This window comes from Pinus tabuliformis, chromosome 5_2 (assembly GCF_031772625.1).
Source record: "Pinus tabuliformis cultivar Carrire ecotype Pingquan chromosome 5_2, CPIR1, whole genome shotgun sequence".
NCBI classification, from domain to species: Eukaryota; Viridiplantae; Streptophyta; class Pinopsida; order Pinales; family Pinaceae; genus Pinus; species Pinus tabuliformis.
In genome coordinates this window covers 569615566-569687654 of record NC_142306.1, presented here as the reverse complement: position 1 = coordinate 569687654, position 72089 = coordinate 569615566, and the positions used below count along the sequence as shown (strand labels likewise).

Sequence of the window (72089 nt, the reverse complement as noted above, 5' to 3'; positions counted from 1 at the left end):
AGGCCTGAGTGAAACCCCTTAGCAACAAAGGCATCCCCTTGAAGCCAAAACAACTCTGATACCAAATGTAGGTTTTAACCCCATACAGAAATTACTTGCATATGCATTATAAAACATAGAAAATGAACAATGTGAGGGCATCATAAAACACATATACACAAACATTTTGGTTTAGTAAAAAGGCTAGGCCTTGAAACTAAACCTCATCTGAGTCCATACAGGCTTGGTTGGGTAAGCAATAAAGCTAAATTGCAGGTAATCAAGCAGTGTAGGGCCAGATTTGTAATCACTTCTAAATTAGTTGATGAGGTAGAGTTAGATGTAGTACATTTGGACATCTGTGGAATCATATTGGGAAGCCCATATTTATATGATGGAAATGTGATTTTCTTTTGGCATGAAAGTAAATACCACCTCACCATGGATGGGATAGAGTATATAGTGAGAGCTCATCACACAAAAGTTAGAGCTAGCCTTATTAATGCAGGATAGATTAAAATATTGGTTAATTCTAGTAAAGGGTGCATGCTCATGGTAGTGAGGGCAAAAGAAGCCGAGATGGCTGATGCTTTCAGAGGTTGTGATCCTAATCATAAGAAGGAATTATTTGAAATTGTTTCTGACTATGATGAATTGTTTCAAGAACCGAGAGGATTTCCCCCTAAAAGGGAAATCCAACATGAGATCCATTTGCAGCAGGATGCCCCTTTACCAAATTTTTGCATGTACAGGATGGATTCTATCGAGATGGAGGAGATCAAGAAACAGGTGCAGGAACTGTTAAATCAGGGAGTCATCAGACCAAGTTCTTCTCCTTGCGTGTTGGTGCCCAAGAAAGATGGCACATGGAGAATGTGTGTGGATTACAGGGCACTGAACAAGATCACGGTGAAGAATCAATACCCTCTCCCTCACATTGATGAATTGTTAGATCAATTAAAAAATGTTGTTTATTTTTCCAAGCTGGATTTGCGTAGTGGTTATCACCAGGTTAGAATTGCAGAGAAGGATGTCTGGAAAACTACATTCAAAACCAAGCAGGGGTTGTTCGAATGGATGGTGATGCCATTCAGACTGTGCAACACTCCAGCCACGTTTATGAGGGTAATGAATGACTTATTTCAGCCATTTCTTGATCATTTTGTTCTTGTGTAAAGTAGGACATGGGAGGAACACATGTGTCACATAAAGAAAGTTCTTGATGTTATGAAGGAAGAGAAATTATATTTGAAGCTGTCAAAGTGTGAGTTTGGAAAGACTTCTTTGATTTATTTAGGCCATATTTTTGGTAAAGGGAAATTACGGTTAGATCCCTCTAAAGTGGAGGAGATAATGAAGTGGCTTGAGCCCACGAATTTCACAGAAGTCTGAGGTTTTCTGAGCGTGGTGCATTATTGGAGAAGGTTCATAGCGACCTTTTCCATTATCGCAGCCCCCTTGCATGATCCAGATCTTGAGGGGAGGCCACCAAGATCTGATGATCCAGATTTAAACAGGAGCGCAATAAATTATAGAGATAACCATAAATACAGAGGTACAATAGAAATAATACTTCATTTCATTAAAGTAAAATACTGAAATATGCTTACAAACAGAAATGGAAATAAACTAGCTCAAGTGATGGTAGCTTATCTCTGAGGAGAGATGTGGTGGCTACATGCCTCTGAACTGTCTTACAATAAGGCTCAAAGGCATATTTATTATTGAGAAACAATGGAAAACCATAAACATCCAAAACCCTAACCCTAGGAGATGAAGTGCCAAACTATAGGCCCCGTTTTGGGTAAATTGGTATATCAACTTCCTGGGGTCGTAACTTTGGAATACGATATCTATTTGACGCACACAATACCTCGTTAGAAAGATCTATACAAGGACTACAACTTTGCAAAGATAAAAATAAAACCATGGGCCCATGTTGCTCCCAATTTTCCCAAAAAACGCTCTGAAAGTTCAAGACCCGAAAAACTGCCAAAAATAGTAAATTGTGCTACAAATAAGGAAATTGAAAAATTGAAAGAAACAATGGTGGCGGCCCAAGTGGAATTGGTAGGTGGCCACCAATATCCACCTGGATCATTCCTCACCCCTTAGGAAGCAATGGTCCCCATTGCGTTGAGTTCCTCCATGAGATGAGAAAACTTCTGCTAAACTTGGTCCCTGGTGAAGGAGTTGGCCTGCTTTGACAACTCGATACAGTTGGATCTTCTGCTAGCAAGTGTGCTTGATCTGTGTGTCCATATCTGATCAATTGCAGCTTTTTCCATGTACTCTAGATTTAACTTTGTTGGTGTTAGCTGTTCTGCAATGTCAGATGTGTCTAATAATGGTGGAAAGTATGGCCGAAGGCGGTCCACATTGAACACTGGGTGCAGTGAGCTCAAATGCATTGTCTCCCAAAGCCTTTGGTAATGGTGTAAGAATGATAGCATAGTGGTATGAGTTTTCGATATGCTCCAGCAAGGCGTTCCTTTTGCAAATGCAACAATACTTTGTCACCCACCTGAAACTTGTGTGGCACCCGATGTTGATCATGTCGTTGCTTGTACTTGGCATTTGATTTATCCATAATGTCATGGAACTACTGGCGGATATGTTGGATGTGCTCAATAGAGTTTTTTTCCTTATCTGTTTCGTACTGGACATGAGCTGAATCTACATGAGTAGCTGCAAATGGCATGGCCACATTAATGGGACATAATGGCTAGAATCCCAAGCCCACCTGAAAAGGGTTGTTGCCAGTCAAGTTGTGGAGAGCCCGGTTATAGCTATGCTGAACATAGGGGAGGCTCTCATCCCATGTGCGTGGATGCTTTGAGTTGTACATGCGCAGAATGTGTATGATCATCCTGTTGACAACCTCTATCTGGCCATTAGTTTGGGGATGGAAGGTTGTGGACTTAGTGAGTTTTGTGTCCAGCATTGACCAGAGACTGGACCAAAATTTACTAAGGAACCTATTGTCCTGATCTGAGATGATAGACTGTGGGATTCCAAAGTGTAACCACACTTGTTCAAAGAAGAATTTAGCAATGACTTCTGCTGTGATATTCTTCTTGCAACCCGCCATAATGGCCATCTTTGAGAACCTGTCAACAACAACAAAAACACAGTCATTTCCATGCTTAGTAGAAGGAAGGCCCGACATGTAAGCCATGGAGATGGATTACCAAGTTTGACTAGGGGTAGGCAGTGGAGTATAGAGGCCTTGCTTCTTAATGGTCAGTTTGGCAATGGCACAAGTAGTGCAGGATCTGATGTAATTTCTGACATCCTGTCAAAGATTCGACCAATAGAAATACTTCTGCAGTATTGCCACCATTTTCTCGATCCTAAAATGCCCAACAGCACGACTGTAGTGTGCTTCCCAAATCATCTTGGAACTCTCACTTGAAGGAACACAAAAGTGACCCAGGTGGCATAACAGGGCATCTTGGAGGTGAAAATATGGAACATGTTGACCCTCCAAGAGTGTCTGGTATGTGTGGCCGAATTCTGGGTTGCTTTTGTAGAGAAGTGGCCAATCATAAGTCTCGTGCCCACAAGAGTTGAGCATGGTTGTTAACTCATCTGTAACATTATTGGTGCTTCCCTTCTTATATTTGATATTCAAATGGAATTGTTGTAGGTATGTGGACCACTTCTGATGGCGATCATCCTGCAACTTCCCTTGCATCTGTAGGAACTGCAGGAGCTAGTGGTCTGTGTGGATGACCATTTCCTTCCCCAAAATGCAATGCTTCCATTGTTGGTAGGCCTGCACATTGGAATAGATCTCTTTGTCATAAGTGGGATACTTCCAGACTGTGTCTGAAAGTGTCTCACTGTGATATGCCACTAGATGCCCGTGTTGAGTAAGGACTGCCCCAATAGCATAGTCATAGGCATCTGTTTCGATCTCAAATGGTTGTTGCAAGTCTGGTAATGCAAGCACTGATGCCGAAAAAAGGCAATGTTTCAACTCTGTGAATGCCTTCTGTTGAGATTCATACCAAAAGAACTTTTCTTTCGCTCCTCCCTTGGTGACTTGACTCAAGGGCCAAGTGATATGATAAAATCCCAACATGAACCTGCGGTAGAAGTTGGCAAGACCCAGAAAGCTACGAAGCTCTGTCAGAGTGGTTGGAGATGGACAATCTTGAATGACTTGGATCTTGGCTGGATCCACATGCACCCTCTCTTCATCAATACTGTATCCCAGATACTGAACTTGGGTCATGCCAAAAGTGCATTTCTCCAAATTGGCACATAACTTGTGTTGTCGCAGTGTTTGGAGAACCTATCGAATGTGGTGGAGGTGCTCTTCCAAACTCTGGCTGAAGATCAGGATGTCATCCAAGTATGCCACTACAAATGAGTTGGTGAATGCCTACAAGATGTCATCCATTAGCCTCATGAAGGTTTCAAGAGCATTCGTCAACCCAAAAGGCATAACCAACCATTTGAAAAGGCCCTCCTTGGCTTTGAAGACAATCTTCCACACATCGGAGGGTTTGATCGGTACTTGGTCATATCCAGACTTCAAATCGATCTTGATGAAATATTTTGCCCCCTTCAGTTGGTCCAAAAGATCATCAATCCATGGGATCAGGTACCTATTCTAGACAATGATCTTGTTTAGCACCCGATAGTCAATACAGAGTCTCCAAGTCCCATCCTTCCTTTTTACCAACACGTTTAGGCTCCCACAGGGCGATGAACTCGGTCAGATGTGACATTTCTGCAGCAGCTCCTGAATCTACCACTTGATTTCATCATTCTCCAGAATGGATCACTGATAGATTGGTCCATTGGGCAAAGGCACACCTAGGATCAGATTGATGGAGTGCTTGACCTGACAGTGCAGAGTAACCCCTCTAGGGGAGGTCAAGATGTCCTCGTACTCCTCCACGACCTTGTCCATCTATATTTTTCATGCAGAGGGGCCCTTTCTGGAGGTCATGGCCATCGTCTTCTTCTTTCCTTGAGGGTGTATCACCAAGAAAACAAATTTTCCGGTTTTGGAAATGAGTTCACTGCATTATTTTGCAGTAACCAAAGAGATGGTGGTAGGCAGTGCTACCTATGGTATCTTGTACAACCTATTTCCTAAAGTAATAATAACAGCACGAGGCCTTGACTCATATATAGCATGTCACTTCCACAAGTATGGTTGGCCTAATAATACATCACAAACATCAAGGGGAGCAATGTCACACAATAAATCATCCGTGAAGGGCTTGATGTTGTTTGGAAGGTGACACTCATGGCTCACGCGAAGATCTCGTCCTTGGTGAAGCCACTCGATGGTGTACGGTTGTGGATGTGCTGTAGTCGGTAAGCCCAACCGCTTCATGACCTCTGTCGAAATGAGGTCCTTTTGGCTCCCGTTTTCGATAATGAATTGTAACGGGGAGCCCTTTACCCACATCTGGCAGTGGAAGAGGTGCTCCTCCTCCTCTGGATCTTTAAGTTCCTCCTTCTGGATATTCATGGTGGAAATTGTGGCATTGGGCTCCACATTGATAATTTGCTTCCCTTTTTCATTCCCCTTATTGGGTTCTAACTCAGAGTCTGAACATGCATCTGACTCTGAATACTTTAGCTCAACCACCGGTGACTGCTTGGCTCGACACTCACTTGTGTTGTGAGTGGAGATCTTATGGAACTCACACCAATTTCCTGTGTTCTTCTTCAATTTCGCGATGTTTTTCTTTGCTTGTGGCTTTGGCTGGTTGTATCGAGCCACCTCGCCTTGACTTTGTCCTTTGTTTAGTGGTTTGGGGGCGCCTTTCCCTTGCTTCGGATTTACAGATCCAAAGTCTCGCTTCTTCTGTTTAAACTTCTACTCGATCTTGACAGTGTATTGGTACGTCATGCCGAGCGAGGAGATATCCAGGAACTCCATCTTGTCCTTGATGTACCTATGTAAGCATTTGCGGTATTTGAGTACCAAATGCAACTCAAAATCCTTGATACCCAACTTTGTGCAAAGGGTATGAAAAATATTGGTAAACTTTGGCACGTCTTGGTCCCTTCCCTACTGCAGCATGGTCCACTTTATGTATTTATCCTCATAGCTTTTGACAAGGTAGTACTACTCCTTGATGGCATTCTGGAATGAATTCCAAGTGGGTGTGGCTAAAAAAAGTGAGGTCATCCTTTCATCCTTTTGCTCGCACTAGGTTTCCCACTAGTCCTTGACGTGGGGGGCGTATTTGAGAAGAGTGAAAGTAATCTTTTCCTGGCCAGAAAAATAATGAACAGAAAAATACCCTTCTAGCATATTTAACCATTTATCTACAGTATCTGCATCTATCTGAACCTCAAATATGGGAATGTCAAAGTTAACTTGTACCTTAAAGGGTGTGGTGCTTCCAGAGTAGTTGCGGGAAGTAGATGTGTCGCCCTTGGGTAGCTACTAAAGGATCTAGGCAAAGTTATCCATAATCACATTCCTTTGTCGCTTGAGGGCCTCTTCGAGTAAGATTTTGATAGGATCTCCTGCCCCCTCATCTTTCTTTTCATCCGTCTTGGGAGGCCGTCGGGATTTGCGAGGCTGGTCTTGCAAAGGTTTGATCAGTTCAAGCCCTAACTCCTTATATCCCAACCTTGTTGGGGACATGCAAAGAAAAATAGAGAAAGAGTAGACCGCTTTGATACCAGTGATCTGGATTTAAACAAGAACACAACAAATTACAGATATAACCATAAATACAGAGGTACAACAGAAATAATACTTCATTTCGTTAATGTAAAACACTGAAATATGCTTACAAACAGAAGTGGAAATAAACTAGCTTAGGTGATGGTAGCTTATCTGTAAGGAGAGATGTGGCACTACATGCCTCTTGTTATGGCCTAAAGCTACCCTAGGTTGAGAAGGGCAGGATCTAGGGTAACATCAAACCACGCTTAACCTGGTAGCTAGCCCTACCAGGTCAGGAGAGGGCTCTCTCCTTGTCAATCTTTGGAAAATATGATCAATGAGGTTTGAGATGACTAATATAAAGACTAATTTTAGGCTAGGTATATGCTTAGAGGAGTTTGATTGAATTTAATGTTGGTTTTTTGGCTCAAATGTGAAAGGCAGATTTGGGTCCAGGGAATAGACATAGTCTTGCAGAGGTTTCTGTGGGGAGAGGTAGGAAAATGGTTTAGTACTTTGAAATAAGTGAGATGGAGAGTATTAAGATTGGTGAGGAGTTGGAGAGGGCATGAAAGTCTCAGGGATCCTCTTCAAACAGTTGAAAACATGAATAACTAAACAAACCCTAGGTAGAGCATTGCAAAATCAATGAATTCTACCTTTATCCTTGATTCATTTAGTTAAGCTGAACAAAAAGAGATGATGGCATACATAAACACATGTAAACTTGAATTACAGAAAGAAAAACAATACCAAATCAACTTTCCACAAGAATCCCACAAAATGCTGCAAACCCTGGTCTATTCCTTTGCTAAACTACAAAGATGAATGTGCAATAATGATCAAAGCATTCACAAGAGTACAACAATTACAAATGACTGAAGAAGTACTAGATATAGGCAACAAACAACTCATGCTAGCCTTTAGGGGTCGAATTCATGAGTTTAGGAGCTGTTTCAACAAGCTCTAAACTAAGAACTGAAAAGTAGGTAGTGGAACAACTTGCCTCTAAAACCAAGGAAACTAATTCATTCAGTTCAAAACCAACTATTTATGATGTATCTACCTCCACGAGTGAAATTCCAACATTTTTACATCAAATTCCATCAAGTTACATCAATTTACATCATGAATTTGACCATGAGAGAGGAAAAAGTCAAACTAAGAAAAAACTAGGCGAAAAATAGAGTTTTTTGGAAAAAATAGCAATTTTTCATCTTGTGCGCTGCGCCACTTTCCCTGTGCGTAGTGCCTTTTTGCAGATGATTTTGTAGGCCTTCCTGTGCACTAAATTTTCTCCAAGTGGGCTTGTTGGAAAGGTTTTCTATCTACTTTCCAGAACAGGTGGAATTTCTGAATTTGGTGTCCATTTGTCCCTCCAAAAATCAATTCTCCCAACACTACTTCCTGTGTGGCCAAAAAGGGGCAGAAAGGGCATTTTTGAGGTGTTTTTGACCCTTTGGGAGTTCAAAACTTGGCAAAGCTTTCTATCCATTTTTGGGTATTCATAATTTTGCATGAGGAATCCAAAAATGTAGAGTTTTCCTCCAGAGGAGGTCCCTAGCAAAAGCGAGCGCCGGGTGGCGCTACGCACCAGGCAGAAAAATCTGTGTTTTGCTTCAAAAATTCAAAATTGACAAAAAGTGTGCCAAATTTCTTGAAATTTGGGTTGAGTGACCTGCATCAAGTGCTATGTTGGGCTAAGGAATCCTCAGCCAAGATATTGAGCTTATCTTGCTCTTTCTTCCTCCTCAAAGTTTTCCTCAACTTGGCCTTTAAGGTCCTTATCCTCGCTTTGAAAATCTTGTTTCTTGCCAAATAATGAAAGGCCATGTGCCTCAACATCTTTTTCTCCTTGTTGGATTTCTCCAACAACTTCTCCAAATGCATATTTTCCCTCTCTAGCCAAGATTCCTGGTCATCATCAACCTCTTGCTCAAGTGGTGTCAACTTGACTTTCCTCCTCTTTGCTGCTTACCTATTTTCTCTTATGTTTTGCAGCTCCATGGATGAGTGGGACTGATGAGGGGAGGATTTGATGCTAGCTACAGGGTTTTTAGGGAGTGATAGGGTTTAGAGATGCAAATTAGGGTTTGGGAATAGTGGAAATTTGATAGGGTTTTAGGGTTTTGGGGATAGGGGAGTAGGATGAGTGGAAATGAGAGGGGGAATGGGAAATGAAATTAGTGAAATGTAGTGAAGGGGATGTGAAAATGATATAGGGGAATAAGACAGCAAAAATGACAATTTTTCAAACCCTAGGCAATTTTTATAATGTAACTGTGCAACAAGTAGGGTTTGTTTTTTCACCTTTTAAAACACCATGAAGGATGAGTAAATATTTTGAAATGGCAAAGTAGAATGCTTCAATTACTTGTGGAATAAATTTTTCAATATTTGGGAGCTTTGCAAGATGATTTGAGTGAAATTTGGGCTAAGAAGGCAGGTGTGCCGCGCCACTACCCAGGTGTGCCGTGCCACTACCCAGGTGTGCCGCGCCAAGGAACAGGTGCATAGTGCCTTTGTGTAGACCAGTTTTGGAGACCTTCCTGGTGTCCACATTGGGTGTGGGATAGCTTTTTGGAAGTATTATTGAGTCTAATTTCAAGCAAAACTTGAATTTTGCAATTTGGATTTCATATGCCCTGTCAAACGTTAAATCTCCCAATACTAGTCAAAATGTGAAAAATGAGGTTGCCTAAAGGCAGAGTGTTCTTGCAGTCAACTTTTGAAGGTCTTCCTCAACCCCAAATTGAGCTCATGATAGCTCATTGGAAAGATATTTGTTTCTAGTTATCATTTGACTCATCAAACAAGTCCTTTGGCCAATAAATCTAGGAGAAATCTTGATTTTCCCAAGGTCACTTCAGAAGTGCATCAATTCTCCCGAGGCAACTGTATTTTTGACATTTCTCAAAAACCATGACACGTGTTGAAAAGTGAAGGAGGTTTTTCTTCCTTGGCCTATTTTGGACAAAAAACTCTCTCAAGTTTCCCAAATTCAAATTTTCTTGCTCAGAAACATCATTGGAGTAAAACCTATCCCGATGTGTGGAACAGGGGATTTGTCGAAATGAAGTGAAATGAAGGGGATAAGGGGCTTCTAAATTCTTGAGAAAATTTTGGGAAGTAGGGAGGGATGTTAGGAAGTAGGGTAAAGTGGAATTTCAAATATTGAGTGAGGGGAAGGGGTCCAAAAGGGAAAAACACAGGCCTAGCCTAGAAAATTGTCAAATTGTAGCAAGAAACTAGGGTTTGTGCGAAGGTGTATGAACATCAGGATACAAGTTTTGCTGATGATTTCACCATCCAAGAGAAATTACCTTCAAAACCCTAGGAGAGGGAAATGAACCTTACCTAGGCACAACTGAAGCATGAACAAGGTGTAAAATGTCCCATTGGAACCTGACATGATGATGACAACCCTCTGAATGATGGTACACTCCGCTGAATGGTGACGTGGACTAACATTTTGAAAACTTTGAAAGGAGTGAAAATAAACCCTAGACCTAATACCTAGTGACCAAATTTTTCTTCAAGACTCAATGAAATGACAAAATTTGACCTTGACACCTTAAAATCACTTTGTAAGAGCATGTTTGATCACTGGAGGAAGGTTTCAAAGACTGACACTAACACCTTTGAACTGTCTTACAATGAGACTCGAAGGCATATTTATTGTTGAGAAACAATGGAAAACCCTAAACATCCAAAACCCTAACCCTAGGAGATGAAACGCCAAACTATGGGCCCCATTTTCGGTAAATTGGTACATCAACTTCCTTGGGTCGTAACTTTGGCATACAATCTTCGTTTGACGCGCACAATACCTCATTAGAAGGATATGGCCAAGGACTACAACTTTGAGAAGAGAAACATTGGTCCATGGACCTGAGTTGCTCCCATTTTTCCCAAAAAACGTCGTTTATGGCCTCAAAATAGCTCGAGAAGTTCAGGACCCGAAAAACTGCCAAAAGTAGTAAATTGTGGTACAAATAAGGAAACTGAAAAACTGAAAGAAACAATGGTGGGGGTCCAAGTGGAATTGGCGGGTGGCCACCAATATCCACCTGGATCACTTGAGAAATTGAAATTCCAGAAGAAAAAAGAAGAGAATGCCCAATAAACAAAACCACAAAGAATTTTTTTATTAAAATGGAGAATAATTGTAAAAGTTACATTGTGGTGGAAAAACTGTCATGTTACGAAATGCAACTTGTTACTTATAGTATTTTTGAGTTACAATACCATGGGTGAATTCCATGAATGAATGATTGCCATGGGTGGATGTCACAATACCATGGGCAAATACGATGGGTGGATGTCACTTACAATACCATGGGTGGATGCCACTTACAATACCATGGGTAAATTCCATGGGTGGATGAATATCATGGTTTGATGCCATTTTCTATTCGGATCATTGCATACCTTGACTAATGTGAAGCAGGCCTTTTAGTGGGGAGGAAAACAACATAAATACTTCAACACATTAAAAGAGAAGATTAGCACGGCCCCGGAGCTAGCCTTACCAGACCTTCAGTAGCCTTTCAACATTGAAACAGATGCTAGTGGATATGCCATGGGTGTTGTATTGATGCAATGAAGAAATCTAGTTTGTTACCATTCGGAGACTTTCTCCCTAGATGTTGTGAATTATCCTACGTATGACAGGGAGTTGTACGCCTTGGTCCAGAGTGTAAATAAGTGGAAACACTATTTGTGTTGGAAATACTGAGAGGGGGGTGAATCAGTATTTCTTTTCAATTATTATTTTTTCAGTTAAAAACGTTTATATTAATATGATATTTGCAATAAATCAAGTACAATATATATATATATATATATATATATATATATATATATATATATATATATATATATATATATATATATATATATATATATATATACATACATATACATATACATATACATATACATATACATATACATATACATATACATATACATATACATATACATATACATATACATATACATGGTTTCAATCAGTTTCCAAGCACCAACTTGGACTCTTTGTGAGGCTCCAACCTCCAGAGCACCAACTCTATCTTGTCAAGGCACCAACCTTGAATTTAGGAGCACCAACTCCCGGGACACCAATCCTTTCAGTTCTGAGACACCAACCTCAAGGGCTCCAACCCTCTGTTGTAAATTGTCTGGATCTGTTTGGTTGTAATTCTATGCTCCCAACCCTGTTGGACCTATGACTTACTTTTGTCCTCCTGTTCCTTCCACTTCTGCCAGAACTTTGGCTTCCTTTTTTTCTTACAGTTCGCCAGCAACACTAAACTTTCCTTGTTCTCTATTTTATATTCCTGATACGCCTGACCTTTGGCTTCCTCCTTGCTCACTTGAGCTTCGGCTTCCTCAACGATCGCTTGATCTTTCAACTTCCTCTGTGCTCACTATTCAGCTTCCTCTGTCTCTTCGAATCCATCAATACTCACAGGACACGTTAATGTGGAAGAGAGGCCGAATTACAATAAAGTTGCATATTAAAGAAAATATCAGAGAGGCCCCCTTTTTTTAATATTCGTATAATATACATTAATAATCCCACAATCGCAATCACAACCTAGTCGATGCCCCATTAACATTGTTAGAAATATATAATGGGTGGTCCCACCAACCACGTCACTATCTCAATCGCAATCCCAAGTTTTTGGAGGTATTTTATACATCGTGCCTATAACGTCATCGATGGCTGATTGTCGATTGCCCCTACTGGATGTGATATGATTATAAATTGTTTTTAATAATTTCGTCGGGTCTATATATATATATCGCAATCGCAGTTTATAGTGTGCCATTCCTTTATAACTTGCAATGCATAACCTCCAATATGGCGGACGCGATATAGCATTAGGGCGTATTACAATGGTAATGATGTAACCCGCTCGAACACAGTTCCCAAGGTTTAACTTTATCGGGTTCATTCTCCACTGTAGAATTCAATCCCCAAAATCTAACAGTCTACAACGATTTCGGGTGGACTACTTGCACGAGAGTTACCCACTCGAAATGAGTGGTTTTTATCTCTCCTCTAGCTTCTACGTGTCAACCATTGAATGGAATCAGGCGCTCTCCTCTAAATACCACTTACCATTTTGCATCCACCCGAAATCCCGCTTATAGCTTTAAATCTGCCTTTCTCTTTGACTAACGCTCGAGCTATTTAGCACCCGATGACCATAGATCTTCTACCATCGACGACGGATCCTCTAATTTCCTCATCTGTTAATACTTAAATTAACCTCTGTCATTCATTTCTTTGACTTTACGCCATGCGACTTAATCCTGGATGCTCATTACAAACAATCTCGTCCGTTGATCTCCAAGATCCAACAGTTCCTATGCGTTCAATCTTCATCTATCTCCTCACTTTGACTTTGATTCATTTCTTCAGTTTTTTTCTTGTGGTTTCGGGTTTTCTTCAGGGTTTCGGGTTTTCTTCAGGGTTTCGGCCTTTCACTTTTCCACTGCTCAACTCTCTTAGAGCCTGCCTTCTTTGAATTCATACATCGATGATTCTCTCTGAGCTTCACTCTGATTCTTCAACCGGATTCAAAGACCCATTATAATTCCTCTGTCTCTTCTTCTCCTCTCTGTGTTTCGCCGAATTCTACAATACTCCTCTGATGTGTTCCTCTTATGATGGCTCCCCTTATGGCTTTTCTCCTTGGCTTCTTGCTCATATTTCTTCATGGATCCGCTCTTCTTGGCTTCACATCATCGTTTACTCATCTAGAATATTGCCATATTGACATCAATAACAATCTAGGTCAACAATCTCCCCCTTTGTCATTGATGGAAATATTCTTCTTCTCTCCCCCTTTGACATCAGTGGCAAAGGAGTGCACAAGGACTCCCCCTGTCGAACTGCTCCCCCTGTCCTGCAACATCTTTATGAATCAACTTAAGTGATGCTAAAGAGATAACCCCCATCTTTTGACGAATATGTTAAAATTCTTCTCGAGGAAGAGGTTTTGTGAAAATATCAACTATCTGCTCCTTAGTATTGATATATTCCAAGACGATGTTTTGTTCAACTACTTGTTCACGAGGGAAATGATACTTGATTGGTATATGTTTGGTTTTTCAGTGCATCACTGGATTTTTTCTGAGGCTGATCGCACTTGTGTTATCACAATAGATGGTAATTGGTTGATTTGTACCTGTGTTGACATCTTTTAGAGCTTCCTTCATCCATAGTATTTGAGTACAACAATCTGCGGTAGCTATATACTTGGCCTTAGCTGTAGATAGTGATATGGATGTCTATTTTTTGCTGAACCAAGATACTAAACGGTCTCCCAGGAAGAATGCATTTCCACTAGTACTTTTCTGATCATCAACACTTCCGGCCCAATCAGCATCGGTGTATGCAGTCAAAGTAAGAGTTGAGCTCTTAGGGTACCAGAGTCTGAAATCAGGAGTTGCTCTCAAGTATCTGAGAATTCTTTTTACAACCAACAAATGGGATTGTTTAGGAGTTGATTGAAATCTTCCCACCATTCCTACTGCTTGCATAATGTCGGGTCTCGTAGCAGTTAAGTATAGAAGGGCTCCAATTATTGACCTGTAATGAGTTGCATCTATAGGAGGGGATTCATCATTTTTTCTCAATTTGCAACTTGTGGTCATAGGTGTGCTCATGGGTGCACATTCTTCCATTACATATCTTTTAAGCATGTCTTTAAGATATTTGGCTTGAGATATAAACATGCCTGCCGTGGTTTGAGATACTTGTAGTCTAAGAAAGTGAGATAACTCTCCTATCATTGACATCTCGAACTCTTTTGACATATTTTGAGAAAAGTCATGGCTTATCTCATCATTATTACTAGTAAAAATTAGATCATCAACATAAACAAGTGTGACTAGTAACTTATCCTCATCCGTCTTTATGTAGATATTACTTCCTGCCACCCCCTTCTTAAAGACTTGTTGTTGTAGATAGTGATCCAATCCTGCGTACCAAGCTCTAGGAGCTTGTTTCAACCCATATAATGCCTTTTTCAACTTACAAACAAAGTCTTTTCCTTCCGTTAGATTAAACCCTTTAGGTTGCTCCATGTAGACTTCTTCCTTGTGTAGAAATCTTGGTAGCTTCCACACAAGCTACTGGTGCAAATGTTTCTTCAAAGTAAATTCCTTCAATTTGTGAATAGCCTTTACAAACAAGCCTTGCGTTGTTTCTTATGATTTGTCCATCTTCATTCATTTTGTTTTTAAACACCCACTTGGTTCCTATTATGTTTTTGTCCTTTGGATGAGGTACCAACTCCCATGTCCCATTCTTCTCGATTTGAGACATTTCCTCTTCCATAGCTTTTACCCAATGAGGATCCTTACTTGCTTAAGTAAATGTTTCTGGTTCTATCATGGATAGAAGAGCAATATCATTTTTATTTGGTGCATTTGTCATTCTTCTTCGGGTTTGCAACCCTTCATCTATATTGCCAATAATCTACTCTTCCAAGTGATATTTCTGGAGAAGTTTCATATTTGAAGGAGTTTGAGATAGTTCTTTCTCCTTGAGTATTTCTTGATTTTTTTCTTCTTCTTCAATGAAAGGATCAACTTCATGTTCTTCAATTTCTTTATTTGGAAATTCTTCATCAATATTCACATCAATGCTTTCCACTATTTTCCGTAGTTGGTCATTGTAGCACTTGTAGGCTTTGCTCCGTGTAGAATATCCATGGAAGATCCCTTTGTCAACCTGAGAATCAAACTTTCCTGGTGAGCCATCATTGATTTTTATGAAGCACTTGCTTCCAAAAATGTTGAAGTATTTTACTTAAGCAGGTCTTCCTTTCCATAATTCATAAGGAGTCTTTTCATTATTTGGTCTTAATTGAGTTCGATTCAAGGTATAGACAGTTGTCCCGACTGCTTCTCTCTAGAATTTTGGCTGCAAGTCAGCTGCTATTAACATTGTTCTTGACATTTCTTGAACTGTTCGGTTTCTTCTTTCAACTACCCCATTTTTCTTTTTCTTGGGTGTTATGGAAGTAGAGATTTCTCTTTTAATTCCATGTATTTTACAGAATTCATTAAATTATTTTGATGTGAATTCTCCCCCTCTATCTATTCTGAGGCACTTAATCTTTGAGTCCTTTTCATTTTCTACAAGAGCTTTAAGATTATTAAAACAATCAAATGCTTCAAATTTATATTTTATAAAATATATCCACATCATTCTAGTATAGTCATCAACAAATAAAGCAAAGTACCTTTCTCCCTGGAGTGTCGGAGTTCTAGTTGGTCCACATAAATCAGCATGGATGATATCCAAAGGCTTTGATGTAGAAAACTCCTTGGTCTTGTGGCTAGTTCTGGTTTGCTTTCCATGATGACATGAACCACATATTCCTTGATTTGGTTTGAATAACTTTGGAATGTCTCGTACTGCTTTAATCTTGCTGATATTGATCAAGTTATCGAAGCTTGTATGTCCAAGTCGTTTGTGCCACAACCAACTTTCACATGTTTGACTTAAGTAGCATTTATCTTCTTGAATCTTATTTAGAATGTAGATGTTGTCTGGTGTTCTAACCCCTTTCGCCACAAGTTCTCCTGAGGAAGAGTTCCTTATTTCCCAGTATTTGGTGTTAAAGACAACATTATGTCCTTGATCACAGATTTGACTAACACCTAGGAGGTTGTGTTTCAGCCCGTTTACTAGAAATGCATTTTGAGCTTTTCCTTTTCCATTAATAAGAGTAACAGTTCCTTTTCCAGCAATTTTGGTATATCCACTTCCAAAGGATACATTTCCTTCCTTTTTTTCAATGAGACAAACTTCCTTTTGTCCCTTGTCATGTGCTCAGAGCACCCACTATCCACAAACCAATGATTTTCAATATTTTAAGCACATAGAGCTAGGCCACATTTATTCGTGTTGGGATTCTCACTTCTTGCTTTTCCTCTTTTGAGTGGGCAATTTTGTTCATTGTGTCCATTATTATTACATAATGAGCAAATCAGATCAAAATTTGCCAAGGGATTGAAAGAATTGTAGGTCTTGATTTGTCCTTGCCCTTTGGGGTCATATGGTTTGTTTATTTGATCCTTCAGTTTTGGTGTGTCATTCTTACAAGCCATGCAATGTCTAGCTTCATGACCAAAATTTTTACAATGGAAATAGTGCCTAAAAAAGATAGTTTTGTACCTGTTGTAATAGCCATGATTTGAATCAACATTCTTCCTTGGAGTTACTCCTGCTTCATTCTTTGGATTTGAGATGGGCCTTTGATGAAATAATGTTTTGTATCTATTGTAACATCCATGATTCGAATCAACATTCTTCGTTGGTGTTACTCTCTCTTCATTCTTTGGATCTGGGATGAGCCTTTGATGAAATAATCTTTCTTCTTTTGGGTTGCTGGAAATTACGTCGGCATAGCTTTTCACATTATTCTTAGTACTTGATGATTCTCCTTTAAAACATATTCCAGGTTTGTCATGTTGAGGTTTTTGATTATTTAGGATAGTTTCAAGTATTTGAGAGCTTCTCCAACCATTTTTAAGTTGCTCCAATTCCTTCCTCAAAGATACTATTTCGGCTTCACATTCTTTGCAAGCTTCTTCTTTTTCTTTTAACTTTTTTTTCAAGAGATATTCCCTTCTTTTTGTTTCCTCATTTTCTACCTTGAGAGAAATGATTTTATTTTTTAATTTCTCAGTTTATTCAATGGCACTTATTAACAATTCATCTACATTTCCATCTAGCCCCGAGTCATCATCATTTGTGAATGCCATGAATAATACGTCTTGGCTTCCAGCATGGTCATTTTCTTCATCTGATTCTTCATTACCTCCTTTGCGGTGAGGGAGCTAGTTAGTGTTGGACACAGATTTTCATTGATGTCAATATGGCAATATTCAAGAAGAGGAGACAGAGCATGTCGGAGTCGAGAGGATCAAAGGAGCCACATATATCGGAGCAAGAGGAGCCATCGGAGGAGCTATCGGAGCAAACAGAGCCGAGAGGAGCAGATGGAGCAAGAGAGGAGCAATATATATGGAGCAAATGGAGAAAATGGACCGAGAGGAGCAGATGGAGCAAGAGGAGCCAAGAGGAGCCATATATATATTACAAACAAATAGGGCCATCGGAGTCATCGGAGAGCAAGTAGATGAACAATTTGGTATCAAGTCTCTCGAATGTAACTTGTATAGCTTAATCCACTGTGTATTGAAAGTGTTGGAGCGCTTATTTTCTGCATGATATGTGATTGAAGCCTTGGGAGTCATTTCCTTTTTATAAAAACTCCTTAAATCATTTTACTAGTGCTATATCGAATATCTCTGTTTACAGGGAATTCAAAATATTTCCCCTTAGGTGGGACAGTGGTGGAGTTGAAAGAATATTAATTTTGGTCCAGACCCATATCAGGTCCGGAAACCAAATATCGCATCGGAGGAGAGGCCTTAGAACAGCCGAAGTGAAAGCTCCGAATTAACGGAGCTGAAATATTATGAAACCAGTATAAAGTAGATCGGGTCCGGAAAGGGCCTTCAGCAGTGAAAAGTTCCGACTTCCGGAGCCGAGTCCCTTATCAAGTGAAGTGTAAAATCATATCGGGTCCGCAGAACTCTTGTATCGCATCGGAGCAGCGGAGGTGGCGATCGCCGAAATCATCCGGAGTCGAAATTATATTTGGAGCAGCCTAAAGGAGATCGGGTCCGCAACCCATCAAGACTCGCCGATAAGGAATCCGCCGATATGACGGATCCGAATTCAGTTTAGGAATAAATGTAAGGAGGCATCGGGTCTGCGTTACATCGGAGGAATGGTTCTATTTTTTACAGCGAACGTCGATGTTCATCGGACCCAAAACAATATTAAAGGGAGTCTAAAGCCATATCGGGTCCGCACCTCGTCGGAGGTCTGGGCTTAAGAGTTATTGCGACCGCCGAAATCTGGACCTGCCGATAATTGTAAAGGTGGGTGCATAATAATTGAAGTCCAGCATTTGAATTAGAGCGGGGGTTTATAATGTTTTCCATGTATTATATGATACATGGCCACGGGGTTAAGGTATATATTAAAACCTGTGCGATGGTTGATAAATCCTGTGTGATGGTTGATTAATGGCTCGGGTGGTGGCTTCCGATGGGTGATAAAACGCTTGGGTGGTGGCTTCCGATAGTACTAAAGCGCCAATAAAAGGTGGCTTTTGATGGGTGATTAAAGTGCTTGAGCGGTGGTCTCTGATAAACATAAAAGCAGCGCTGATTACAGTCTTATAAATATAGTCCTCTGCGTTGACTCAATGCTTGCCATTGATACAACGCGTCCTGCGAATATTGGAACACTTGTATAGACAGCAGAAGCAAAGGAATGGGAAGCTGAAGTGCCAAGAGATCAAGTGAGTCAGAGGAAACGATAGCCACTGAGGAGGAAGCCAAAGAGCCAGCATGTAAGAGGAAACGAATGGACAGGGGCATGGAAGTATATAAAAGCAGCAAAAACAGAGAACCAAGGTTTGTTTTTGTGAACGGTATAACCTGAGCATGAGATAGTGAAAGCAGTAGAAGCAAAGGGGGCAGTAGAAGCAGTGGAAGCTAAAAAGAGTGCAGCAGCACACCAGTGTATACCAAAGAGGTTGGAGCCTCATAATTGAACAGGATTGTAGTCATTGGGATTTGGTGCTCCCAAGTCCAAGATTGGTGTCTTGGCGAAGTAGAGTTGGTGCTCTGGAGGTTGGAGCCTCACCAAAGCCCAAGTTGGAGCTTTGCAACCAATTGTGACCATCTATTTGTTGTATTTATTTTTACTGCACAGTTATATTAATAAAAGCATTTATTCTTGTTGTTCATTTTCTTTGCTCTGAATATATAAGTTTTAACTAGTAAAACAATAGTGGGAAAAAGAAATACTGATTCACCCCCCTCTCATTATTTCCAAGCTTGAAGAAGGATCAGCAACCATGATGAGAAATCATGAAGCATCAGGAAAACCTCCTCTGTTCGATGGCACTAACTTTGGGTTTTGGAAGAAAAGAATGACTTACTATTTAATGTCCCTTGGACCTGAAGTCTGGCATTTTTGTCAAACTGAATACCGAGCAACTTCCACTCTTCCAACAGACCAAGACGAGAGGAAAGCCTACATTGCAAATGCAAAAGCCATGAACTCTATCACTAGTGGAATCACTGATTCCGAGTTTACAAAAATCATGCACTGTAACTCTGCCAGAGAAATGTGGGAGAAGCTAGTCAGCTTGTACGATGGAGACTCAAAAGTAAAAAAGGCAAAGCTTCAAACTCACAGAAGACAATTTGAAAGTTTGAAAATGGAAGAGGAAGAAGACATTGCTGCATATCTCCTCCGAGTAGCTGAAGTGGTAAATTCCCTGAAAGGATTGGATGAAAAAGTTGAAGAAAGTACTATTGTACAAAAGGTATTAAGGTCTCTTCCAGACAGATTTGACTCCAAAATAAGTGTTATAGAAGAATCAAAGGATCTTGACACCCTCAAAATGGATGAACTCCATGGAATTCTCACTGCCTATGAAATGAGGAAAGGTGGCCCTAGCTCCAAAGATGCAGCATTCAAGGCCTCAAAGTCAAAGAAAGGGAAAGAAAGGAATGACCGTAGTGATTAGTTAGATGTGGAATCCGAATTGGCTCAATATGTACGAAAGCTGAAGAGAGGATCTAAGCTTAAAGGCAAGTATCCTCTTATCTGTTTTAAATGTGGTAAAATAGGTCATTATGCAGAAAAATGTCCTAATAAACATGACAGTGATGATGAAAGAAATTCTAAAAGAATGACATACAAAAAGAAAGGGTTCAATAAGAAAAACCTTCTCTCCAATCAAGATGATTCTGATGAGGATGAGTTTGTGGTCATCAAAAAGAAATCAGATGAGGAAAGCGATCATGATGAAATCCAAGAAGCATTATTCATGGTACTCACAGATGATGATGCCTCAGGGAAACTTGTGGCAAAAGGAGTGAGAACACCAGAAAATATTTACGTTCTGAACAAAATTCAGGAAAACAAATGCTACTTGAGTCAGGCAGATGAGAGTTGGTTGTGGCACAAGAGACTTGGACATACCAGCTTCGAAAATCTTGTCAATATCAGCAAGATCAAAGCTGTACAAGACATCCCAAGGTTGTCCAAACCAAAGCAAGCAGTGTGTGGTCCATTTCAACATGGAAAACAGACCAGAACCAGCCACAAGACAAAAGAACACTGTACATCAAAGCCCTTGGAGATCATCCATGCTGATGTGTGTGGACCAACTAGAAATCAAGCACTCCAAGGAGAAAGGTACTTTGTGTTATTTGTTGCTGATTATACTAGAATGATGTGGATATATTTCATAAAGTATAAATCTGAAACCTTTGAGTGTTTTAAGAATTTAAAAGCCCTTATAGAAAACGAAAAAGATTCAAAAATTAAGTGTCTCAGAACAGACAGAGGAGGAGAATTCACATCAAACGAGTTCAATAAGTTTTGCAATATTCATGGAATTAAAAGGGAATTCTCGGCTGCCAGAACACCTCAGCAAAATGGGGTAGTTGAAAGACGAAACCGAACTGTCCAAGAAATGGCAAGAACCATGCTTTTAGAAGCTGACCTACAACCTAAATTCTGGAGGGAAGTAGTAGGGACAGTTGTCTATACATTGAATCGGACTCAATTAAGACCAAATTGTGACATAACTCCTTATGAGCTATGGAAAGGAAGACCTGCTTCGGTGAAGTACTTCAGGATATTTGGAAGCAAGTGCTTCATAAAAATAAATGATGGCTCACCTGGAAAATTTGATTCTTGGGTTGATGAGGGGATATTTCTTGGATACTCTCCACGGAGCAAAGCTTAAAAGTGCTACAATTATCGACTGAAGAAAATAGTGGAAAGCATCGATGTAAAGGTTGATGAAGATCTTCCAGAAAAGGAAACTGAAGAACAAGAAGATGACTTCCTCATTGAAGAAGAAGAATCTAAAGAAGAAGAGATAGATGATGAAGAAGAAGAAGAGGAAAGAGAACCATCTCATACCCCATCAAAGATGAAGTATGTAGAAAGATACCATCCAAAAGAACAAATCATTGGCGATAAAGATGAAGGTGTGCAGACCAGAAGAAGGATAACCACCTCACCCAAGAGAAAAGCCATTGCCCTCCTATCTATGATAGAACCAGAAACATTCACAGAAGCAAGTAAGGATCCTCATTGGGTAAAAGCAATGGAAGAAGAAATGTCCCAAATTGAGAAGAACAAGACATGGGAGCTGGTACCTCATCCGAAGGACAAAAACATAATAGGAACCAAATGGGTGTTCAAAAATAAAATGAATGAGGAAGGAAAGGTTATCAGAAACAAGGCAAGACTTGTTTCCAAAGGCTATTCGCAAATTGAAGGAGTTGACTTTGAAGAGACGTTTGCACTAGTGGCTCGTATGGAAGCTATCAGGATGTTTTTAGCATTTACTTGCTCGAAAGGATTCAAAATCTATCAAATGGACGTCAAATTAGCATTTCTAAATGGGGAACTCAAGGAGGAAGTCTACATGGAGCAGCCAGAAGGTTTTGATCTGACAACAGGAAAGGACCTAGTCTGTAAGTTGAAAAAGGCTTTGTATGGGTTGAAAAAAGCTCCTAGAGCTTGGTATGCAAGACTGGATAACTATCTCCAACAACAAGGTTTCAAAAAGGGATTGGCTGGAAGCAATCTATACATAAAGACAAATCAAGGTAAGTTACTAGTTGCTCTTGTTTATGTCGATGATCTGATTTTTTCTAGTAATAATGATGAAATGAGCCATGAATTTTCTCAAAGAATGGCAAAAGAATTTGAGATGTCAATGATAGGAGAACTGTCCCACTTCCTTGGACTTCAAGTATCTCAAAGCAGAGTAGGATTGTGTATATCTCAAGCCAAATATCTAAAAGACATGCTCAAAAAATATGGAATGGAGGACTGTGCACCCATGAGCACTCCCATGACCACAAACTACAAACTGAGCAAAGATTATGACTCCCCTCTAGTAGATGAAACTCATTACAGGTCAATGATTGGAGCCCTCCTATACTTAACAACTACACGACCGGATATAATGCAAGCAGAAGGAATGGTGGGAAGATTTCAATCGGCTCCCAAGCAATCCCATTTATTATCCGTAAAAAGAATCCTCAGATATCTGAAGGGAACTTCAGATTTCAGTCTTTGGTACCCAAGGAGCTCAACACTGGCTGTAACTGCATACACCGATGCTGATTGGGCTGGAAATATAGATGATCAGAAAAGTACTAGTGGAAATACATTCTTCCTAGGAGACTGTTTGGTATCCTGGCTCAGCAAAAAACAGTCATCCATATCATTATCCACAACCGAAGCTGATTATATTGCTATAGCAGACTGTTGTACTAAGATACTATGGATGAAGGAAGCGCTAAAAATGTCAACATATGTACAGATCAACCAATTACCGTTTATTGTGACAACACTAGTGCTATCAGTCTCAGAAAAAATCCAGTGATGCACTCAAGAACCAAACATATACCAATCAAGTATCATTTCCTCCGTGAGCAAGTAGCTGAACAAAACATCGCTCTGGAATATATAAGTACTAAGGAGAAGATAGCTGATATTTTCACTAAACCTCTTCCTCGGGAAGCATTCGAACACCTGCGACAAAATATGGGGGTTATTCCTTTATCATCACTCAAGTCTATTCATAAAGATGCAGCAGGACAGGGGGAGCAATTTGACAGGGGGAGTTCGTCTGCATTCCTTTGCCATTGATGTCAAAGGGGGAGAAGGCAGAAGAATATTGTCATTAATAACAAAGGGGGAGATTGTTGGACACAGATTGTCATTGATGTCAATATGGCAATATTCAAGAACAGGAGACAGAGCATGTCGGAGCCGAGAGGATCAAAGGAGCCACATATATCGGAGCAAGAGGAGCCATCGGAGGAGCTATCGGAGCAAACAGAGTCGAGAGGAGCAGATGGAGCAAGAGAGGAGCAATATATATGGAGCAAATGGAGAAAATGGACCGAGAGGAGCAGATGGAGCAAGAGGAGCCAAGAGGAGCCATATATATATTACAAACAAATAGGGTCATCGTAGTCATTGGAGAGCAAGTAGCTGAACAATTTGGTATCAAGTCTCTCGAATGTAATTTTTATAGCTTAATCCACTATGTATTGAAAGTGTTGGAGCACTTATTTTCTGCATGATATGTGATTGAAGCCTTGGGAGTCATTTCCTTTTTATACAGACTCCTTAAATCATTTTACTAGTGCTATATCGAATATCTCTGTTTACACATAGAATTCAAAATATTTCCCCTTAGGTGGGACAGTGGCGGAGTTGAAAGAATATTAATTTTGGTCTAGACCCATATCGGGTCCGGAAACCAAATATCACATCGGAGGAGAGGCCTTAGAACAACCGAAGTGAAAGCTCCGAATTAACGGAGCCGAAATATTATGAAGCCAGTATAAAGTAGATTGGGTCTGGAAAGGGCCTTCAGCAGTGCAAAGTTCCGACTTCCAGAGCCGAGTCCCTTATCAAGTGAAGTGTAAAATCATATCGGGTCCGCAAAACTCTTGTATCGCATCGGAGCAGCGGAGGTAGCGATCTCCGAAATCATCCGGAGCCGAAATTATATTTGGAGCAGCCTAAAGGAGATCGGGTCCGCAACCCATCAAGACTCGCTGATAAGGAATCCGCCGATATGATGGATCCGAATTCAGTTTAGGGAGGCATCGGGTCTGCGTTACATCGGAGGAATGGGTCTATTGTTTACAGTGAACGCCGATGTTCATCGGACCTGAAACAATATTAAAGGGAGTCTAAAGCCATATCGGGTCCGCACCTCGTCGGAGGTCTGGGCTTAAGAGTTATTGCGACCGCCGAAATCCGGACCCGCCGATAATTGTAAAGGCGGGTGCATAATAATTGAAGTCCGGCATTTGAATTAGAGCGTCGGGGTTTATAATGTTTTCCGTGTATTATATGATACATGGCTGCGGGGTTAAGGTATATATTAAAACCTGTGCGATGGTTGATAAAGCCTGTGTGATGGTTGACTAATGGCTCGGGTGGTGGCTTCCGATGGGTGATAAAACGCTCGGGTGGTGGCTTCCGATATTACTAAAGCGCCAATAAATGGTGGCTTTTGATGGGTGATTAAAGTGCTTGAGCGGTGGTCTCTGATAAACATAAAAGTAGTGCTGATTACAGTCTTATAAATATAGTCCTCTGCGTTGACTCAATGCTTGCCATTGATACAACGCATCCTGTGAATATTAGAACACTTGTATAGACAGAAGAAGCAAAGGAATGGGAAGCCGAAGTTCCAAGCGATCAAGTGAGTCAGAGGAAACGATAGCCACTGAGGAGGAAGCCAAAGAGCTAGCATGTAAGAGGAAACAAATGGACAGGGGCATGGAAGTATATAAAAGCAGCAAAAACAGAGAACCAAGGTTTTTTTTGTGAACGGTATAACCTGAGCATGAGATAGTGAAAGCAGTAGAAGCAAAGGGGGCAGCAGAAGCAGTGGAAGCTGAAAAGAGTGCAACAGCACACCAGTGTATACCAAAGAGGTTGGAGCCTCAGAATTGAACAGGATTGTAGTCATTGGGAGTTGGTGCTCCCAAGTCCAAGATTGGTGTCTTGGCGAAGTAGAGTTGGTGCTCTGGAGGTTGGAGCCTCACCAAAGCCCAAGTTGGAGCTTGGCAACCAATTGTGACCATCTATTTATTGTATTTATTTTTACTGCACAGTTATATTAATAAAAGCATTTATTCTTGCTGTTCATTTTCTTTGCTCTGAATATATAAGTTTTAACTAGTAAAACAATAGTGGGAAAAAGAAATATTGATTCACCCCCCTCTCAGTATTTCCAACAGTTAGTTGATTTCTTTTTGATGACTACAAATTCATCTTCATCGGACTCATCTTTCTTAGAGAGGAAATTCTTCTTGTTCAACCCTTTCTTTTTGTATACCATCATTTTAGAATTTTCTTCATCATCACTATCATGCTTATGAGGACATTTTGCAACATAATGACCTATTTTTCCACATTTGAAACAAATAAGAGGGTATTTACCTTTTAGCTTAGATCCTTTCTTCAACCTTCATACAAATTGCGCCAATTCGGATTCAACATCGGAGTCATCACTACTGACATTCCTTTATTTCCCCTTTTTTTATTTTGAGGCCTTGAATGTTGCATCTTTAGAACTTGGGCAACCTTTTATCATCTCATAGGTAATGAGGATTCCATGGATTTCATTCATCTTGAGAGTATATAGATCCTTCATTTCTTCTATGGAACTTACTTTGGGTTCAAGTCTGTATGGGAGAGATCTTAAGACCTTTTGAACAATGGTGCTTTCTTCAATGTTTTCTTCCAATCCTTTAAGAGAGTTGACCACTTCAGCTACTCGGAGAAAGTATGATGCAATATCTTCTTCATCATCCATTTTCAGACTTTCAAATTTCCTTCTATGAGTTTGAAGCTTTGGCTTCTTGAATTTGGAGTCCCTGTCGTATAGGCCAATTAACTTATCCCATACTTCTTTGGCAGAGTTATAATTCATGACTTTTGTAAATTCAGAATCAGTGATTCCACTAGTGATGGAGTTTAAGGCTTTTGCATTTGAAACATAGACTTTCCTCTCATCTTGATCTGTTGGAAGAGTGGAAGGAGCTATGTACTCATTTAAGACCGAATGCCAAACTTCAGGTCCAAGGGACATTAAGTAGTAGGACATTCTCTTTTTCCAGAAACCAAAATTTGTGTCATTGAACAGAGGAGGTCTTCCTGACACTTCTTAATTTCTCATCATGACTAAGAATCCTTCTTCAAGTTGTTAGGCTGATATGAAGAAGCCCTCTCTGATACCAATTGTTGGAAATACTGGGGGGGGTGAATTAGTATTTCTTTTTAATTATTATTTTTTCAGTTAAAAACATTTATATTTGGAACACAAAAATAGATAACAGGAATAGATGCTTTTATTAATATGATATTTGCAATAAATCAAGTATAATCAATATATATATATATATATATGTGTGTGTGGTTTCAATTATTTTCCAAGCACCAATTTGGACTCTTTGTGAGGCTCCAACCTCTAGAGCACCGACTCTGTCTTGTCAAGGTACCAACCTTGAATTTAGGAGCACCAACTCCCAGGACACCAATTCTTTCCATTTTGAGGCACCAACCTCAAGGGCTCCAACCCTCTGCTGTAAACTGTCTGGATCTGTTTGGTTGTAATTCTCTACTCCCAACCCTGCTAGACCTATGACTTACTTATGTCCTCCTGTTCCTTCCACTTCTGCCAAAACTTCAGCTTCCTTTTTTTCTTACAGTTCTCTAGCAACACTAAACTTTCCTTGTTATCTATTTTATATGCCTGATGCGCCTAACCTTTGGCTTCCTCCTTGCTCACTTGAGCTTCGGCTTCCTCAATGCTCGCTTGATATTTTAGCTTCCTTTGCGCTCACTCCTTAGCTTCCTTTGTCTCTTCGAATCCATCAATACTCATAGGACACGTTAATGTGGAAGAGAGGACGAATTACAATAATGTTGCATATTAAAGAAAATATCAGAGAGGCCCCCTTTTTTTAATATTCATACAATATACATTAATAATCTCGCAATCGCAAGTTTCTAGAGGTATTTTATACATCGTGCCTATAACATCGTCGATGGTCGATTGTCGATTGCCCCTACTAGATGCAATATGATTATAAGATGTTTTTAATAATTCTATTGAGTCTGTATATATATATCACAATTGCAGTTTATAGTGTGCCATTCCTTTATAACTTGCAATGCATAACCTCCGATACGGTGGACGCAATATAGCATTAGGGTGTATTACAATGGTGATGACATAACCCACTTGGACACAATTCCGGGGGTTTAACTTTATCGGGTTCATTCTCCACCGTAGATTTCAACCCCGAAAATCCGATGATCTACAACAATTTTGGGTGGACTACTTACACGAGAGTTACCCACCCAAAATGAGTGGTTTTTCTCTCTCCTTTAGTTGCTATGTGTCAACCATTGAATGGAATCAAGTGCTCTCCTCTAAATACCACTTACCATTTTGCATCCGCCCGAAATCCCGCTTATAGCTTTAAATCCGCCATTCTCTTTGACTAACACCCAAGCTATTTAGCGTCTGATGATCGTAGATCTTCTATCATCGACGGCTGTGATGGATCCTCTTATTTCCTCATCCGATAAGACTTAAATTAATCTTCGCCATTCATTTCTTTGACTTTACGCTGCATGACTTAATCTTGGCCGCTCATTACAAACAATCTCATCCGTTGATCTACAAGATCCAACAGTTCCTGTGCCTTCAATCTTCATCTATCTCCCCACTTTGACTTTGATTCATTTCTTCAGTGTTTTTCCTGTGGTTTCAAGTTTTCTTCAGGGTTTTGGCCTTTCACTTTTTCGTTGCTCAACTCTCTCTGAGCCTGCCTTCTGCGAATTCATACATCGTTGATTCTCTCTGAGATTCATTCTGATTCTTCAACTGGATTCAAAGACCCATTATGATTCCTCTATCTCTTCTTCTCCTCTCTGTGTTTCGCCGAATTCTACAATATTCCTCTGATGTGTTCCTCTTCTTATGGCTTCCCTGATGGCTTTTCTCCTTGGCTTCTTGCTCCTGTTTCTTCATGGATCCACTCTGCTTGGCTTCACATCATTGTTTACTCATCCAGAATATTGCCATGTTATACATCGTGCCTATAGCATCGTCGATGGTCGATTGTCGATTGCCCCTACTAGATGCGATATGATTATAAAATGTTTTTAATAATTCTGTTGAGTCTGTATATATATATCACAATTGCAGTTTATAGTGTGCCATTCCTTTATAACTTGCAATGCATAACCTCCGATACGGTGGATGCAATATAACATTAGGGTGTATTACAATGGTGATGACATAACCCACTTGGACACAATTCCGGGGGTTTAACTTTGTCGGGTTCATTCTCCACCATAGATTTCAAACTCGAAAATCCGACGATCTACAGCAATTTTGGATGGACTACTTACACGAGAGTTACCCACCCAAAATGAGTGGTTTTTCTCTCTCCTTTAGTTGCTATGTGTCAACCATTGAATGGAATCAAGTGCTCTCCTCTAAATACCACTTACCATTTTGCATCCGCCCGAAATCTCGCTTATAGCTTTAAATCCACCATTCTCTTTGACTAACACCCAAGCTATTTAGTGCCTAATGACCGTAGATCTTCTATCATCGATGGCTGTGATGGCTCCTCTGATTTCCTCATCCGATAAGACTTAAATTAATCTTCATCATTCATTTCTTTGACTTTACGCTGCATGACTTAATCTTGGTCGCTCATTACAAACAATCTCATCCATTGATCTACAAGATCCAACAGTTCCTGTGCCTTCAATCTTCATCTATCTCCCCACTTTGACTTTGATTCATTTCTTCAGTGTTTTTCCTGTGGTTTCAAGTTTTCTTCAGGGTTTTGGCCTTTCACTTTTCCGTTGCTCAACTCCCTCTGAGCCTGCCTTCTGCGAATTCATACATCGTTGATTCTCTCTGAGATTCACTCTAATTCTTCAACTGGATTCAAAGACCCATTATGATTCCTCTATCTCTTCTTCTCCTCTCCGTGTTTCGCCGAATTCTACAATATTCCTCTGATGTGTTCCTCTTCTTATGGCTTCCCTGATGGCTTTTCTCCTTGGCTTCTTGCTCCTGTTTCTTCATGGATCCACTCTGCTTGGCTTCACATCATTGTTTACTCATCCAGAATATTGCCATATTGACATCAATGACAATCTAGGTCAACAATCTAATCGATAAGGAGACCATCATCCACACAGATCATCATCCCTTGCAATATCTTCAGTCACAAACCAAGCTTCAACAAGCCCGTCACTTCAGATGGATGGGATTCCTCCAACAGTTTCATTTGGTAATAAAATATAAGAAGGGCACAAGCAACAAAGTAACAAATATTCTTTCTCACCCTCATATTTTTTCATTTGTATTTTTGCAAAATGTTTATGTGTTGTTAGAAAGTTATGTTGAACAGTATGCTAACGATAATGATTTTAAAGAAATCTATGCAAAACTGACTCGTGGATTGTAGGTGGACAATTATTACTTGTAGCGTAATCTATTGTACTACCTTGGAAAATTATGTATACCTAGTGATGAAAGGGTTCATGTAATCCAAGAAGCTCATACCTCTCTCATGTCTGGTCATTTTGGCATTGAGAAAACTTTATGTGATTTGCGGAGGTTTTGTTTTTGGCCTCATATGAAAAACACTGTGATTCACTTTGTAAAGGGTTGTGTGTTGTGTTTTGTTTCAAATCCCTCTAATAGAAAACTTGGGCTCTACACACCACTCCCTATTCAAAATCGACCATGGGAAAGTGTGTCCATGGACTTTGTAGGAGGCTTACCGATGTCTAGGAAAGGTCACCACTATTTGTATGTTGTTGTGGATAGGTTTAGTAAAATGTGTATTTTAATGCCTTGTAAAAAGCAGGTCATTGCTGAGCAGACTGCTTTTCTTTTCTTTTAGCATATTTGGGTCCATTTTGGGTTGCCCACATCTATTGAGTTTTGGACCAGAGTGTGGAGAATGATGGCCACCAAGCTGAAAATAAGTACGACATTTCATCCATAGACCGATGGACAGACAGAGGTTGTCAACCATACCATGGTACAATTTTTATGAGGCTATTGTGGGAAACATCCCAAGTTATGAGATGATCAGCTTCCTTATGTGCAACATGCATACAATCGAGCAACACATTCATCTACATAAAGCTCACCATTTGAGTCATGTTTTGGTTATCTACCCATAGATCCCTTGGACATGGTCTTTGGGAAAGAGGAAGATGGCAATGGACGAGATGATAGCAAAAAGGCACAGAAGTTCATTCAGTGGATACAGGTAATTCATTAGGCAATGATGGAGTAGTTGGAGAAGAGTCAAGATTAGTATAAAGCTCGACATGATAAGCACCAATTTAACCATCAGTTTCAAGTTGGGGACAAAGTATGGCTCCATATCAGCAAAGATAGGATGAAGGGAGAAGGGAAGAAACTGAGACCCATTAGATATGGTCCCTTCACCATATTGGCAAAGATTGGAGACAAATATTTTCACCTTGAATTGCCTACTTATATGCAAATGTACTCCGTGGTAAATGTGGAAAACCTGAAGCTTTATGAACCTCCATTGATTATGGATACCAAGGAGGTTGCATAGATTCCTACAGTGGATAATTTTAAACTCTAGTATCTAGATAAGTTGCCCGAAGATATCATACTCGATCGAAGGACCAAAATTTCATAATGGGGAGATGTTGAGTACATCTGTGTTAGCTTCAAAGGAATGCATCCAAGAAAAGCTCGATGGATGGAGAAGGAAAAATTGAGGGAGCAATTTCCTCACTTACCAATTGACTGAAAAGTCTTTTGGTGGTCCAAAAGCTCTTAGTGGGGAGGATTGATCTAGGTGGATCTTCAAAAAAGTACTAGTGGCATGACAAAAGGCTCAAAAATCAAAGTGGAAGAATCTAGATAAGCTTAGCATCATATTGAAGTGCTCATCATCCTGATTCCAACGGTGCGAATGACACTCAAATCTGAGTCCAGATGACAAAGTTAGAGTAAGTCAAAGTTTGAGTTTGACTTGTCTAGGTAGCAGGGAGAAGATGACATGGCATAGTTTTAGCAAATAAGGGAGTTCCACGTGGAAAGATGCCACTGGATCCCGCATATCGCATATCAGTGAAAAGGAGGAGCACTTAAGGAAGAATCAGCCCTTGGCATTCCCGACTGCGATTGCGATATCGCATATCGCAGGCCAGAGGAGTTACGAATTGGTCCCGACAAGACTTAGATGCGATGCCATATACATCGCATATCACAATCGCAAAAAAGAGCTGGTTCTTACGATGTGGTTCGGGAAAAAGTGTCGATTGCAATTTCGTGGTAGGCGTCGATTGTGATATTGCAATAAGGGGCTCGAACCCGATATATTATATATCATGATTAATAAACCAAACGAGTCGATAGATGTTGCAGAGTGCTAACCAGTGTGCCGAGGATTTCACACCGAATGCGATAATGTGATGGGAGTGTCGGACGTGAAACATTATGGCATACGGTGAATACTCATGGTGGATTTGTATTTATCACGGGATGCCTGTGTCCGGGATTTGATTGTCTTTCGATAAGATGGAAGCACCGATTAACCCGTCATTGAGACTCATGTGATGTTGTAATGGGTTGCTTTATTAGACATTGGATTTTCTATTACGGAAGGGTTGTTGCCATGAATCCTTCCACCTGCTAACCTTGGGTATTATGTTGGAATTGCTTGATTTTGAGGGATGTCGCCATGATCTTATATATATAACTTTTGTGTCAAAGAAAGGGGAGAGAGAACTGGTTGAATACATATATTTTACTACATACTTCAGACCCTGGGGGCCAGAACCTTGCCTTCAGCAGCAGGGAGGTTCTGAGAAGGTTGTAGAAGGCTCGATTATCCAAATTGAGAGTTTGGATAGGAGTTTTTGCACTATTTTTCGCCAAGATTTTAGTGGTTTTGTCTATTTTCAAATTTGGGATCTCTATTCTCTACCAATATATCAGCTTGAAGGTATAAGGGTTGTAATTTCTTGTTGTTGTATTTTTATCTTTTTATGCCACTAATAAAAAGAAGGCCTCCCCACTATTGAACAGGGCCTAGAGACGTAGTCCAAACTGCATGAACTACGTAATAAAATCATTGTGTCATGGTTTTTGTGTTCTTCTAATTATTTTCGAATTTTTTATGTGTTAAGTTCCATGGTTAATTAACTATGTTATATGTAATTCTAATGCATCTATAAGTAAAATATCTTGGATCAGCTTGACATCTGGGTAAGTCTTAATTTTGTGTATTAAAAAGCTTGGGTAAATTCCTGGCATTTCCTCATAGGACCAGGCAAACATGTTACAAAATTCTTGAAATAGGGCCTTATATGTTCAAATTTCTTCAATTAAGCATGAGGCACCTATGTGAATATTTTCAACAATCCTTGTTTTAACTGAGATGTCGATGAGGATGCTCGCAGGTATATTCCCCAAATTTATTTCAGATTCAGATTGAAATACTGAAATAGGTGATTTTGGATTATTTACTATATTAGGTGAAAACATATTTGAAAAGTCATTCTCAATTTTGTCAAGGCTAGTTATAAAAGATGAACAGTGATGGTGATCATTCCATGGAATTTCATTTGAATTCATAACCTCCATGATACTTTCATCAGTTGGAAACGTATAATCGAAAGGATCAGAGAATGAAATCTATTATAACCAAGGCAAGTGAGAATAATATTCATTGACCATATCGACTCGATCAATATCAAAAGATGTTGGGTTGGAAAACAATTGTACTACCTGATAAGCCAATTCAAAAGGGCTCAAAGGCATCTCACTGTCATAAGAGGATAACCCAGACGCTAAAGGATACATGGATTAGGAGATTCCATAGTGCTTTATGTAATCATGTTTACCTCGGTAAAATTAGAAGGAAAATTCAGTGGAGGCATTACAAAGGTTCCCATCAATGATGATTATTTCATTAAACTAACACCAATATCTTCATAAGGAGAATTCGTTTTTCTGACAAAAGGTATGCTACCCGCAAAGTTAGGGTCTAAAGTGTAGTAAGGTAACTGGTCTACTTTGAAATTTTTTCCTTTGTGAGCAAATTGTATAATTCGAACGAGACCACTGCTGACATAGCATAGGTCCAACTTCAACCAAGAAAAAGGTTGTAATCTAGCTAAGCATCCACAACTTCAACTTCAATTGTGACGATTTTTCCCTCTAGCTCTATCGGAAAATCATTCAGGATCCCATATGGATGAAAACCTCTTCCATCAAAGGATTTCAGAGTGGTAGGTGATTGATTGATGGTTGGAGAACCTAAATATTTCCAACAAGAAATCGACATAATGCATTTAGAATCTACTTCATCAATAACTGTATATGACTCTCAAGATCAAAGACAATTAATTTAGAATAATGCAGATCAATAGCTCCTATAGCTGAAAATAAACTCTTTTGTTGTACTGGTCATGTTTGCAGCACCTCCAGAGCTGACATTGAGGAAGGAGACATTGCCAGGTCTTCAACAATGTTATGATTTTGTGCAGCTCTAGCATGTGGGTTGAAATTTGATTTCCGAGGCATACCTTTAGTAGGTGTTCGGATCATCATGTCAAGATTTGGATTCTTGATTTGTAATGGATAAAAATGAGAAGGAGGAATTGAATTGGAAGTTTTACCAGACAAACTAGCCTCATTTCTATTTTCGACAAGATGCTTGGACCTGTAACCTTTGGATATCGTAGCTACAAAAAATTCTTACAAATACATCATCGGGATATCTTGCGATGTGGAAGAGGAAGATGTGTTATGATAAATCATTTTGTTGTCTCAAGAAGGAAATGGATCCTCCAAAAAGGCGGTAGTTAGAGAACCTTTAATGAATTTAGAAACCTTTGCCGGATGTGGGAATTCTTTCGTATAGTGATCCTCATTGCAAATAAGGATAGGATAGAAAGGTTTTTGTTTTTCGTAAGTAGGCTTAGCTTTATAAGGTTTCTCATTGAAGCAACATTTTGTTTTGATTTACCTTTCCCCTTCTTTTTATTTCTGGATGATTTGGTCTTGCCAATAGATGATTCTACAATATTGATCTCGGAAATAGTTTCTGGAGGAAGGCTTTCAGATGATGTATCTTGTATGGCCAAAGTCTGAGTATTTTTAGAATTTTTCTTTCTTCCTTTAGGTTGTTGGCCAATAGAACCTATAATACCATCAACAGAATTAGATCTTGATCCTGTAGGAGATGTAATAATGGGTTCACCCGTTGGGCGAGGTAAATTTGGGAATTTTTGTACAAGGTTCCAAATTGAATGTAGAATAAGTCTAAGTACTGGGCATGAGCAATTAAATTCTCTTCCATGAAAACACCTTCCTTGTCAACATCTTCCGTGGTAATGGGAAGAAGCAACTTTGTAAACCATTCACCTAAAATTTGATCTAGAATGAAAATTTTGACGAAGCGACGTCTATGTCTCCATTCATGGATATGATCGAAGATGTGAGTTGCCTTTGATTGTTTTAAATAAGTCAATAGTTTGGTACAAGTATCATAAGGGATTGGGAGATGAAACTAGGTTATAAATGATGTTGCTAGGGAGTTAAATTTATGGAAATAAGCACGAGGTAGTTTAATGTACCATTTCGTTGCTGAACTGGTTAAATTTTGTTGGAAAAGGCGTAGATGGATGGAATCATTGATCAAAGAATTCAATGCACACCAAAGGTGATATGTCATCACATGATTGGATGGATCCTCCCCTGATTTACCTTCAAACTTGGGTATGCCACTTGGTAACTTGGTAGGAATTGTCAGCTAAAAAGGATAATAATAAATAGGATTGTTGGTTAAAGGGATAAATCCAGTAGATCTAGTGTTGCAATAAATGGTAACTACCAGCTAGGATCATGTGGTAAAGTTTGATAATCTTGCGGGTAAAGACGAACCCCTGGAGGCGGATATCCAGGATATCCTAGAATAGCCCGAGTAGTTGAAATTAGAATTCCACTAGGGTAACAAGAGTGAACCATATCGGGTTGAGGTTGAACAAGGAATTGATAAGTATGACCGAGGTATAGTTCACTCTGGAAAGGTTGAGCTTGACCCATTTGATCTATGTAACATTGCCCCTACACAGGTTGCGCTTGCAAAGGCTGACCTTAAACAAATTGACTTTGAACAGGTTGGATTTCAATGAATTGACCTTTAAAAGATGGGTTTTGGAAAGTTTATACTTGGAAAGTGGACTTAGAAAACGTGTCCCTCAAAAGGTGGAACGTAGTAAGATTGACCTTGAAAAGGTGGACTTTGGAAAGCTTGACCTTAAAAAGGTCTTTGCACTATTTCGACAATGGGTTCCTCGATAGGAATCTGTGGTATAGATTGTATTGTAGGAAAAATTTGATAAGCAGAAGCTTGCAGGATTGCCTCAGTAGTCTTAGGAACAAATGTTTGAGGGCTTATTGGAATGGTCATTTGTGAGACTCCTGGAATAGGTGGCTGAGGATAACTTGGAATCGGTTGTGAAACTGTTGTTTGAATAGGGGTCTATGGCAAACTCTGAACAGGTCATTGAATCGGTTGTTGAATAGGTGTTTGAGGATTTCCTTGAATAGGTTGTTGGATAATTGTTTGAGGAATTCCCTGATCAGGCTGCTGGACAGGTACAACAATACCTGGAGCAGGTATCTGAGGTATAGCTTGTGCAATAGGCTGAATAGGTTGATAAAGTGACATTGGTGGAGCACCTGGACCTACTATTGATTAATGGCAGGATTCCAAATTGTGTTCGTCCTAGGATAAGGTTGGTTTATAGCAGGTTTACCTAGGTCGGGCTAAGCTATATGACCATAAGTTCCGACAAAATGTTGACCCCCAGCAATAGGTTGTCCTCCAGGTGGAAGATAAGGTGGTTGGACCCTAGGATGGTAGTAAACGCCAGTTGGGGTTACTTGAATTACCAGACACCATGTGAATATGTTGATCTGATGTCGTAAATGCTTCAAGCATGGGATTCATGCTCTAATCAGTAGATGTGGATAAAACAAATGACCAAGTAGAAGGTTTGGTAGGACCAGAGGAACTTATGGACCACCATACAATAGTGATTCTGGGGAGATGGTAATAGGAATTTCTAAGGAATGCATAACAGTGACAAATTCTCACCTAAAAAACTCAAAGTTGTAGAATACCAAGGATTAGGTCGGAAAGGAGAGAAAGGACTATTGGGTCAAAAGTTTCAGTATCGGTAAATTGAGAATGAGGTGCCTTTCTTTCTTTGGTAACGTCTTCAATGCTAATTAATCTAGGAGGTAATTCAATCGTTACTATCAGCTTCCTTCAAGGTGAAGGTGGCTCAAGTGGAGCTAAAACAACCGAACATGATTCAAGCTAAGAAAGTTCAAATTCAAGATGTTCTACATCTAGTACGATCATTTCAGTGTCTAAAAGTTCACTAGTGTCAGATTATGTGTGAACTACTTCGGTAATCTCAGGACTAGAGTGAACTAAGCCCGATTCTAATTCCTATGTTGGATTTAATTTGGTTTCTTCTATCTCAAGTTGTAAAATTGTTGATGTTTCAGGTTCATCTGAGGCTTTTGATCCTATTGACTTTGACCTTTTTATTTTTATCTTTTCCAACTAGCTTGGTGTGTATTCAAGAGGTTGAATGGGTATATTATCCTTGGTCATATTTTGATATCTAGAACTCATATATACTCTTTTTACTTATGTTTAGACTTTGGCTCTTCATAATGTACACAAATCACAAGTTATAGATATATGTTAGTATGGATTCCACACCCATACATTTTCTCATAGATATATGCTATTATGGATTCCACACCCATACATTTTCTCATAGATACATGCTAGTATGGATTCCACACCCATACATTAGCTCACATATATATGCTAGTATGGATTCCACACCTATACATAACTTAGGGAAAACATAGCCTTCAAGTGTTCCTTAAAATGGCTTCCACAACCTTTCATGCACCAATCATTTAAGCCTCTTGTTTATTAGGAAAGTCATACCTCAACCTATTATTTGAGTAATTTTAAGTTATTCAATGCATAATGTCAACCCAAAATACACAAAATCATGTCAAAGAAATCATAGGAATTCCATTCTTACTCATTAATAATGTATTACCAAATCATATTTTAACACATAAAATTAATGCACATGCACATACAAACCAAGGTCAAACCTTTTTATTTTTATCTTTTCCAACTAGCTTGGTGTGTATTCAAGAGGTTGAATGGGTATATTATCCTTGGTCATATTTTGATATCTAGAACTCATATATACTCTTTTTACTTATGTTTAGACTTTGGCTCTTCATAATGTACACAAATCACAAGTTATAGATATATGTTAGTATGGATTCCACACCCATACATTTTCTCATAGATATATGCTATTATGGATTCCACACCCATACATTTTCTCATAGATACATGCTAGTATGGATTCCACACCCATACATTAGCTCACATATATATGCTAGTATGGATTCCACACCTATACATAACTTAGGGAAAACATAGCCTTCAAGTGTTCCTTAAAATGGCTTCCACAACCTTTCATGCACCAATCATTTAAGCCTCTTGTTTATTAGGAAATTCATACCTCAACCTATTATTTGAGTAATTTTAAGTTATTCAATGCATAATGTCAACCCAAAATACACAAAATCATGTCAAAGAAATCATAGGAATTCCATTCTTACTCATTAATAATGTATTACCAAATCATATGTTAACACATAAAATTAATGCACATGCACATACAAACCAAGGTCATCATACTATAATTTAGATTAGGCCAATATTTTTCTTGATAAATACAATTTCAGCTTGTAAAGATGGCTAGTAGGCTCATATCACATTGATAATGATGCATTAAATATATATGAAACCATGTAGCCACTCCACATATCTCACTCACCCATTGGCAATCAAGGCATTCACATGATTGGATTTAACCCCAAATTCTCAAGCACATTCTTTAGCAACATGTCTTTAAGTCCTTTATCATATTTCTTATCATTTGTCTTAACACCAGCCTAGATCCATCTTAACTTTGCATCTATCAAGCGCCGAGAGGGATCAAATCTCTTGATGTGAAAACCTCTTTTTTGCACCTCGAGAGGTTTGATCCCTCTCGGTGCTTGATAGATCCAGAGTTAAGATGGATTTAGGCCGGTTTAAGTCATGTGCAACCAAAGTAAATCTAATGAAAAGATGATTGATTTTATCAATAATATGTAAAATCATCTAATATCAATATAATCATTTTAAATATGTTAAATATGTCTCAGATTAATCTATAAATTTTAATTTTAAATTTTCTTAGTTACCTTAGTTTTTTGAGATGATAAATATTGTGAATAACTTTAATGATGAAATAAAAATTTTGAATGTAAAGTGACAATGTAATAGTGTTGAATGATAGAAAATGTGGATAATAAGAATATAGTAAATTACAAATAATCTTCATTGTGATTAATCTAAAACTATTTTCTTCTACTATTTTTATTGTCACCCTTGTTACTTTTGTTGTTTTTTCATATCAATTACATGAAAAGGACAAGTAAAATCATAAACCATTTAAATCTTTAGCTTGATATATTGGTGTAAACATCATATCTTGCCTCTCCTTCTCTCCAATATTAATAGGTTGAATTTCTATAACATAAAAATCAATGTACATTGTCAATAATTTTTTATGGTTACACTGAAATCAATGCACAATATTAATCCAATCACTTTAAAATTAATGTACCATCATACATCCAATTACATCAAATCATAAATCAACATCTACATTGAAATCAATGCATCTAATGCAAGAAATCAAATAAGATTAGAAAACAACATTTACATTGAAATCAACGCATATAAATCAATATCTACACTAAAATCAACCCATCTAGTGAAAGTAAGCAAATAACATTATAAACCAACATCTCTATTTATTTATTCTTACATCCCTCTCTCCCCCTCCAAATCCATCTCTCTTTCCCTCCCTCTCTCCACTCTCTCTCTTGCTCTTCACCCTCCAACTCTGTTACTATATCCTTCCCTCTCTCCTCTCTCCTTCTCTCCTCTCTCCTTCTCTCCATCTATTTTTCTGTCTCTTTATCTCACCCCCAAAGATACACTCTCTCTCTCCATCTCTCCCTTCTCACTCAATTCCACTCCCTCTCTCTTCCCCAATCACTCTACTCCTCTCTATCAAGTCTTGTTTCTTGTTTTTCCTCTCTCTCCCTCTCCCTCTCTCTCTCTCTTCCCTCATATCCTCTCTCTATCTCTCCTTTTGTCTCTTTATCTCAACCCTAAACATACTCTCTCTCTCTCCATCTCTCCCTTGTCACTCCCTCTCTCTCCACTTCTCACTCTCTATGCCTTTCTTCTTCCCTACCTCTCTCCTCCTCTCTTGCAATTCCTTTATCTCATCCTTCCTCTCTCTCCCTTTCTCTCTTGCATTCCTCTCTCTTCCCCTATCCCTCTCTCTCTCTCTCTCCGCCCTCCAATCCTCTCACTACCTCCCTCCCTCTCTTCTCTCTCTCCCCCTCCATCTTTGTGTCTTCCTCTCCCTCTCTTACCTTTCTCTACATCTCTCACTCATCTCCCTCTCTCTCTCTTCATTCCTCCTCTCCCCTATCCTTAAGTTCATCTCCATATCTCTCTTGTCACTCCCCCTATCTCTCCACCTCTTTCACTTTGTCTTTGTTCTTCCGTCCCATATATATCTAGAGCTAATAATATTAATATTATAATATATTAATATGAATATTAGATTTAATAATAATATTATTATTATCAATATTTTAATATTAATATTAATCTTTCGGCCCATAGACTTGGTAGATAATTAGATGTTGATTTCTAATCCGATTAGATATATTTTTATTTATTTATCATACCTCTTTATACCTCTTTTATATTTATTTATTTACCATAACTCTTTCCTAAATATAGTATTTGGCCCATGGTATTAATAATTATTTGTCCCATGGTATTTGGCCCGTAGGCTTCACCTAAATAAAACACCACCGAAATCCACAATAAATTTTTTTTCATTAAAATATAAAATAAAATAAATATTTAAATATCTTTTATTGATTACTAACTCTGAACATTTACCAACTATTTAACTATATACCTATAAAAATAACATAATCCCATGAAATCTCATCTTAGAAACATGCAGTCAATTGCATTTAAAATCAAAGGGATGGTAAGGTATAGCAACAATCGCTCAAATAAGCCATGCTCAAAGGAAAAAAAATTATCATCTATGCTATCTATTTACACTATCTAATTCTACCGATACAAAAAGTGAAAATTCAAAAAAATAATCTCTGCTATCTATTTACATTATCTAATTCTACTAATACAAAAAGTGATGACAATGCCATGGCAATCCTAAGTCATACTGCAACAACGACCGTTGCTTGTTTTCGTTTCCTCGTCTTTCCCAATGCAACCCATATCAAGCGGTGTCCCCAGCCACGCAGCACCTGCTCTGGGCTTCCTATCCTCAACAACTTTAGAGCCCACAAAGTTGCGATAAATCCTAGTGAGTACCTCTGTAAATGCATCCTCCACGTTCACAGCATCCTTGGCCGAAGTCTCTATGAAGCACAGGCCTTCTCTCTCCGCCAAATCCCTGCCTTCTTTGGTGGAGACGCATCTGGAATGTTGGAGGTCGGTCTTGTTGCCCACCAGCATTATCACCAATGAAGAATCGGTTTTATCCCTCAGATCCTTCAGCCATCTCTCTGCGTTCTCAAAGCTCAGCCGGCTGCTTATATCGTACACCACTAATGCTCCCGCTGATCCTCTATAATACGAAGTTGTTATAGCACGAAATCTGATCACAATATAAGCAGATCACCATTTAAAAAAATAAAACTCGATGAGTTCGCAAAATAATCATCATCAAATTTATCGAATTCTCATGTTAATTCTCTACGTACCTTTCTTGACCGGCAGTGTCCCAAAGCTGAGCCTTGATGATTTGACCATCGATCTCCTTGGTGCGGGTGGCGAATTCTACTGCAACCGTTGGCTTCGTATTCTGTCGGAAGATACCATCGGCGATTCTGGATAATAAGCTCGTTTTTCCTGCACCACTGTCCCCTAGGAGCACAACCTTGAATAGCCAGTCATACTCTGCATCAACTGTGTACGCCATTGCTTTCAAGATTCTACGCGCTGGTTATTCGTACGTCTTCGATGAAGAGAACTTTCATACTAACAAACCTTTGAACATGGGAGGATATGTATTTATAGGCGAGCCAAGAGATTTATTGAAGGCATTCCAAGGTCGGCCGGCTACTACAAAGAAGTGGTTGCTTAAGCATGGTGCGCCCGTCGGTCCTTAGGAAAGTCTTTATTTTGACGGTACATTTCAAGGTATTGTTGAGACGGTTCACACATATTCAAAGCTGCTTAATTGGTATAATGTTTATAGTGAATTATTTTATTTTTAAAATTTTAATTTAATTATTAATATTTTTTTTAGTAATAACTTATATAATATTTTAAAATACTTTTAATAATATAATTTATTTTCAAAATAGCTATTTTTATTATTTTTTTAAAATAAAAAAATTAATATTTTTAAAATAGTTTTTTTTTTTACTTTTTAATTTATATGTTTTAATTTAAAAAATGTCATATGATATTGTCTATAAAATGAGTTATGGTTTTTTGGGTATGAGGAATTTCCATGATAAGTAAGGGTAACTTTTTATAGTTAGGAATCTTGTTACATGTTTTTGGTGTATATATGTTTAAATTCTATATTAATCATTTTATCATTAATAATATGATTATTTTAAATAAAGTATAATTTAGTTGATTCTTATAATTTTTTTAATTTTAGCAATTTGAGATGAATGATGAAGTGTTTTGATGCTTATTATGGATTGATTCTCATGGGCATTTACCGAGTCATTTAATTTATACGGTTGCACTAATTTAAATCTTTAATAAATTTCTTGGTATATGTGTGAGGATGTATTTTCATCTTATTGGATAATATCTTTAATAAATGTGTTGGTGTATGTGTGTGTCTTGGTATACAGCTTGAGTGGGCCTAATGGTTAAGAGTATGTGTTACCTCCTAAGAGGTCATAGGTTCAAAACTAGAGGGGGGTAGAGTATGTATTCCTTCGTAGACTTAGCAGTCAAATTGTTGCAGTGAGGTGTGTCCCTTATCCCACAAACAAGGGGGTCTCGTGAGGTTTGTCCCTTATCCCACAAACAAGGGGGCCTCATACACCAATTTGGTGTCTGGCTTAGTCGTGACCTTAAAATTTAGATAATAATAATTTAGGGAGATTTACATCTCATATGTTAGTATGAAATTAGCCAAATACGTAGTAACATTCACAACTCATTAAACTAACACTATATACATATATAATCTAAAAAAATAAGTCTAATAATTATAAATAAATGTCCTATGCAGGGATACCTATCCTTAAGACCTTAATAATAAATAAAAATCAACTTAAAAAAGCATTCCAAACTAGTAATGGGTTAGACAAAGGAAGAAACATAATCCCCTACACGGTAGATGGTCCATTAAAGGGTTATTGGACATTTTACACAATACAAGTTTGAACATGTCAAGAGATCAAGAAATTAACCAATTTAATTATATTTCCACTGATAAATAGAACTACTACTATTAAGAAAACATAAACAATGCTTTTACAAACACACTTCATGGTAGAAAAATGTGATTGGGAAAATATCATTATGAGTCTTCTTCAACAAAGGTTTCCTACTCTACATTGAGACCCACCCTCTCCATAAGGAGTTAACGTTAATTAGGGAAAAGTATAGCACACAAATTCATATGGGGTAGTATATAATTTTTAAACGAAAGAAAACTATTTCTTAGTATATAGAAGCCAAGGGATATTTTTAATATATTAAAAAATTGAAAGTATTGATGGGGATAGAATATGGTATGCTAGGTGGTTGATTTAGGTATGGGGAGGAGAGGAATTGGGAGTGGTGTAGAGTCTTTGAATGGCTCACTTTATATTAGATTGGTTGGTCCATAACCTTTAAGATCCACAACAATGTATTTTTAAATAATGAATTTATACAAGTGGGAAGAATTTTAAATAAGAAAGAATTTTAAATAAGAGAGAAATAACTTGTTTATAGAGTTTGTTTAACCCAATGTTTCGGACTTCCAAATGAGTCCATCCTCAAGGGATACGCCAATTGTTTAAGAGGAGATTAATGATGTATCGTAGAGCTAGACTTATGTATGTATAAAATTTCAAGAAAGGATCAATAAGAAATGATTTACTCGGCTAGGTTTATTTGATATTTGGAAAGAATTGTAATTTATGTTTGTTTAATTGTTGAATAATTGAAAATGGTTCAAATTATTAGTTGATTTAATGGAGATTCCATTCTTTAGAAATATTTTATTTATTATATCAGTCTAATGTGATTAATTGATTTAATATGAAATTAGGGTTTGATTAGTAATTAGGGTTGTCTTGAAAAATGAATTTTCATTTATTTGTTTGATTTATTTAATATATTGAATATTAAATTTTGGACTTATTTAATATATTTTTTCTTAATTACAATCTTATAATATTATGATAATGGATTTCTTATAAAGCTATATAATTTTTTAATTTTTAATTATTAATTTGAAGAGAATATTGTATTTGTTCTCTTCAAATGCTCTTCTTCTTCTTTGTTTTTTAATGCCCATAACCCCATTCGAGACACTCTTATTTGTTTTTCAATGCTTATACCACCCTCAATGACATGAGAAAATATCACATATGTAATAGCTTATACAGTTGCTTAAGCATTAAAAGGCTTAATGTATCCCCTAATTCTCCCATATCAACTTACTCCATGTATTATGCCATCAATTTAACACCAATTGAAATCAAGGATTTGTCCAAAAATTCCATTAGAAATTTGAGGATTTTACTACGACATGACAATGTGGCCCAGTGAAAGGACATTATAATGAACCCCATTGTGTAGAAACAAATGACCATAGGAATTTGTGCCTATAGATTCTAAAAATATTTTTCCCCATTTCACTAAGGAGTGTGATATAAGAATTGATACATTGATGACTCATAAGAAAACTTCACTACACTTAGTCTCTTTGCTTGGTTTCTTAGAAAGGAGAGGAAGAGGCATGATTTGGGTAGCATTGATCCCTTTTGGCCTCAATGGATGATGCAAAGGAATTACTATTATTAAAGTCTCCATGAATGAAATCAATGCATTGATTAAATTAAAATAGGGAAGAAGAAAAGCAAAAATGGTAACTCACTAGTTTGCATTCATGGCTTATGATGAAGTAAGTGTTTTTATATTTATTACATGTTTATAATGTGTTTGATGAAATTCATGTCATGGTTAGGATGAGTCTCATCAATTCCTTGCTCAAGTTTTGTATTAGAAGCTTTGCCTCATTGTTATTTATCATTACTAGGAATTTCATCAAGTTCTGGGTAGATTCATGAGTCCTAGCCTTGAAAAAGTAGCTTAATTCTTACGATCACTAGCACAAAACTGGCTAAAAAATGTTGCAGTCGCTGGGAAGCAAGCTTGTGGGAGCAACTGGAGGGTTTCAGTTGCATGGAGACCTTGTCATGGGAACGAATGGGGGTTTAGTTCAGTGAAAAGCTAAGTTAACTCAGGCATTGGGCACCTGGAGTGGTTGGTTAACTCCTGGGGGTCATGTAGCACCTGAGGGAGGTTTGTAAAGTGTTGGTTCATCAGTTCCACTTCCTTAAGGTGATCTAGGAGGTCAAATCGTATCATAATAACTCTTTGTCACATATTTACCTTGATGGACCGATTAGCTTGGGTAAGTGTGGAAGGAGGGTGTTACAGTCCACATACATCAGAGTGGACTCACCCCAATATTACTCCAACTATGTTATCTCGGACCTGTATGGTGGATTTGACATATTTCCCTAGTGCGCATCCCTTGTAGACATCATGCTGGTCAAGGGTGCATTTCGGGAGACCGGTATAATTTGTTGCATGATTTTTAAGACCCCATGGTGTAAGTGTCCCATGTGCCTATCCCATAGTTCTCCAACATCTTGACTATGCACATTTTCTACCTTGCTACTCAATGCAGTGCAAGAACCCACCTCAAGTTTGTATATATTTTTCACTCTAACTCCAATCTATTTCACTTGCCCTATAGCTACATGTTTCAGAAAAGCTTTGCCCTTGTTGAACACAATATCATAACCTTTTTCCTCCAATACAGTTACATAAATAAAATTCTTCTTTATGCTAGGTACATACATAACATCTTTTAGATGAAGATGGAAGTCTGACTCCCTCTTAAAGGTGATAGTACAAATTCCTTTGGTACTATACTTCTCATTATCTCCAAGTTCTATGTGCATTTGGAGATCCTTCTCCTCTAGGAAACTAAAGAATTCTTCACATCTTGTCATATGGAATGAGGCTCATAATCTAGGCACACTAGACTCCCCATTACAGTTCTTTCCATGCATGCAATCAGGGTGAAGTCCAATTCAAATTGGGAGGTGAAAGCATCACCTCCTGCTCCTCCTAAGGTCTTCTAATTGAATTTATTATGCTGACACTTGGTTGCATAGTGTCTGTATTTGTGGCAATGTTTTTTTTTTATCTTGCTAAGGTCCTTCTTCTTGCCTTTATTCTAGTTGGACTCAGGCTTGCATTGGGCATTGTTTCACTTGGTCTTCCCTTGCCCACCAAGGAAAAATTTTCTTCCTCCTCAGCTTTAGATGTTACTCCATCTCTAGTGTTCCTTCGAATTTCTTCCTGCACCAAATCAGACCAAAGTCTCTCCCAATTTAGTAATTTGTCCCTTCCATTTATAGAGTCCTGGTAGTTGTGCCAAGATTTTAGAAGGCCTAAGAGAGCTAGGCTCACTAGCTCAGAAGATGGCACATTTTCTCCTACTCCTCTAAGTTTATCTTGAACCTGAGTGAATATAGAGAGGTATTGTGGAATGGTTTCATTTTTTTGCATTCAAATGTTTCTGAGCTTGTCCCTCAATGCTAATTTCCTGGCATCACTACTATTTTCGAATAATTCAGCGAGGGTCTTCCACATAGAAAATGGAGTTTCCTTTCCATGTAAATTCAAGACTATGTGGTCTCTCACACCCTCCAGGATGATCCTCCTTGCTTTTGCAGTATCCTTATTCCACTGGGTTAATTGTTTGGCATTCGATGATGTTGGATTTAGAATGATAGTTTTGGTGTATTCCAACACTCCATTACCATCATATAAAACTTCTGTCATATCCTTCCAAGCTATGAAATTAGAGGTTCCCTCCAGTGCATACTCCAATCTCAATCTGTTGAAAGACACTTTCCCCGCATGAAATAAAATTTCTTCACTGAATCTGCAAATCAAAATTTCTGAGGCAAGAGATCTATTGACTAGTTGCTTTTGTATTTTCAGGTGCTTTGATACCATGTAGAAATGGCAAGAAATTTGCTACTACTGATGAACTCAAACTGAAAGCAAGAGATATAAATTTCTTCTAAAATCTTTGGAATAGAAAATCACAAGATAGAAACACATGCAATGACATGCAACCATCAAAACACAAGGAACACAAATAATTTTACAGGTGAACCCAACTTGGAAAAACCACTTCACCACTTTTCATTAATCAGATGAGAATGTGAAACTATTATAATGTCAGCTTCAAGCTCTCAAGCACAATCTACATAGTAAAACTATTCTCCTGCTGAATGACTATGTCTAGACAACACTTAGCCTACAGAAGACCCCCAACTTCCTCCTATTTCCTTGCGCAATCATGTAGAATTGAGCTCCTAAAGAATAGCGGAACTCCCTATTTCCTTGCACAAATCCAAGGGAATTGATCACCTGCTTAATTTCCAAGCCTGTACACTCAACTAGTATACAATTGATGATTACAATGTGCCTTTTCCTCCACTCCAACTAGGCAATTCGAATTCCATGCTCTAAGATTCCTATCCTCAACAACTTTAGAGCCCACATACTTACAAATAATTCGAGAGAGTACCTCTATAATGCATCATGTTCACAACATCTTTAGTTGAAGTCTTTATTTTGATGGTACATTTCAAGGTATTGTCGGATGGTTCGTACCAATGTTCAAGTCTTAGCTTAATTGGAATAACGTTTATAGTGAATTGTTTTATTTTTAGAATTTTAATTTAATTATTAATATTTATTTTTTAGTAAATAGTAGAGATTTAACTTATTTAATATTTAAAAATATTTTTAATAATATAATTTATTTTCAAAATAGTTATTTTTTAAATTATTTAAATTATTATTTTTGAATAATAAAAAAATCATATTTTTAAAATATGTTTTTTTTACTCTTTTAATTATTATTTTTTAATTAAAAGATATCATACTAAAATGAGTTATAGTTTTTTGGGTATGGGGAATTTCCATGATAAGTGAGGGTAACTCTTCATGGTTAGGAATCTTGTTACATGTTTTTTTAGTGTATATATGCTTAACTTATATATTAATTCTTTTATCATTAATAATAGTGATTATTTTAAATAAAGTATAATTTAATTGATTCTTATGATTTTTTAATTTTAACAATTTGAGATGAATGGTGAAGTAAGTGTTTTGATGCTTATTATGTATTGATTCTCATGGTCATTTACCTAATCATTTAATTTATATGGTTGCACTAATTTAAATATTTAATAAATTTGTTGGTATATGTGTGAGGATGTTTTTTCATCTTCTTGGATAACATCTTTTATAAATGTGTTGGTATATTTGTGTGTCTTGGTATACAGCTTGAGTGGGCCTAATGGTTAAGAGCATGTGTTATCTCCTAAGAGGTCATAGGTTCAAAACCAGAGGGGGGTAGAGTATGTATGCCTTCGTAGACTTAGCAGTCAAATTGCTGCACTGAGGTGTGTCCCTTATCCCACAACAAGGGGGTCTCATACACCAATTTGGTGTCTAGATTACTCATGACCTTAAAATTTAGATAATAATAATAATTTAGGGAGATTTACATCTCATATGTTGGTATGAAATTAGCCAAATACCTAGTAACATTCACAACAACTCATTAAACTAACCCTATATACATATATAATCTAAAAAAAAGTCTAATAATTATAAATAAATAAATTTCCTATGTAGGGATACCTTTAAGACCTTAATAATAAATAAAAATTGACTTAAAAAAGGCATTCCAAACTAGTAATGGGTTAGACAAAGGAAAAACACATAATCCCCTGCATGGGAGATGGTCCATTAAAGAGTTATTAGACATTTTACACAATACAAGTTTGAACATGTCAAGAGATCAAGAATTGAACATGTCAAGAGATCGGGAAATTAACCAATTTATTTATATTTCCACTGATAAATAGAACTACTACTACCAAGAAAACATAAACAATGCTTTTACAAACACAATTCAAGGTAGAAAACTATGATTGGGAAAAAATCATTATGAGTCTTCTTCAACAAGGGTTTCCTACTCTACTTTGAGACCCACCCTCCCCATAAGGAGTTAGTGTTAACTAGGGAAAAGTATAGCACACAAATTCATATGGGGTAGTATATAATTTTTTAAAGAAAGAAAACTCTTTCTTAGTATATAGGAGCCAAGGGATATTTTTAATATATTAAAAAAATGAAAGTATTGATGGGTATAGAATATGATACCCTAGGTGGTTGATTTAGGTATGGGGAGGAGAGGAATTGGGGGTGGTATGGGGCCTTTGAATGGGTCACTTTATACTAGATTGGTCCATAGCCTTCAAGATCCACAACAATGTATTTGTTCTCTTCAAATGCTCTAATTCTGCTTTGTTTTTCAATGCCCATAACCCACTTAGAGACATTTTTCTAATTTGTTGTTCAATGCTTATACCACCCTCAATGACATGAGAAAATCTCACATATGTAATAGATTATACAATGGCTTACACATTACATGGCTTAATGTATCCCCTAATTCTCCCATATCAACCTGCTACATGTATTATATCATCAATCTAACACCAATTGAAATCAAGGATTTGTCCAAAAATTTCACTAGAAATTTGAGGATTTGATTAGACATGACAAATTTGTGGCCCAATGGAAGGACATTATAATGAACCCCATTGTGTAGAAACAAATAAATGACCATAGGAATTTCTGCCTATAACTTCTAGAATTATTTTCCCCATTTCAATAAGGAGTGTGATATAAGAATTGATACATTTATGACTCATAAGACAACTTCACTACCACTAGTCTCTTTGTTTGGTTTCTTAGAAAGGAGAGGAAGAGGCATGATTTGGGTAGCATTCATCCCTTTTGGCCTCAATGGATGATGCAAAGGAATTAATGTTTTTAAAGTCTCCATGAATGCAATCAATGCATTGATTAAATGAAATAGGGAAGAAGAAAAGAAAAAATGGGTAACCCACATGTTTGCATTCATGGCTTATAATAGTGATGACATGTTACCATATTAGGTATAGAAATAAAAAAAGGCATTAAAATTGTCATGGAAAAAACAAAAACTTAAAATATCAAAGTGAAAATTGAGGGATTTTTAATTGGAAAGATGTATCATGAGAGGGGTTTACCAAAAGGATTTTGGGAATTTATAATGAAATTAGGGGTAGTTTTTAATATCCATAAATGCACATGGTGTCATAGGTACATGAAATCAACCCCCTTGTAACACTCCCTCATGAGTTACGATGTTGGGAGGAATTTTAATTTGTTATTGTATTGATTCCACCCTCAATTCATCTTCCTAGTGGGGGGAGAATTATTACTCTTGTACATTTATTATTCGAATTGAGGTCATTGTACATTCACAACGTTGGAAGTACCTCTCGTTGAGTAAATGTGAATATAACTATTAAGTTGGAATAGAGTAAAGTTCCTCACTTGTAAATTTCAAATTCATCTTCGGAAGACACTACAACAAATCCCTTTGATTACCTTCCTCTTTAGCTGCCTTTTTCTACTTCCACTGACTATTTTAGTGTATTTTTCTCCACCTTTTGGAAAAAACTGACACTATTTATCAGGATGGCGCTAATTTTGGAATTTTTTTCGCCAATCATAGACAGTTGGCACTAAGTTCAGCGATAAATAGCATTGATTTTAGCACCAATTAATACACCCAATTTAACATCTTCTTTAGTTCCTAATGTAGCTTCATGTATAGCTTCTTGTGTAACGTCCTATTTTTCTCCTGGTTATGGCATTGTTTTTAGCTTCCTGTGTAACACCCTATTTTGCTCCAGGTTATGGCATTGTTTTTAGCTTCTTTTTTATCTTCTGCTGTAACATCATTCTTGGTAGTTGTCATTTATGATGAAAATCCTGAACTCATTGAAAGGGTAACCTTAATTATTACGTACCCATTATCAAATTTCATTTAATTGATATTCTCTACCAAAGTGTTTGTATTGATCAGGTGTCGCCTTAACGTCTTTGAGAAATTCTGATTAGTAACAGTCTCTGAAACAATAATGGGAGGAGTGAAATTCCGTCATGAACTAGAATCCGTTGATGCATTGTTGCACCATCCATAAACCCTAGAAATATTTGGGAATGCAGGGTGGTTAGTCTACTTTGAGAAACTTGAGCGTTTTAGCAACAAATTGTTATGGAATTCACAGAGGCTCTATAGGAGCAGCATTCAAAAGTTAGAGGATTCATAATTGTTTTTATAGACGACATAATTTCTAGGGTGACAGGTTTACCTCAAACATAGGCTCATTGGTTTTCTTGGAAAATAGTAGTTCCAACATCAAGGAGAGGAAGTAAGGGGCAAGGGGAGAGGTATTGATAAAACATCCCTTCCTCACCCTCAGGATGATGTGGATTTCTTTATACATAATTTCAATATTTTTGAGGTATGTTTTTGGATAGTATTCAATTATTGGCACATATTCATAATAGACAGCGGAAAAAATTGCCCTATTATTTTCTAAAATATTTACAACATATGGTAGAGGCGGTGCGTATGGAAAAACATCCAAAGACCTACTTAACCAACCATGTACTCATGAAATTAATCATAGTTGATTCATTGGAATAGCAGGGAAACACATGGACTGGTTTATTGGTAAATTCACACCCACCATCCACTGAAACAGAGGAAAGTGAAAGTGAAGAACATGAGGTAGGTGTTAAAATAACACTAGAAGATAGAGAAATTACACCTCCCACACAAAGTAGAGCAGTTACACTTCCTAGACAAAGAAGAGTGGTTACACTTCCTAGACCCAATCACAAAAACGGTAAGATATGGTGTTCCATAAGAATGTTTGTTGGTACATGCGTTGAAGGAAAAATAGCATGCACTAAAGAACCTATGGATATATCTAGTGGATAATCTAAGGATAGTTATTATGGATGCCCTATTGAGGAAGAATGGCCTAAGGTAGAGACTGTTGAAATAAGGGCACTTGGAACAACATCAACTAAAGCAAGGGTTCCTGAAATAGAAATGCTTGGGGAATCTAAGGAAGTATCTAAAAAATATACTCTTGTACAAATTGTGGTGAAAAAAAGGAAATTAAAGAAGCCATAAAGTGAAGAACATGAGGTAAGTGTTGAAAAAACACCAGAAGATAGAGCACTTACACCTCCCAGAAAAAGTAGAGTATCTACACTTCCTAGAAAAATAAGAGTGATTACACATTCTAGACCTCGTCACAGAAGCACTAAGAGATAGAGTTCCACAAGAATGTATGTTGGTACATCCGCTGAAGGAAAATGAGCATGAACTAAAGAACCTGTGGATATATCCAATTGAAAATATGAGGATAGTTATTATGGAAGCCCTATTGAGGAAGAATATCCTGAGGCAAAGACTAGTGAAATAGGGGCACCTGGAACCACAATGGCTTCACTGATGAAGCAATAACATATCACGTGTTTTCACATTAGGGGATAAAAAATGAGGAAAATCTAAAATAACATATTAACCATATAATAAGGGCTAAAAGGGTTTTTTTTTATGCTATATTATAATATAAATATATATGATAGGGTATTTTTCATTCCATTGTTTTGCCAAGTAGAGGCAAAAAATAGGCGTGGGATGGAGAAATAAAGGTATTAAGAGCGGGAATATTTTTTCCTCTTTGCACCATTGTTGTTGTTTTCTTCTCAGATAATTGGCCTCCCAAACCATTTTTTCTATTCGATTCATCTTAATCATTGTCATAGTGGTATTAGATGCAACTTTGTTCATCGCTCATTAGTATGATGCCAAGATGAAGAAAAACAAAGAATTTCAACAAAAGTAGTCGAGCTCTTTGCAAGCTATGATGAAGTTCAAGTTAGCTTCGATGAAATGGGCTACACGATAATCTTCTTAGAAGTATCTATGCCTATGGGTTTGAGAAGTCGTCTATGATTCAACAGAGGGGAATAATGTTGTTTTGCAAGGGCCTTGATGTGGTATAGCAGGCCAAATATATAATGGGAAAGACAATGACTTTCTATTTTGGAATTATATAATAACTTGACTATGGTTTGATGGGTTTTGGCCCCCACCCAAGAGCTTGCACAAAAAATCTAAAAGTTCTTGTGCGCTCTCTTGGATTACTTTCATGTTAAATTCCATACTTGCTTAGTTGGAACTAGCGTTTGGGATCGTCAGCATATACTCATCAGTGGATTTCATGTTGTTGTTGGAACCCCAGGCTGTTTGTTTGACAGGCACTCTCTTTTCCCTTAGTACATCAAGATATTTATGCTATATGAAGCCAATGAAATGTTTTCCAAGGGTTTCAAGGACTAGTTCTACGATTTTTACTTTATAATTCTTTTAAGAGCATGGGAGATTTCCTGAACAGCAAAGAAGAAGAATGATGGTTCTGGATGAAATGATTGAGCGAGTTGGAAACATGGATCTAAATGATGTTCATGAGAATAACATGTTTCAAGCGTCTAATACCAAGAAATTTCTCTTCTTCTATGTCAACCTTGCCAAGGTATGTAACCAACCGTCCTTTAGTGATGGCTTTTGTGGACTTTATTTTCTTCACACCCCCTGATATTATGGCCTTTGTGTTTTTTGCATGTCTACTATCCAATGGATTTTTATTATGTTTTCTGTATCCATTACGTTGTCTCAATTTTAGAGTTGCATGGAATTTTGTTTGCAAACCCTAGGGTTTTTTTAGGGCTTTAGGTTTTTCATCTATGGTGTTTCATATGGAAAAATCATCGAGTTGTTTATGTGTAGTTGGGTTGTACAATGAATTCTTTACATTGGCATTTTTGATTTTATGTTCTCACCATAGGTAATTATGTTTAGGGAAAAGTTGTCATAGGTCGGCACTAATAAATATACCAATTTTAGTCGCTTAGAAAGGCCTAAGATGAATCTACAAGGTTTTCCATTTTGTTGAATTTATACTTATATTTATAAATTGTTTCATTCAATTGGATGGGTAAAGTATTAAATCAAGTTAAAATGAGGATAGGTTAGGAATTGATCCTAAGACATGTCCCTTGTAGATGGGATTCTCTATTACTAAGCTAAATACCCTATTACATAATGAATATTGTGAATGGTTTTCTTCAACAAGCCCTTGTGGATCCTCTTGGTTCATATCTTCAAGTTTCTACCATCCAACCTGTCCCATGGACAATCTAAGAATTGAACATAGGACTTGGCCCTAACCAGCAGACATCTCTATCTTTCATGATCCAGGTGGATATTGGTGGCCACTCGCTAATTCCACTTGGATCCCCTCTAGTGCTTCTTTCAGTTTTTTCAATTTCCTTAATTATAGCACAGTTTACTATTTTTAGCAGTTTTTCGGGTCCTAAACTTCCAGAGCCATTTTGAGGCCCTAAACGACGTTTTTTGGGAAATCTACCAGTCGTATTCCTCGGAGATATCTTTCCAATGGGCTATCATTCACGTCAAATGGAGATAATACGACAAATTCGCGACCCCGGGAAGTTGATGTACCAACTTACCCAAAAACGGGGCCCACAATTTGGCGTTTAATCTTCTAGGGTTAGGTTTTGGAATGTGAAGGGTTTTCCATTGTTTGTCAACAATAAATAGGCCTTCGAGCCTCATTTTAACACAGTTTAGAGGCATGTAGCCACACATATCTTCTCAGAGATAAGCTACCATCGCCCTAGCTGGTTTATTTCCATTTCTGGTTGTAAGCATATTTCAGTATTTTCCATTAATGAAATGAAGTATTATTTCCGCTGCATCTTTGTGTATATGGTTATCTCTGTAATTTGTTGCGTTCCTGTTAAGTCTGGATCAATGGTATCAGAGCGGTCTGCTTTTTCTCTGTTTTTCTTTGCATGTCCCCAACGAGGTTGGGATATAAGGAGTTAGGGCTTGAGCTGGTCGAACCTTTGCAAGACCAGCCTCGCAAATCCCGACGGCCTCCCATGGCGGATGAGAAGAAAGACAAGGGAGCAGGAGATCCTATCAAAATCTTGCTCGAAGAAGCCCTCGAGTAACAACAGAACGCGATGATGGACAACTTTGCCCAAATCCTTCAGCGGCTACCCAAAAGTGACGCATCAACTTCCAGCAACTACTCTGGAAATTCCACGCCCTTTAAGGTACAAGTTAATTTTGAAATCCCCATATTCGAGGGTCAGATAGACACAGATGTCGTAGATAAATGGTTAAATCTGCTAGAGGGTTATTTTTTTGTTCATGAATTTTCGAGTCGGGAAAAGATTGTTTTCACTCTTCGCAAAGCAACCCCCCATGTCAAGGACTGGTGGGAAACCTACTGCGAGCAGAAGGATGAAACTACAGGCTCGCTATTTTCAGCCGCACCCACCTGGAATTCATTCCGGGATGCCATTAAGGAGCAATACTACCCTATTGAAAGCTATGAGGATGAATACATAAAGTGGACCACGCCACTGCAGGGAAGGGATCAAGATGTGCCGGAGTTCACCAATCTTTTCCATACCCTTCACATGAAGTTGGGCATCAAGGATTCAGAGCAGCATTTGATACTCAAATACTATGGCTGCCTGCACAAGTACATCCAGGAAGAAATGGAATTCCTGAACATCTCATCGCTCGGCATAGCATACCAATATGTCGTCAAGATCGAGCAGAAGTTTAAACAAAAGAAGCGAGACTTTGGATCTGCGAATCCAAAGCAAGGGAAAGGTGCCCCTAAACCATAGAACAATGGACAAAGCCAAGGTGGGGCAGCTCAAGACAACCCACCAAAGCTACAAGCAAAGAACAGTGCCACAAAGCCGAAAAAGGACATGGGAAAATGGTGTGAGTTCCATAAGAGCTCCACTCACAACACAAGTGAGTGTCGAGCCAAGCAGTCACTGGTGGCTGAGCTAAAGGTTTCAGAATCAGATGCATGTTCTGACTCTGAGTCAGAACCCGGCAAGGGGAATGACAAAGGGAAGCAGATCATTGATGCGGATCCCAACGCCACTGTTGCTACTGCCAAGATCCAGAAAAATGAACCCGAAGATCCAGAGGAGGAGGAGCGTCTCTTCCACTCCCATATGTGGGTAAGGGGCTCCCCGCTACAGTTCATTGTCGATAGCAGGAGCCAAAAGAACCTCATTTCGGTAGAGGTCGTGAAGCGGTTGGGCTTACCGACCACAGCACATCCACAACCGTACACCATCGAGTGGATGCACCAACGACGGGATCTTCGCGTGAGCCAACATTGTCGCCTTCCATACAACATCAAGCCCTTCACAAATGAGGTATTGTGTGACATTGCTCCACTTGAAGTTTGTGATGTATTATTAGGACAACCATACTTGTGGAAGCGACATGCTGTGTATGAATCAAGACCCCGTGCTGTTATTATTACATTGGGAAATCAGTTGTACAGGATACCAAAGGTAGCACCGCCTGCTGCCATCTCTTTGATTACTGCAAAACAATGCAGTAAGCTCATTTCCAAAACTGGAAAATTTGTTTTCTTGATGCTACGCCGTCAAGGAAAGAAGAAGACGGTGGCCACAACCTCCAGACAGGGCCCCTCTGCACGACAACTACAGATGGACAAGGTCATGGAGGAGTACGAGGACATCTTCACCTCCCCCGTAGGGGTTCCTCTGCACTGTCAGGTCAAGCACTCCATCGATCTGACCCCAGGTGTGCCGCTACCCAATGGACCAATTTATCGACACTCCATTCTGGAGAACAATAAAATCAAGAGGCAGATTCAGGAGCTGTTATAGAAAGGCCACAGTCGTCCGAGTTCATCGCCTTGCGGGAGCCCAATTGTGTTGGTACAGAAGAAGGATGGGACTTGGAGACTCTGTATTGACTATCGGGCGTTGAAAAAGATCACTGTCCGTAATAGGTACCCGATCCCACGGATTGATGACCTCCTGGACCAACTAAAGGGGGCAAAATATTTCAGCAAGATTGATCTGAAGTCAGGATATCACTAGGTACCAATCGAACCCTCTGATGTGTGGAAGACTGCCTTCAAAGCCAAGGAGGGCCTTTTCGAATGGTTGGTTATGCCTTTCGGGTTGACGAATGCTCTTGCAACCTTCATGAGGCTAATGGATGACATCTTTCGGCCATTCACCAACTCATTTATAGTGGTATACTTGGATGACATTCTGATCTTCAGCCAGAGTTGGGAAGAGAACCTCCACCACATCCGACAGGTTCTCCAAACACTGCGGCAACACAAGCTATGTGCCAATTTGGAGAAATGCACTTTTAGCATGACCCAGGTTCAGTATCTGGGATACATTATTGATGAACAGGGGGTGCATGTGGATCCAGCCAAGATCAAAGTCATTCAGGATTGGCCATCTCCAACCACTATGACAGAGCTCCGCAGCTTTCTAGGTCTTGCTAACTTCTACCGCAGGTTCGTGTTCGGGTTTTCTCATATCACTTAGCCTTTGAGTCAAGTCACCAAGGGAGGAGCGAAGGAAAAATTCTTTTGGTCTGAATCTCAACAGAAGGCATTCATAGAGTTGAAAGATCGCCTCTGCACGGCACCAGTGCTCGCGTTACCAGATTTACAACAACCATTTGAGGTCGAGATAGATGCCTCTAACTATGCTATTGGGGCAGTCCTTACTCAACACGGGCATCCAGTGGCATATCACAGTGAAACACTTTCAAACACAGTCCGGAAGTATCCCACTTATGATAAAGAGATGTATTTCATTGTGCAGGCTTGTCGACAATGGAAACATTACATTTTGGGGAAGGAAACGGTCATCCACACAAACCACCGACCCCTGCAGTTCATACAGACCCAAGGGGAATTGCAGAATGATCACCATCAGAATTGGTCCACATACCTGCAACAGTTCCATTTGAATATCAAGTATAAGAAGGGAAACACTAATAATGTTGCAGATTGCCTCAGTCGACCACCGATCATGGTGTTAACCATCATGCTCAACTCTTGTGGGCACGAGACTTCTGATTAGCAACTGCTCTACAAAAGCAACCCGGAATTCGGCCACACATACTAGAACCTCTTGGAGGGTCAGCATGTTCCAGATTTTCACCTCCAGGACGGCCTGTTATGCCACCTGGGTCACCTTTGTGTTCCTTCAAGCGAGCGTGCCAAGATGATTTGGGAAGCACACTATAGTCGGGTTGTTGGGTATTTTGGGGTTGAAAAAACGGTGGCAGTACTACCGAAGTATTTCTATTGGCCGAACCTTTGACAGGATGTCGGGAAGTACATTAGGTCATGCACTACCTGCGCCATTGCCAAACCGACCATCAAGAAGCAAGGCCTCTATACCCCGCTGCCTACCCCTAATCGGCCTTGGGAATCGATCTCCATGGATTACATGTCAGGCCTTCCTTCCACTAAGCATGGAAATGACTGTGTTTTTGTGGTTGTCGACAGGTTCTCAAAGATGACCATTATGGCGGCCTGCAAGAAGAATATCACAGCATAAGCCATTGCTAAACTATTCTTTGAATGAGTGTGGGTACACTTTGCGATCCCACAGTCTATCATCTCAGATCGGGACAGTAGGTTCCTCGGTACATTTTGGTCCAGTCTCTGGTCGATGCTGGACACCAAACTCACTAAGTCCACAGCCTTCCATCCTCAAACTGATGGCTAGACAGAGGTTGTCAACATGATGATCATACACATTTTGCGCATGTACAACTCAAAGAATCCACGCACATGGGATGAGAGCCTCCCCTATGTTCAACATAGCTACAACCAGGCTCTCCACAGCTCGACTGGCCACAACCCTTTTCAAGTGGGCTTGGGATTCCAGCCACTATGTCCCATCGATGTGGCCATGCCATTTGCAGCTACTCATGTAGATTCTGCTCATGTCCAGTCCGAAACAGATAAGGCAAACAGCTTCATTGAGCACATCCAACATATTCGCCAGCAGCTCCATGACATTTTGGAGAAATCAAATGCTAAGTAAAAGCAATGACATGATCAACATCGGGTGCCACACAAGTTTCAGGTGGGTGACAAAGTCTAGTTGCATTTGCAAAAGGAACACCTTACCGGAGCCTATCGGAAACTCAGACCACTCCGATATGGCCCTTACACCTTTACCAAGGCTGTGGGAGACAATGCATTTGAGCTCAGCATTCCCCCATTCCTTGGCCTGCACCTGGTGTTCAATGTCGACCGCCTTCGGCCATACTTTCCACCATTACTAGACACGTCCGACATTGCAGAACAACTCACACCCACAGAGTTGAATCCAAATTGCATGGAACAAGCTGCAACTGATCGGATCATGGACACACAGATCAAGCACACTCACCAGCAGAATATCCAACTGTATCGAGTTGTCAAAGCAGGACAACTCCTTCACCAGGGCAAGTGGCTCACCAGGGACCAAGTGCAGTGGAAGTTCCCTCATCTCATGGAGGAACTCAACGCAATGGGGACCATTGCTTCCTAAGGGGGGAGGAATGATCCAGGTGGATATTGGTGGCCACCCGCTAATTCCACTTGGATCCCCTCTAGTGCTTCTTTCAGTTTTTTCAGTTTCCTTAATTATAGCATAGTTTACTATTTTAGCAGTTTTTCGGGTCCTAAACTTCTGGAGCCGTTTTGAGGCCCTAAATGATATTTTTTGGGAAATCTACCGCTAGTGATTTTTCTATCTAAAAATTGTCTTTTTTGTCGTAGTCCTCGGAGAGATCTTTCCAATTGGCTATCATGTGCGTCAAACGGAGATAATACGACCAATTCGCGACACCGGGAAGTTGATGTACCAACTTACCCAAAAATGGGGCCCACAATTTGGCGTTTCATCTTCTAGGGTTAGGTTTTGGAATGTGAAGGGTTTTCCATTATTTCTCAACAATAAATAGGCCTTTGAGCCTCATTGTAACATAGTTCAAAGACATGTAGCCACACATCTCTTCTCAGAGATAAGCTACCATCGCCCTAGCTGGTTTATTTCCATTTCTGATTGTAAGCATATTTCAGTATTTTCCATTAATGAAATGAAGTATTATTTCCGCTGCATCTTTGTGTATATGGTTATCTCTGTAATTTGTTGCGTTCCTGTTTAAGTCTGGATCATTTGAGCTACATACCATTTTATTTATGCACAAATTGGTTTGATATAGAGGTGTGGGTTGTCATTTCCAACATCAAAGATGTGGAATGTTAGAGATATACATTTATGTAATACACCCATCCTTATTGAATTCGATAACTAGACGTGGTTACGATACTAATCTGATTTCCAATGTACAATCATGGAAATGGGATATAAAGTTTTCGCCATTTTTTTCCTCATCTAGCATTGAATGGTTTATCTAACTAGAAATATTGAAATAATGTTGAGCACCACTTCAAAGAATACATTTAACCTCCTATGGATGTTTAGTTATGAATGCAAATCACTCCCTGTAGTAAATTAAAGGCAATATCTCACTTAAAGAACATACATTTGCAATCATGAAAAAAAAAGTGTCAATTGGCACATGCAAAAAGCCACATCACCTAGACATTGTCCTTGATCTTAACTTCATGCTAAATCCCACTAGCATGTGATGTCCCATTTATAGATTTGCAACTTGACTATCGAAAATCCAGAGTACATTATTAATCCTATACAGTGCATCCCATTGCTATATAAGTTTATTAACCATAAGGAAAGAGGGTATACAAGATATTGAAATTTGAAATCTAACATTGTCGTGTTAGAAATCCAATGAAAAATTCTATGGGATGAATTCAACTAGATGCAGATAAGGAGAATCCATAAAATAGACCCAAAAAAAGGTGCACTCACAGCCCATCAGATCTAAATCTATCCAATCTTGATAGTCTAAGGCTGTAATTTAGTAACGTCAATCAACCTTTCCCACCCCTAGACTTTAGATGAATAGTTAAATGTGACACTAAATCTAAAGAAAATATATTCATATACAACACCAACATAACATTTTCAGCATAATGACTCCTTTTGGTTTTGCATATCAATCTCTAGATGATAAAAATTTAGAGCATTAATCCATGAATAAGATAAGTTTTCAGATACAAAGATTTTCTAAACTAAATTAATTACACAATATTGTGGTTGGGGCATGAGAAATAGTCTCAACAATGTTTAATTATGATCATGTATAGTTTCAATACCAATCATGCCTATTATACAGCTCATATTTTTCTCTTGGATGAAGTTGTATAACAAAATTACATTAAGTACTAGATGATCCACCAGTGTTTTCATATGGAATTCTATGGTGCATCTTGTCTATTTTCAAGTCAACGGGCTAGAATATTTAATTACCTACCAGCCTGTAGGCTCCCATCATATTCTATCAATGCACTAGTACCTTGTTATGCTAGTAATTTCTTTGGCATCACCCGATAATGCAACATTATAGTGAATCACTCCTTGAAACAATTGAGATATTTTCATCAAGACTTGTTGCCAACAATATCTAGCAATAGAACAGTCCCAAAAATATGCTTCAGTGTCTCCAATTCACTTCATCAGGAACAAGGTATCCATTATTCCACTATGCACTAAGAATGCTTTCGTTAGCAGATCTTGGTAAGCGACCAGCCAAGCAAAAGACCCTTAGTTTGTATGAAAGTAAAAATTGACCAAACACTATGCAGCCTACATATCCCTCTATTCTATAGATTATAAGAACTCCATCTAGAATTAGGAACTAGAACTAGTTACTATTGTTGGTGCAACAAGGAGTGGAGCTTCTTCAAATCATAACTCCAAATTCGCTTACCAGAAATCCAACATCACTCTATCCATGTCGGGTCGTGTATTTGACTATTCATCTTATATAAGTCTTTAGAGGGGTTAATATGTTGAAGATATCATAAAGTCTCTTTATTTTAGGAGGGAAGAGAATCGTGCCTCTTACTAACTTCTTCATTCTTCCCATGATTTAGCCCTAACATCCCCTAGATCCTTCCAATGAGATATTATTTTTCTTTCCTTGCCTTCCAGATTAATACTGCAATACTTTAGGAATGAATTGACCATGTACTTACTAGAGCCAAAAGAAGCCTAGCTAAGTTATAGTTTTACCAATCTGGAAGCTACATACCAAGGTAATCCCCAACCACTTTTTCTCCTTAAAGGTTCTACTATATCAATTTGGCATTAGATTTTTAAAGCCCCACACATGCTATAGATAATAAAAGATTCTCATATCACATCAAGTGAAACATAATAATATTTTCACATAGGAAAAAGGAGGAACCTAGTGTAATAACACTCATAAAAGGATTTAGAAGGAAAAACCACCTATCTTGGTCAGGTTACGAACAAGATAAGGTGAAATGTGTATCATTCCTTATGTAATGGAAAAACAGAGAATGCTGCCACCTTCTCTCAAAGAGCACAACAAGATACCAAAGTATACAATTTGGGAATGTCGGCATTAGGTACTCATTGGAAATATCTCTAGGAGGAGAGGCTAATGGGTGAACCCTACTGTTGTGTGGGAACCTTAAACTAATGCAGAGAAAGGATTTTTGAACCTATGTTATGTAAAGATTCATTACCATGGATGATTTTCTGGATGTAAAAAATTTCCATGTGAAAAGAATCAACACCAAGGTAGATGAAATGCATACCAATTGATATTGATGGGACAATGAAGAATCTCATTGAGTGTTTTCTAAAAACTTAGTGTCTGCTAAAGACTCATGAGGAGAAAACTAAGTGAACAATGAATAGCCACATAATATGGAAAAATTCAAATGCAAGTAAGAACATAGATGAAGAGACTATTTTAATACATGGTATTTTTCCTAGCAAAGATTAGCTTCTAGATTTGCATACATCATGGATTAGCCATTCCTCACCTAGTATTCAAATATAATTAATATAGTGGCTATGTATGTATAGATACACATCCATGCCCCTATATCCCAGAACTAGACATAGTGTCTCTATTATTGTGATGTATCCTACTTACTGAGAACACAAAACGTGATTTTAGCATACCACATAAATCCATTAACATAGGCATCAAGATTCTAAACAATGTCCATAGCCTTCAAACGACTCCTCAAGCCTAAGCTCCATCACACTCATCTTTATACAAGCATTATAAAATAATAGTATCCATAGCTATGAAAACAATCACAACAAGCATAATCTAAAATTTACTATACAAATAAAATGTGAGGGATACTTATCTCAATTTAAAACTGGAAAACTAAGTCAGGGACTACAACTTTCCACCTAACCATATATTTGGTTGCATTGTGGTATTTCTTATAGCCCAATCACCCCTGAGCCAGACTCAAGAGCATGAGGATGTTCATTCAAGGAAATAAACCAACATTGTCAGCTGAAATAGGGACTCCAAAGGGTCAACCGCTTCCACCCACCAACTGAATGAGCTACAATCAACCTTCAATCAAGGATTCCAGAGGTCTGCCACCTCCACACTCAATCAACATAAGGAAATATAGAGCCCTATGTCTCTACCCTCAATCACGCACAAGGGGATCTAGGGGCTTCACTACCACCCTTCAATCACCTAAACACAATGGCTTCACCCAATGAATGGAATATAGAACCCAAAAATCAAGAACAAGCAAAAGAGACCTCAAAATTCTCCTTACCAGGAATCCAAGAATCAATATCCTCCCTGATTTCCAAGGGAATTCAAAGAAATCCATCTCCACCCTCCAACCCCCAGGGAATATCGAGAACTTATCCTCACCTGAGAGAAATTTTGTTAATGCTCTTATTGCTCAACTAGGTTATCCTTCTCCTTTGTGCACTGTAGGAATGAAAATTTTATCCTTTTATGTGTTACTGCCTTTTTATTCTTCAGACCATGCATGTACATAGGCTTCTTGTAGCATGTTGCATGACAATTGGGTGTTTACCACTAATATTGGCCATATCTTACATGCTTCCCTAATGGTTATTCTATGCTTGTCTTGATATAAAAAAATTCTCATGCACTATTACAGAATGTGGGATATTTCCTTGAATGTTTCTCTCTCCCACTTGTTCCAACAAGCACACAAATATTTCCCTACGTAGCCCACTCATCTTTCTTTTTAGTCTGCGTTGATGCTCATGTATCCTCAGAAAAATACAATGGGTTCCCTTTCTATCTCCCATGGCCTGCTTATGTATCTCTAATTATAATCATGAATTTCAAATAGCATGATCAATGCTACTTAGCTCACGATTTGTTGAAGTTTGAATTCTTTCATGTACATTGTCACGCATTGCATTACTCCCATGTTGAGTTTCCTGTTGCACTAATGCTCCTATCGTCCAAAAAAATGATGCATGGATTGTCCTTTTTTCCGTAGTCTCTGTATAATTTTCCTCTCTAACCTATCTTTCTTAATGTCTTATGCTCTCCTCCCTTTCAAGGATAATATACCCATTCCCCCATCTGAGTGAGGGTTACATGTAAGAAAGTCAAACCCCCATTTAGCGAAAGGACCAACAACAATGATTGGGTGAAGAGGACTTGGATGTGCACACATTTTTTATCATAAATTTGACAATTATGGCATTTTAAGACCGTAGTTATACAATCTTTAAACATAGGACATAAATACCTGACACGTAGGATATTTTGAGAAGTGGAAAACCCTAACATATGACCACCACAAGCTCTGAAATGGTAGTCATTTAATGTCTTTTTGACTTCTTCGTGAGTTAACCACCATCAGAAAATAGAATCGGCACCACGACGATAAAGCATGTCGCCAACAATATTGTATTGTTAGGATTGATACCGGATTTGGTGACGATCAGTTCGACTTAGTTCTAGCCGAAATGTCTGAGTCTGGAGATAAACGATGATATCTTTGTACCATGGATCTAAAGTACTGATTAGAAAGAGAGATTCATCTAGAAGAGAATCTGTTGTCGCGTCTTCAATTTCAATACGGGGAAAGTCACACAATAACTCAGCAAATACTAATGATTTCTTAGATTTGTATTTAATGAATTCCAAATCGAATTCCAATATAATGACTATTCATTTGGAATACTCCCCCCCCCAGCAATTGTCTGGTAAGTATGTAAAACATGGGGTTGGAATTAGAAATCACAGTAGTTTTGCGCAATAAAATGTAGTGACGGAAACGTTGGACAACTTGAATAGCTATCATGGCCAATTTCTCCACATGTGCATATTTTGCTTTGGTTTTGGTTAAATTACGACTTAAGTAATATGTCACATGCTCTTTGTTTGACTCATCTTCCTGAACTATACCATACCTATGATGGCATCATATGTTGTTAAGTATAAAAAGTAATCTCGATGATAATTGGGAGGATGCAATAGTGGTGTATGGGTCAATGTATATTTAATTGCATCAAAGGATTTTTGAGCCACTTCACCCCAAATAAATGGGATGCCATTTTTCAAAATTCAAGTAAAACCCTTAGTCAACTCAGCGTAGCTGTGGATAAATCGACGTAGAAAGTTTTATTTCCCTTGCAAACTTTGGAGTTGGCATAGAATGGAAGGAGGAGGTAAATTCAAGATAGCCTCAACTTTCAATGGATTGACACAGATGCCTTCCTTTGAAACAAGAAACCCTAGCAACCGACTAGATTTCACACAGAAAACACACTTATTTTGATTCATGTGAATATTGTAATGATGACATCTGATGAAAATTGCTCTCAAAATCATTGGATGGTCTTCCCGTCTCAGTGAATGAGCTAACAGGTCAGCCTAATAAGGTTGCACAATATGCTTGATATCGTGAAATGCATAAGACATAGCCCGTTGAAAAGTTGTACCTGCATTCTTCAAACCAAATGGGATTTTTCAATAGGAAAAATTCCCCCATAGGAAAATGAATGTGGTTTTATGTTGATCAGCTGGGAGTATGTTGATTTGATTGTAGCCAGAAAATCCGTCCATAAATGAGAATATTTCATTTCCAGCACATTCATCAATGATTTGATCGATATAGGGAGTAGGATAATTGTCTTTTGGACAAGCTTTATTAATATCCCTATAGTCGACGCATACTCTAATGGTTCCATGTTTCTTGTTAAAAGGCACGATATTGGATACCCAATTAGTTAAGGGAACTAGGAAGATGAAACTTGCTTTGAGCAGTTTCACTACCTTAGCTTTAATCACAACATCTTTTCATGGATGCACCAGATGTAATTATTGTCTGATAGGCTTGTGATCCAGGTGGATCTTCATAAAATTACTAGCGGCATGAAAAAAGGCTCAAAATTAAAAGTGGCAGAATCTGGATAATCTTAGCATCAAATCAAAGTGCTTGTCATCCTGATTCCAATGGTGCAAACAACACTCAAATCTGAGTCCAGATGACAAAGTTAGAGCAAGTCAAAGTTTGAATTTAACTTATCCAGGTAGCAAGGAGAAGATGACATGGCATAGTTTTAGTGAATAAGAGAGCGCCACCTGGTAGGATGCCACTAGACCTCACATATCGCACATTGGTGAAAGGGAGTGCTTAAAGAAGAATCAGCCCCTGGCGTTCCCAACTGCGATTGCGATATCGCATATTGCAGGTAAGAGGAATTAAGAATCGGCCCCAACAAGACTTAGATGTGACACAATATACATTGCATATCGCAATCGCACAAAAGAGATGGTGCTTGTGATGTGGTTCAGGAAGAAGTGACGATTGTGATATTGTGATAAGGGGCCTAGACCTGATATACTATACATCATGATTAATAAACCTAGTGGGTCCGCAGATGTTATAGAGTGCTAACCGGTGCGCTGAGGATTTCATGCCAATTGTGATAATTTGATGGGAGTGTCGGATGTGAAACATTATGGCATACAAAGAATACTTCTATCGGATCCATAGTTATCGTGGGATGCATGTGTCAAGGCTTGGATTGTTTGCCGATAAGTTGTAAGCGTTGATAAACCTGCCACCAAGACTCACGCATTGTTGTAATGGGTTGTTTTATTAGACATTGGCTTTTCTATTACGGAAGGGTTGTTGCCATGAATCCTTCCACTTGATAGCCTTGGGTATTATGTTGGAACTGCTCGATTTTGAGGGATGTCACCATGATCTTATATATATGATTGTTGTGTCAAAGAGAGGGGGAGAGAGGACTGGCCGAATACACATATTTTACTACATACAGCAGACCCTGACCTTGGCAGCAAGCCGAAACCTTTCCTTGAGCAACAGGGAGGTTCCGAGAAGGTTGTAGAGGGTCTAATTATCCAAATTGAGAGTTTGGATAGGAATTGTTGCACTGTTTTTTGCAAGGAGTTCAGTCGTTCTTTTTGTTTTCAAAGCTGGGCTCTCTATTCTCTTCCCATCTATCATCTTGGAGGTATAAGGGTTGTAATTGCTTGTTGTTGTACTTTTATCTATTTTATGCCACTAATAAAAAGAAGGCCTCCCCACTATTGAGTAGGGCCCAGAGACGTAGTCCAAACTAGATGAACTCCGTAATCAAATCATTGTGTCATGGTTTTTGTGTTCTTCTGATTATTTTTGCATTATTTATGTGCTTTTAAGTTCCATGGTTAATTAACTATGTTATATGTAATTTCAATGCATCTAGAAGTAAAAGATATTGGATCAAGTTTAGTATCAGAGCAGGTCTTTGTAGATGCAAATTGCATGAGTTTATGTTAACTCGAAACAAGTTGCGAAAAGGAGAAGGAACGCTTAACTCCTTTGACCCTGAAGCAGGACATGCACAACGAAGAAGAAACATGGCCAATGAAGAAGCTTGTTGGGAAGAGGAACAAAATTTCCGAAAGGTATTCTATAGTATGGCAGGAAAGGTAGACAAGTTGTTCGTAGAGTATGAGAAGGCACTTGGGCATGAGAAGAAGGATGTCGATGATCATGAATCAACAAATCAGGAAGGTGGTGGAGAAGATCCTCCTCCCTCTCCTTCTTCCAGTGATATTTCTCATCACTCAGTAAAATTACAAACAGACCTCCAAGAAATTGTTCTTCAAGTTAGATGTGAAGTTCGACCTACCCACATACAATGGAGAATGTAGTGTAGAAAAACTCAATAACTAGATCAGAAAGATAGAGGTTTACTGTCGAATCCAGTAGATCAAAGAAGATGAGGTGAAATTCTAGTTATCATCTCTTCGGCTGAGCGGCACTACCCTCGTTTGGTGGGAGAGCAAGTTATAGAAGGGCAACACGAAGTCAAGTAACCTTCTGTCCTCTTGGTCTAGCTTTATTTCTGCATTAAAGGACCAATTCTACCCTCTGGGTTATAAGAAAAAGGCACTTATGGACTTAAGGCAAGGTAAGGGCCAGAATGTACAAAGCTTCATGGAGGAATTTTAGAAACAAGAATTGAATCTGGGCATCTCATTAGATGCGCTCGAAACTGTAACTAAGTACATAGGTGGACTACATAGTTACATCAGACATTCATTATTACTGTTTGAGCATACTTCAATTGATATGGCCAATGTTAAAGCTATAAATCTTGAAAGCCAAGGAAAGAATGATCAATATCACCAAACCAAGAAGATGCCATTCAAACCTCAACATGGAAAATTCTAGAAGAAAGGAAAAGGGAAGGATAAGAATACCATCGCTACCAAGAAGGGGGACAAAGCAATACGTCATGCACTCACTAAAAGAAGGATGGGCGTGAGGAGGACCACTACTGGAAGATGCATCTGGAACTGAGACCGAGGATATTTGTTGGAAAGTGGAAGCAGAAGACAATGGAAATAGCACAGGACCTTGGATCGTATTTCTGCGATGAAACATTGATCACAGTCGTGGGTGTTACACAACATTTTGTCACTATACATGTACTCCACGTTCCTCAATCCTAGAGGACATCTATAGTCACCCTCATGTGTTTTATTATCGTGAAGAATATGTCTTTACATCCCTCTTCATCTGTAGAACATTTCTCTCTTACATCATTTCCCAAGAATATTCCTTCAAACTCAATTTTGAAGACCGGCGCTATCATTCAGTTTCTTCCCTGTGCCAATTTGCAGAGTCTGACATTGGGCCTAGCACTAAACAACACTAATAATCCATTCATGATCCACACTGACCCTCTTTTGGAAAGTTTTTAAAAATGGAGTCGAAGCTTCCAAGTCTATAAGCTTCGTGAACGAAATTATGGTAAATGGTTAGTCAAGATAGAGTCGATATAGACTGTTTGGGCTCTTTTCCCCTATTAAAATGGAACAAACCAAACGGGATAATGGCTCTCCTATCATAAGAGGATCCATGTCCCCTCTCTCAAGCTATATAAACTCCTCCTTTTCCAACCTCAGCTAGCTAATGAAAGGGCTGGAATAATCTACAAAATCTTGATAGTCTTGGCTTTCTAGTTTGTGCTTGTGAAGGGAGAATAAGCTTGTAGTCTGTTTGGTTTGGATCAAAGAGGAAGAAGCCTTGAACTTCCATTGTTTTGAGGTGAATCATGAGATGCTAACGGTGGTGTTGGAACCCAGACACGTCGAAGGAAACCTGCAATGCTAAGGCGAAGGTTGTACCTTCATTTTTGTCATAATAATACAACTGATATTTTGTTTCCTATATCAATTTCATATGCTATTTGGTAGCTTAAGACTCCTTAGCCTCTTAAGTAGGTTGAATATATTGTATGCTATCATGTGTGCTTTGGTTTCTTCTCTATTTGTTTCAGGTGTTTGATTGACATTAAGGAGTTCATCGCTAAAGAAAAGACACGAGGACTTCATCAAACAAGGATTAGTGATACAAGAGATAGGATCTTATCCATTTTCGATATAAGGGAACTTATGTCAGATTGTCTTGTTTATGGATAGACCCTGTCCCCTAGGCTAGAGGGGTTGTCTCTGTCTGCAAAGAGAATCTTCCTGCTCCACAAGATTAAGTACTGAAAAATAAATGAGACAACCATACAAAGGACACACTTACTTTTGTAATAAATGTCCACGGAAAAACCCAATGCAGGGAAATCGGTGCAACAGATATGAGGGTTTTATTATTAAGCATATTTCTGAATAAAACTAGGGTGCCAAATCCGTTTAACCAACAAAGAATAAACCCAGTAGAAGTACCTCTATCTAGAGATAGATATTTTGGCGAATCCAACAACTGGATGGACAAACCCCACAGGTGACTGCATTGTCCCCATTACTGTGCAACGATGGTTGTTCCCAGCTTTGTGCTTAAACTGTGTCACCTCCTCTAGGAGCTGTGTCACCCTCTCATTCAGCCTTCCCATCTCAAAAATAAATATTTTGAACTGTTGCCTGATCTGCCTCACAAAAACCCCAACACTACCTCTATGTGATTACGTTAGCCCTCTAGCCTCTGCGTCACCCTTTCTGGAGCTGCATTGTCTTCCCCTGGTGCTTCTTTGACTCTCTGCTATGTATTCTCTGCCTTGGACGGAAGTACCTCTGCCGAACTATGCCTCTTTACACTAGAAGCTCACTCTGAAATCCTTAGGAAACCACGCCCCCGAATTTCGAATTAGCTCAAGTACTGCTCTTACTGTGTGTATTCTCCAACTAACCCCAAGCCTCCTTTTATACTTTTCCTGTTGAGAAATCAACGGTCATGATCTAATCTCTAATCAACGGATAATATTAAATTAGACTTGATCCTCGTCTCTTAGAATCTTTTCACCCATATTTTAATTAATACCCATTAATATTTTAATTTTCTTAAGTTTAGACTTAGCAACCCCGTTAAAAATATTAATTATTTTAATAAAATAAAAACCAGGTGGAATTTCACCAAACGATTTCTCGGTCTTGGAGATCTCATGTGTTCTAGCCCCTCTACAAAATATCGGAGCTAGAGAACATTTGATGCTACCAAACAGTCAACACAAATATCATTAGAGTTTTTAAGCGCTTTCTTCTCTCTTCTTCGCTATTGTACTCAAATTTTGCAAGCCTCATGGGGATGTTGTAATGTGATGCTTGTTGAAGAATGTAACTAGTGTCTTCATAATTTTACTTGTCAAAAGAAATTTTATTATTAAAGAAAATGACTTATTAAAGCATGGGTTGCATGCTTGGGTCAATGTTTTCTAGGTCAAAGCCTCCATTGAAGGTTTATAGGTTTTGTCTTGAATCATTAGAGTCCTTGTCATTTTTATTAGACCCTTCTTGGGCTTTTGTCTCATGTAAAACTAATTATTTTTTAGTCAAAAATGTTATTTTTCACCCCACACCAAGTTGTCCCTATCCCCATGAAGTTGACCTACATTACGACAATTCGACCCAACAAAAAGATTATATCTACAGAGGCAGTTCGATCTATTTGGAGCATTCAGTCAAAAAGTTTGATCTGTGTTGAGAAATCTAGAGCAGCTAGGTAAGGTGATTTCTATTACATTGATAACTGCTTGTGATGTATTTTTATTTAACTTGATTAACTTCTTCCTTCTCTTGATTATATTTAATGCTCTTCTCATCAAATAGCTACCAAATCATAAATAACAATGAGATAATATGACACATGATGTAGGCGATCAACTAGGGCCAAAACCTCTCCATTTGAGAGGAAAACCTGCAAGAATTCTTCTCTTCTTATAGAATATTCAAATGACGAATTCCATGACCTAAGACCCTTGACAAAGACCCCTCCAAGATCAGGTCAACCTTTTCTCCTTGATGAGCTTTCTTTCCAGTAATTTCAACCTAAACAACTTTTTCAGCAACTTCGACCCCAACAGTTTCTTCTGCAACTTCAACCCAACAATTTCTTTTGCAACTTCGACCCGACAATTTCTTCTAGAACTTCAACCAAAATTTTTCTTCTAGAACTTCAACCTAACATTTTATTTCACAACATCGACCCAGCAATGTCTCTTAGAACTTCGACCCAACAATTTCTTCTGGAACTTTGACCCAACAACTATCCAACACTTTGACTTGCCCAACAACTGTAGAAACCCTAACACAAGAGCGAGAGAGTCCCAAAACTTCGATCTTTCTTTTCTTCTTCTTTTTTATCATTTTCAAGATTTTATCTTGAGGAGATCGAACTTGCTTGAGAGTGTATCCAAATGAGGTCAAGTTCCTTCTTATATATAAACTTTTGAGGGGTACAAATTGGTATCTTTAGGCCGACTTGTCCCTTCATGTAGGTTGACATGTTTCTACTTGTATGACAAGGTATTGGGGGGTCTTTGACTCTATTTTTTACTCAAATAAATTTTCTTTACAATATGTAACATGCCCAAAAGGGTCTTCCATACATGAAAATCACTCAATTGACTTGTAGACTCAATAACAAACCTTAGAAGAACTCAA

At 38.5% G+C, this 72089-nt stretch overlaps 1 pseudogene; it reads right to left on the bottom strand.

The window, feature by feature from the left end:
- Nucleotides 1–40783: 40783 nt before the first annotated feature.
- Nucleotides 40784–43229, bottom strand: LOC149160235 (ras-related protein RABA1e pseudogene; annotated as a pseudogene).
- Between the last annotated feature and the right edge of the window lie 28860 nt (nt 43230–72089).